Genomic DNA, 72,089 nt, shown 5'->3' on the forward strand with positions numbered 1-72,089 from the left:
CATTCCGGTAGAGTACCTTATGATATCCACATCGAGCTAAAGGCTAGAGCTGCCAATTTCAAGGAGTGGGACACTAATCCGGATGCTTTAAGATAGAATCCTACTACACCGGCTCTGATGCTCGTAGGATGTGGCAGGGCTTGAAAACTATTTCGGACTACAGAGGTTAACACAGCCACGAGCTGCCCAGTGACGTGAGCCTACCAGATGAGCAAAATGCCTTTTATGCTCGCTTCGAGGCAAGCAACACTGAAGCATGCATGAGAACACCAGCTGTTCCGGACGACTGTGTGATAACGCTCTCGGTAGCCGATGTGAGCAAGACTTTTAAACAGGCCAACATTCACAAAGGCGTGGGCCAGACGGATTACCAGGATGTGTACCCAAAGCATGCGCGGACCAACTGGCAAGTGTCTTCACTGACATTTTCAACCTGTCCCTGACCGAGTCTGTAATACCTAAATGTTTCAAGCAGACCACCACAGTCCCTGTGCCCAAGGAAACGAAGGTAACCTGCCAAAATTATTACCGCCCCTCACGGTAGCCTTGAAGTGCTTTGAAAGGCTGGTCAAGCTCACATCAATAGCATCATCCTGGATACCCTAGACCCACTCCAATTCGCATACCGCTCACACAGATCCACAGATGATGCAATCTCAATCACACTCCACACTGCCCTTTCCCACCTGGATAAAAGGAACACCTGTGTGAGAATGCTGTTCATTGACTACAGCTCATTGTTCAACACCGTAGTGCCCACAAAGCACATCACTAAGCTAAGGACCCTGGGACTAAACACCTCCCTCTGCAACTGGATCCTGGACTTCCTGATGGGCCGCCCCCAAGTGGTAAGGGTAGGCAACAACATGTCTGCCACACTGATCCTCAACACTGGGGTCCATCAGGGGTGCGTGCTTAGTCCCCTACTGTACTCCTTGTTCACCCACGACTGTGTGTCCAAACATGACTCCAACACCATCATTAAGTTTGCTGACGACACAACAGTGGTAGGCCTGATTATTGACAATGACGAGGCAGCCTATAGGGTGGAGGTCAGAGAACTGGCAGTGTGGTGCCAGGACAGCAACCTCTCCCTCAATGTGAGCAAGACAAAGGAGCTGATTGTGGACTACAGGAAAAGGCGGTCTGAACAGGCCCCCGTTAACATTGACGGGGCTGCAGTGGAGTGGGTCAAGAGTTTCAAGTTCCTTGGTGTCCACATCACCAATTAATTATCATGGTCCAATCACACCAAGACAGTCATGAAGAGGGCATGGCAACACCTTTTCGCCCTAAGGAGACTGAAAAAATTTGTCATGGGTCCCCAGATCCTCAAAATGTTCAACAGCTGCACTGGTCGCATAACCGCCTGGTAGGGCAACAGCTTGGTATCTGAACGTAAGGCGGTGCGGACGACACAACAGTGGTAGGCTTGATTACCAACAACGACGGGATGGCCTACAGGGAGGAGGTGAGGGCCCTCGGAGTGTGGTGTCAGGAAAATAACCTCACACTCAACGTCAACAAAACTAAGGAGATGATTGTGGACTTCAGGAAACAGCATAGGGAACACCCCCCTATCCACATCGATGGAACAGTAGTGGAGAGGGTAGTAAGTTTTAAGTTCCTCGGCGTACACATCACAGACAAACTGAATTGGTCCACCCACACAGACAGCATTGTGAAGAAGGCGCAGCAGCGCCTCTTCAACCTCAGGAGGCTGAAGAAATTCGGCTTGTCACCAAAAGCACTCACAAACTTCTACAGATGCACAATCGAGAGCATCCTGTCGGGCTGTATCACCGCCTGGTACGGCAACTGCTCCGCCCACAACCGTGAGGCTCTCCAGAGGGTAGTGAGGTCTGCACAACGCATCACCGGGGGCAAACTACCTGCTCTCCAGGACACCTACACCACCCGATGTCACAGGAAGGCCATAAAGATCATCAAGGACAACAACCACCCGAGCCACTGCCTGTTCACCCCGCTATCATCCAGAAGGCAAGGTCAGTACAGGTGCATCAAAGCTGGGACCGAGAGACTGAAAAGCAGCTTCTATCTCAAGGCCATCAGACTGTTAAACAGCCACCACTAACATTGAGTGGCTGCTGCCAACACACTGACTCAACTCCAGCCACTTTAATAATGGGAATTGATGGGAATTGATGTAAAATATATCACAAGCCACTTTAAACAATGCTACTTAATATAATGTTTACATACCCTACATTATTTATCTCATATGTATACGTACATACAGTGCCTTGCGAAAGTATTCGGCCCCCTTGAACTTTGCGACCTTTTGACACATTTCAGGCTTCAAACATAAAGATATAAAACTGTATTTTTTTGTGAAGAATCAACAACAAGTGGGACACAATCATGAAGTGGAACGACATTTATTGGATATTTCAAACTTTTTAAACAAATCAAAAACTGAAAAATTGGGCGTGCAAAATTATTCAGCCCCTTTACTTTCAGTGCAGCAAACTCTCTTCAGAAGTTCAGTGAGGATCTCTGAATGATCCAATGTTGACCTAAATGACTAATGATGATAAATACAATCCACCTGTGTGTAATCAAGTCTCCGTATAAATGCACCTGCACTGTGATAGTCTCAGAGGTCCGTTAAAAGCGCAGAGAGCATCATGAAGAACAAGGAACACACCAGGCAGGTCCGAGATACTGCTGTGAAGAAGTGTAAAGCCGGATTTGGATACAAAAAGATTTCCCAAGCTTTAAACATCCCAAGGAGCACTGTGCAAGCGATAATATTGAAATGGAAGGAGTATCAGACCACTGCAAATCTACCAAGACCTGGCCGTCCCTCTAAACTTTCAGCTCATACAAGGAGAAGACTGATCAGAGATGCAGCCAAGAGGCCCATGATCACTCTGGATGAACTGCAGAGATCTACAGCTGAGGTGGGAGACTCTGTCCATAGGACAACAATCAGTCGTATATTGCACAAATCTGGCCTTTATGGAAGAGTGGCAAGAAGAAAGCCATTTCTTAAAGATATCCATAAAAAGTGTCAGTTAAAGTTTGCCACAAGCCACCTGGGAGACACACCAAACATGTGGAAGAAGGTGCTCTGGTCAGATGAAACCAAAATTGAACTTTTTGGCAACAATGCAAGATGTTATGTTTGGCGTAAAAGCAACACAGCTCATCACCCTGAACACACCATCCCCACTGTCAAACATGGTGGTGGCAGCATCATGGTTTGGGCCTGCTTTTCTTCAGCAGGGACAGGGAAGATGGTTAAAATTGATGGGAAGATGGATGGAGCCAAATACAGGACCATTCTGGAAGAAACCCTGATGGAGTCTGCAAAAGACCTGAGACTGGGACGGAGATTTGTCTTCCAACAAGACAATGATCCAAAACATAAAGCAAAATCTACAATGGAATGGTTCAAAAATAAACATATCCAGGTGTTAGAATGGCCAAGTCAAAGTCCAGACCTGAATCCAATCGAGAATCTGTGGAAAGAACTGAAAACTGCTGTTCACAAATGCTCTCCATCCAACCTCACTGAGCTCGAGCTGTTTTGCAAGGAGGAATGGGAAAACATTTCAGTCTCTCGATGTGCAAAACTGATAGAGACATACCCCAAGCGACTTACAGCTGTAATCGCAGCAAAAGGTGGCGCTACAAAGTATTAACTTAAGGGGGCTGAATAATTTTGCACGCCCAATTTTTCAGTTTTTGATTTGTTCAAAAAGTTTGAAATATCCAATAAATGTCGTTCCACTTCATGATTGTGTCCCACTTGTTGTTGATTCTTCACAAAAAAATACAGTTTTATATATTTATGTTTGAAGCCTGAAATGTGGCAAAAGGTTGCAAAGTTCAAGGGGGCCGAATACTTTCGCAAGGCATTGTACTGTACTCTATATCATCTACTGCATCTTTATGTAATACATGTATCACTAGCCACTTTAAACTATGCAAATCAAATCAAATTTATTTACATAGCCCTTCGTACATCAGCTGATATCTCAAAGTGCTGTACAGAAACCCAGCCTAGCCACTTTGTTTACATACTCATCTCATATGTATATACTGTACTCGATACCATCTACTGCATCTTGCCTATGCCGCTCTGTACCATCACTCATTCATATATCTTTATGTACATATTCTTTATCCCTTTACACTTGTGTGTATAAGGTAGTAGTTTTGGAATTGTTAGCTAGATTACTCGTTGGTTATTACTGCATTATCAGAACTAGAAGCACAAGCATTTCGCTACACTCGCATTAACATCTGCTAACCATGTGTATGTGACAAATAAAATTTGATTTGATTTGATTTACAGAGGGTACTGCATATGGCCCAGTACATCTCAGGGGCCAAGCTTCCTGCCGTCCAGGACCTATATACTAGGCAGTGTCAGAGGAAAGCCCCAAATATTGTTAAAGACTCCAGTCATCCAAGTCATACTGTTCTCTATGCTACCGCACGGCAAGCGGACTAGAAGGCTCCTTAACAGCTTCTACCCCTAAGCCATAAGACTGCTGAACAATTAATTAAATGGCCACCTGGACTATTTACATTGACACCCCCCTTGTTTGTTGACTCCATATTGACGTTGAGGTTTTAATTTTTGGCTGTCTTTTCTTAGCTTAGATGTACAATTGTCGCAAATTGAATTATGGGGAGTTTCAGGCCCTGGAGTGAACATAATTGTACACTCACAAATTTGACTAAAAAACGAGGGCTGAGGAGCTTATGTTGCAAATTTCCCTTGCTTGGCTAATAATTTGAACCGCCATCCAAGATGGTGAAGGGGATTCCCCCAAGAGCATAAGGCGAGGGTTAGTGGACGAGGATGTGTCTTTTATGAGTTTGAACCGCAGTCATAGTGAAGAGAAACATATCACATGACACCTTTTAAGCCTATAGGAGAAAGAGAAACATCAAATGACACCTCAACCAATAAGATATCACAGTCTGACATCAGAATTAGTTGTTCACCCATGTTTCTCAAACGTCAAATTTCAAAGTGTTTCAGGATAGGTTTAGGCATTAACTCTGAATTGTTAAGGTTAGTGTTAAGTTAAGGAATTAACTCTGAATGGTTAAGGTAAGGGTTAAGGATTGGGATAGGATCAGATTTTGGTGGGAAAAAAATAACTTTCTATCAGTAGATTCAAACGTGCAATCTTTAGCGCCAGAGGCAGATGCTTACATTTAAGAGATAAATGAGCAACACTGCAACAGAGTTCAATCTTTAACATTTTCAAAATTGTTATTTTAATCCCAGTACAGGGGGACTCATATCTTCACTGAAATTAGTGTACATTTGACACCTTTAAAGTTAAATGTACACCATTGATTTAGCTGTGCAGACACAAAGGTCCTGTTATCAGTTGTACCCCTCGAAGGGGCCAGCATCTGATCTACCTGAAAGCTGTGAATCTACCTGACCAACCAGGCAGTCACAACCACATACTAGACAAGACCTCCATGAGCCAACTAGCTTTAAGCCAGTCTTCAGCTCTGATGTGGGTCTGCCCACAAAATGAGGTGGAAACTGAGCTGCACTTCCTAACCTCCTGCCAAATGTATGACTGATACTAGGGACACATATTTCTCTCAGATTACACAGACTCACAAACAATTCGAAAACAAATCCAATGTTGATAAACTCCCATATCTATTAGATGAAATATCACAGTGTGCCATCACAGAAGCAAGATGTGTGACCTGTTGCCACAAGAAAAGGGCAACCAGTCAAGAACAAACACCATTGTAAATATAACCTATGTGCATGTTTATTTATTTTCCCTTTTGTACTTTAACTATTTGCACATCGTTACAACACTGTGCATAGCCTTAATATGACATTTGAAAGGTCTCTATCCCTTTGAAACTTGTTTACTGTTAAATTCTTATTGTTGGTCTGGTCAATGGAGTACATGATGGTGTCATCATCTGCATCTGTGGCCTGGACTGTAAACACCACTGCATTCACCTCAGCCAGCTAGACAGCACGCAATAGTCTGTTTCAGTGTGTGTGTGTGTGTGTGTGTGTGTGTGTGTGTGTGTGTGTGTGTGTGTGTGTGTGTGTGTGTGTGTAGAGAAGTGGGGCATGGGTGTCATGCTTAAAATCCTATGTTTGATTGGTAATCCCTTGTCAAGCCTGATTAGCGAAGAGCATGTTCTCTCTAAAGCTTGAACATCTGACGCACTCGCACACTGGCTCAAACAACACCCTTATAAGACGTCCCTTGCCTCCACTGTGACTAGATCATCAACAGGCTTAATCAGCCGCATCTTTATATCCACACCACAACCCAGACCTGTAATGCCTGATGGAAACCATATTCAACCACCAGGGATCCCAGAGGTGTGTGTGGAGGAAGTCAAAAGGGACAGTCAGGTGAGATTTGACTCCTGTCTTTAACCTCCATGCTGTTCTAGTATAATCTTTCTAGGCACCTCGATTGGCTAGTGCTCTCGAGGTACCCTGTTTGTTTATCGGACTGTCACCAGGTAAATCCCTCCCCCTGAGCCGACAGTTATCCTCAGGAAATGCCTTTTAAGCTGCTGTCTGTCTGGTGTGTGAGAGAGAGTTCAAGTACTGTGTGTGCTTGCGTCCGTGTTTCTTTCTGTACGTTTGGTGGTGTCTGCTTGTGTATCTGTGCTTATTTTTCTTAGTGTGTGCTTATTGCTGTGAGGACACGCTCCCTGGGTCAGCTTGGAAGGCTGTGTATGTATATGTGTTCCTACAGTCCGTCCAGCAGATATGTTGTATTCTCTAGGCATTAAGAACATAACCCACAGATGATCTAACACCGAAAGGTCAGTCAGCACAAGTAAAGGTGGTGTGTCTGTATGTGTATATGTGTGTGGGGGGAGGGGCTTGTATTATTATCCTTGTGGGTACCGGAAAACCCCAAAAGTCCCCACAAGGATAGTAAAGCAAGGAATATGATTTATGTGTGCGTGCTTGCGTGCGTCTGTTTGTGTGCAGGGTAATACTTTTGAGTTCATCAAAATCAAATCAAATTTGTTTTGTCACATGCACCAAATTCAACAGGTGTAGAGTAGACCTTACCGTGAAATGGTTACTTACGAGCCCTTAAACAACAATGCAGTTCAAGAAATATAGTTAATAAAATATTTACTAAATAAAATAAAGTAAAACATGTAAATAAAAAGTAACACAATAAAATGAGATACAGGGGGTACCGGTACAGGTTAGTCGAGGTAATTTGTACATGTAGGTAGGGGTAAAGTGACTATGCATAGAATGTGTGTGTGTGTGTGTGTGTGTGTGTGTGTGTGTGTGTGTGTGTGTGTGTGTGTGTGTGTGTGTGTGTGTGTGTGTGATTTCAAATTTAATCATGGATGCTTTATTTGTTGGAATTGAGATGGAATGGAGTGATCCTAAACCCTGACAGGAACCAGAACTAGGCCCCATGGAAGGAGGTTTGTTGGCAGCACAGCCAAAAGACAGAATTCATTATTTAGACTCCAGGAATGAATATGTGTCTTTAAATACTATACAGATCTGACAATGTTGTTTATCCTGACCTGATTTGTCACCTTACGTGACTCTCAATCACTTACCGGGCAATAACACATTCACATCTAGAAGGTACTGCTGTGTCAGTAGAGAGAGGGAGGGTTATAGGAAGGGTGAAGGGTGGTTGTCTGTCTCAGAGTCAAGCAGGGGAGGGGTTCAGGGAGGACTGAGGTGGGGAGAGCAGGGGTTAGAGGTGAGGTGGTTTGTCAGACAGGGAAAGCTGAACAAAATCCCACTTACTTGTGTGTGTGTCTGTGTTGTATGTGCGTGCCTGCAAGTGTGTATAAGTGTGTTAAAGTCCTGACCCTTAGAGCTTATCTCCATCCAACTAAACATTAATTACAGCTTCAGTAAAGACCTTAACTTGATCAGTTAAGCAGGACCAGGAATTACAATGTGCCCAATGCTAACATTAGCCACTGAATAAAGTGTCATGTGAAAAGGTGAGGGATACTGATGGCACAAGCCCACAGTCAATCAAGCAATGTCAACACAGAAAGCTAGATAGTTAGCCTAGCATCGTTTAGTCACAGTGACCACCAAGATAGAACAGACAGCAAGCTAGCCATAGTTAACCAAGCATTCTTCAGTGACAGCCTTGTCAATACAGACAGCTGGCTAGCCATAGTTAGCTTAGCTTTGCCCAGTGGCCACTGTGTCAGTTAATTGTAGCTTTCCTAGCACTGCTCAATGACAGCTTGCCTATGTAAGTACAGACATATAGCTTGCCATAGTTAGCCTAGCATCACTCACTTAAGTTACACCAATGACAATAAAGACAGCTGTCTAGTCGTAGTTAGCTTAGCATTGCTCAGTGACAGACATGTTAATACTGCTAGCTAGCCACAGATAGTCTAGCATTGATCAGTGGCAAAACTATTTGTTGTTCAACAACAAAATGGCTCTTATGTTACCACACTTATCGTTCTCTGTTCCAGGCCAGGGGTTGTGGTGTGAGAGGCTGGGACTGGGCCCGGAGCATGGAGCTGTGCTAAGGAAGGTTCTAGATCCAAGGCTAGGGGCTGTGATTAAGACCTGGTGTTGGATTGAGGCTGTAATGATGCAGCCACAGAGGCCTTGTCTGTCCAGGTGGAGGGTCCTGCTCTGGTCCACACTACTCCTCCTCAGTCCCCTCAGAGTCACAGGTAAGACCCATCACCACAACTGTCTCATAGAAAAATAAAAAAACACAAGTAGGGAGGGAGGACAGTTTTCTGTTGAATGGTGTGTGTGTGTTTGTGAACAAGTAGAACTATTGAACGAGACCCTGTTAGACTGTCAGTGTTCCACATCGTTCCAGAGGTTTTGTATATACTTTTTAGCTATTAGTACTGAAAGTAGCACCCATAAGCCAAAACGGGTCCTGAATATTGTGCACATTTTGTACAACACCATTCATTTCGTATGATATGTTAAAAATGTCAATTCGTGCAATATGTTACGAATTTGTAAGTACTTTAATTTAATTTAGACAGAGTTTCCAATGAAGCTGTGTGTAAAAGTGAGCTGTTTTGGTTCGTGCAGGGCATCCCTATACAATTGTAGAAGATGGCTTGCCTTGGGAGGCCGGGAGTGGTGACCAAACTGTGAGACGAGAAAATTGTAAGTAATTGTAGTGTACCGGTATATGTTTATGGCAAATACACCCATCACCACGTTTTCATAAGCTTCTTCCTTCCCTGCTGAAGAAAAACTGAAAATACAGACACACGCGCACACAGGCCCTAGGGGCCCAAAGCAATGAGTAATTTTTTCCCTCATCAATCTACACACAATACGCCAAAGCAAAAGGACAAAGCAAAAACAGGTTTACATTTTTTTCTTCACATTTATTAAAAATGAAAAAACAGAAATTATTTACATAGGAATTCAGATACTCTGCTATGAGAGTCGAAATTGAGCTCATGTGCATCCTGTTTCCATTGATCATCCTTGAGATGTTTTGTAACGCTTGTCGTCGTAAGGAAGAGTGGACCAAAGCGCAGCATGGAAAGTGTTCATGATCTTTATTGTCAAGAATCACTCAAACAAAAATAACGAATACAAAAACGAAAGCGAAAAGTTCCATCAGGCACAGATACTGAATGGAAAACAACACCCCACAAAACCCAAACGGAAAATTACAACTTATATATGATCCCCAATCAGAGACAACGATAGACAGCTGCCTCTGATTGGGAACCACAATAGGCAAAAACAACAAAGAAATAGACAACATAGAATGCCCACCCCAAATCACACCCTGACCTAACCAAATAGAGAAATAAAACATCTCTCTAAGGTCAGGGCCCAACAACATTTCTTCAACTTCATTGGAGTCCACCTGTGGTAAATTTAAATTGATTGGACATGATTTGTAAAGGCACACACCTGTCTATATAAGTTCCCACAGTTGACAGTGTATGTCAGAGCAAAAACCAAGCCATGAGGTCAAAGGAATTGTCTGTAAAACTCTGAGACAGGATTGTGTCGAGGCACAGATCTGGGGAAGGGTACTAAAAAATTAACACAGTGGCCTCCTTTAAATGGAAAAAGTTTGGAACCACAAAGACTCTTCCAAGAGCTGGTCGCCCGGGCCAAACTGAGCAGTCGGGGTAGAAGGGCCTTGGTCAGGGAAGTGGCCAAGAACCCGATGGTCACTCTGACAGAGCTCCAGAGTTCCTCTGTAGAGATGGGAGAACATTTCAGAAGGACAACCATCTCTGCAGCACTCCAACAATCAGGCCTTTATGGTAGAGTGGCCAGACGGATGCCACTCTTCAATAAAAGGCACATGACTGCCTGCTTGGAGTTTGCCAAAAGGCACTTAAACGAATCTGACAATGAGAAGCAAGATTCTCTAGTCTGATGAAACCAAGATTGAACTCTTTGGCCTGAATGCCAAGCATCATGTCTGGAGGAAACCTGGCACCATTCCTACGGTGAAGCACGGTGGTCGCAGCATCATGTTGTGGGATGTTTTTCGGCGGTAAGGACTGGGAGACTAGTCAGGATCGAGGGTAACATGAACGGAGCAAAGTGCAGAGAGATCCTTGATGAAAACCTGCTCCAGCGCGCTCAAGACCTCAGACTGGGGAGAAGGTTCACCTTCCTACAGGACAACGACCCTAAGCACACTGCCAAGACAACGCTTGGGGACAAGTCTCTGAATTTCATTGAGCGGTCCAGCCAGAGCCCGGACTTAAACCCGATCGAACATCTCTGTAGAGACTTGAAAATAGCAGTGATATTTCAGCATTTATTATTTCATAAATGAATATAAATTTGCTAAAATCTGTTTTTGCTTTGTCCTAATGGAGTATTGTGTGTCGTTTTTCTAGGGAAAAAAACAGGTGAATCAATTTTAGAATACGGATGTAATGGCTGTAAATGTGGAAAAGGTCAAGGGGTCTGAATACTTTCCAAAGGCACTGTACATATGTGTGTGTATGCCTATTGGTTTTCAAATCAACTTTCTTTCATTGTCTAGCAGCCAAAGGCATTAACCTAGTCATATTAGCAACCAATGATAGTTGTTGCATCTCCCCTCTTTCAACATTTCTAAATATATATTTATCTCTGTACATGAAACCTCTTGCATGAGCTGTGCGCATTTTAGAACAGTGTTTTGCAGCCAATTGCATTTTGGAACATTTGTGAGTATGCCTACCACTGTGTACATATTGCTGCACTTAAAATGTGAAGAAATTGTAGTTTATCAACATTTTAAGCTAAACATTCTGATCTGTTCCATCAGCCTTATTAATTGATACGCTGTATACCTCCACTACACCACACTACTTTGATAAGCATTGTGAGTAACCGCAATACCCACAAAAAAAGTGGGTATACGGCGTATACTGGATATACCCTCCACTCCACATCTGCTGGTCAGACCAGCTTGACCAGCATGGACCAGCTTGAAATTTACAAGCAGTCTGTGTTGTTTTTTTCAACAGGGTTGGCACACCTTTTGTAGGCTGTTCTGTTATTGATTTGCCAGAATACATTTTTTTATTGATTAAATCCGTTAGCTGAAATAACCTTTAAAAAGCTACCGAAAAGGTGTTTGTTGTAAGCAGAAATTGTGCTTCCTGCGTGGCTTATATCCCAAAGGCTCAGCACTTTGTCTGATTGGCTACTGTGCTAATCATAGACTTGTCTGACTGGCAGGGAATCCATGTCTGGAGGGCCAGGATGTGTTTTCCACGGTTAGAGAGAACAGCATGATGGGAGAACTTATCATTGAGCTTAACACAGAGCTGACAGCCAATGATGTTGTCTGGAGCCTAACTGGGGAGGATGCTGATTGGTTCTTCCTGGAAGGGCGGAGCATCAGACTCAAGGCCCCATTGGACAGAGTTCTGGACCGGGAGGTAATCTTAAAAATGTTATTGCAATTTTGTCACAATGATGACAGGATTTGGTCTTGGTTTGGAACATGACTCAAACAACAACACACAGCAGGGTCATATGCAGATTCAGGTTGACATTTATTATCATGAATCTTGCCCTGGAGGTAGAACTGAGCGATTTCTGCCAGATAGGCCAGCTTCAAAGTCAAAATTGGCTAAATTGTTAACATTTATGAAAACAAAAAGTTTTGGTCTTAATTCAAGGTTAGGGTTAAGCATTAGGATTAGCAGTGTGGTTAAGGTTAGAGTTAAAATTAGCAGGGCCAGATTAAGAAATCATAGGTGGTAGTTTCCATTTAAATCAGGACTGACAGCCATTGTTAGTGTACCCATGAGTGTACCTATGAGTGTAACAGTCATATTGCCAGGGTAATAGGTTCCAAAACCCTTCTATGGATTATATGTCTATTTGACCACAATGCAACAAGCTGTATATCTGGCGTGCATGCTGCCCAAATTGCGGCCTTCCCGACTGTAGGCATACAGCTGACGAAAGAAAGGAAACACTTGAGTAAATGAAGAATACGAAGATTACGTTATGGTGTGGGGTGCATTTTCCTTGCATGGTTTAGGTCCACTTGTAGAATCGATGTCAAGGAGCAGTAAAGCTGTTCTTTTGAACATTGAGAGCAGGCTCCTATGGTTGGAATAACCATTTTTGTGTGTATTTGTGTGTGTGTGTTTCAGGTTCAGGGCCCAGTCCTGATGGCAGCGTTGACCTGCTTTGAGGAGGACATTGTGCAGGTAGAGACTATTCATTTCTGGAAATATATTTGTCCCTTGTACCATAGTGATTTTATTATGGATCCCAAACTTCTAAATGTGTATGTGTGTTTCAGAGTGAGTACAGGATCATGGTGGAGATTCTGAATGAGAATGATAACACTCCTGAGTTTGTGGAGAGCACCATTCAGCCTCGCAACATCAGTGAGGTAAGTAGACTACACATGTAAGCGCACACACACACACACACACACACACACACACACACACACACTGAAACAGACTATTGCGTGCTGTCTAGCTGGCTGAGGTGAATACAGTGGTGTTTACAGTCCAGGCCACAGATGCAGATGATGACACCATCATGTACTCCATCGACCAGACCTCGGTACAGTATTAATAACGTTTTATACATAAATATACACCAGGTCTCCTTACTGCATCAATAATGTTGTGCATTTAAATGAGTGTGTACAGTATTTGTGGGTGGTCTCTGTTCCAGCCTGATGCTGCATACTTCAGAGTGGATCTCCCTAACAGTGGAGAGGTGATACTGGCCAAGCCTCTGGACTACGAGACCAAAACACAACTAGAGATTACCATATCCGCTTTGGTATACTAATAGACCTACTGCTACTGAAAGAGTTTGGCTGCTCCTACAATCTGCGTGATATATTTTGTGAATAATGCACACCAATCAGATTGCATGACTGGAACTGTTCCACCAACCAGTCTGTTTCAGTCTGATACGGTCTGTGTGTGTGTGTACGTGTGTATTTATGTATGTGTAGGAGATTAACACTGCAGAGAAGTTCAACACCAGTGCCATCCTGATCGTAAATATCTTGGACAGAGACGACCAGTACCCACATTTCCTGCCGTGCACGCCCATCTCCAACGACCAATCAAATCGTGTCTGCACCAATCCCATCTACATGGTTAACATCACAGAAGGCAAACAGGTTAGTGACCAGGGTTCGGGTGGTAGGTGTCGGTGGTTAGCGGTTAGGGACTGATGTATTGTGTTAATGTTGTCTGTTATAGGACATTCTTCTGGACTTTTCTCCCGGGCCAATCAATGCTGTGGATGGAGACAGAGGCCTCAGCACACCTCTCAGCTACAGCATCCTGTCAGGTAACACACACACACACGCATCGTTTAACTTTACAATGAAATGCAGAATAATACTAGGAGCTGATAACATAGATAGCTACATGTTGTCAGGGGCTGATAGCGGGCATTTCGTGATGGATGAGCTGACAGGGGAGGTGCGTCTGACAAGAGGAGTAGAGAACAGACTACAGACACCCACACTACACCTCCAAGTCATGGTGAGACACACACACACTTATGCAGACTTACACTCAGTGGACAGTTTATACGGTACACCACCCCGCTCACAAAAATGGTTTTCAGATAGTGAGTCACGTGGCTATGGCTTGCTATATAAAGCAGGCAGACAGGCATCGAGGCATTCAGTTACTGTTTGATTGAACATTAGAATGGGCAAAACGAGTGACCTAAGCGACTTTGAGGGTGGTATGATCATCGGTTCCAGGCGCACCGGATCCAGTATCTCAGAAACGGCCGGCCTCCTGGGCTTTTCACGCATGACAGTGTCTAGGGTTTACCAAGAATTGTGCGGCAAACAAAAAACATCCAGTATCCAGTTAGTGGTAGTCCTGTGGGTGAAAACAGCTCGTTGATGAGAGGTCGAAGGAGAATGGCAAGAAGCATTTAAGCTAACAAGTGGGCCACAAACAGGCAAATAACAGCGCAGTAAAACAGTGGTGAACAGAACGGCATCTTGGAACGCACAACTCATTGGTCCTTGTCACGGATGGGCTATTGCAGCAGCCGACCACACCAGAAGAAGCGGCTCCAGTAGGCACGCAATCACCAACACTGGACAATTGAGGAGTGGAAAAACATTGCCTGGTTCGACGAATCCAGATTCCTGTTGCGTCATGCTGATGCCAGAGTCCATGGCCCCATCCTGCCTGGTGTCAACGGTACAGGCTGGTGGCGGTGGTGTAATGGTGTGGGGAATGTTTTCCTGGCACACGTTAGGTCCTTTGATTCCAATTGAGCAATGTTTCCATGCCCTGAAGAACTCAGGATGTTCTGGAGATAAAAGAGGGTCCGACCCGGTACTTCATGGGTGTACCTAATAAACTGTCCAATGAGTGTATAAACGAGTATGGAGACTGAACAAAACCATTATTAATGGAAAATTTCTCCCACTCCTCAGGCATACCAGAGGAATGACCCTAGGAAGTACTCAGTTGCCACAGTGGTGGTCCGTGTTGTGGCTGTCAACCACTTTCCTCCTCAGTTCAGTTGGCCTGAATACCGTGGCTTTGTCATCGAAGGCGACAGCCCTGCCTCACTGGTCAACACTTACGGCAACACTGTGCTGCTGATACAGACACAGGACAGGGACTTCTCTGATGTATGCACACACGCACACACACACACACATACACACAGCTAGACATGCATAGTATAATAGCACAGCTAGACATGCATAGTATAATATTCTGTAACTTCAACTCTCTCTTCTCTCAATCGGTAGGGCATCAATCCCAATATGCACTACTCCCTGAGGTCCTCGTCCAATCACACACAGTTCTACCACATCACACAGGAGGGGCTTCTGATTGCCAGAACCAATCAGCTATGGCCATCACAGACACACAGTCTGAAGGTGGGCTTTGATTGGACAGAAGAGTAGTACCAGAGAACAACCTAATTACTCTTTATTGAGGATGGACAAGCTGCATTGGTGAAGCTGATGTTGATGACGATGATATCCTGCAGGTAGTGGCTGTGGATTTGGAGTCAGGTGAAATGGACACGGCTCTCATAAAGGTGGAGGTGCTGTTTGAAGGACAAACAGGTAACACACACACATAATGGGAATCTGTGTGGTCATACTTGCTCTGCAGTTCATCATCAGTGTCTGTATGTACATTGAGTCTACAAAACATGACATAGGCTGACCAGTTGTATCCAGGTGAAGGCTATGACCTGTTATTGATGTCACTTGTTAAATCCACTTCAATCAGTGTAGATGAAGGGGACCTCTACAGGATAATTTACACACCCCTGTGGGATGGTTGAGCTAACATAGGCTAATGCGATTAGCATGAAGTTGTAAGAAACAAGAACATTTCCCAGGACATAGACATATCTGATATTGGCAGAAAACAAGAATTTAAATTAACAAGAATTTAAGTTAACAAGAATTTAAGGTAACTTAAATTCTTGTTAATCTAACTTCACTGTCCAATTTACAGTAGCTATTACAGTGAAATAATACCGTGCTATTGTTTGAGGAGAGTGCACAATTATGAACTTGAAAATGTATTAATAAACCAATTAGCACATTTGGGCAGTCTTGATACAACATTTGAACAGGAATGCAATGCTTCATTGGATCAGTCTAAAACTTTGCACATACACTTCTCCCATCTAGTGGCCAGAATCTAAATTGTGCCTGAGCTGGAGTAATACATTATGGCCTTTCTCTTCAATTTAAAAGATGATGGTACAAAGAAATACAAAAAAATTCATGTTTTCTTCTTTGTATTATCTTTTACCAGAACTAATGTGTTATATTCTCCAACATTCATTTCACATTTCCACAAACTTCAAAGAGTTTCCTTTGAAATGGTATCAAGAATATGCATATCCTTGCTTCAGGTCCTGAGCTACAGGCAGTTAGATTCGGGTATGTAATTTTAGGCGGAAATTGAAATAAAGGGTTCTATCCTTAGAAGGATTTTTAAGCCTTTAGACAATTGAGACATGGATTGTGTATATGTGTGCCATTCTGAGGGTGAACTGAGAAGACTAAATATTTCAGTGCTTTTGAACGGGGTATGGCATTAGGTGCCAGGCGCACCAGTTTGAGTGTGTCAAGAACTGCAGCTCTGCTGGGTTTTTCACGCTCAACAGTTTCCTGTGTGTATCAAGAATGGTCCACCACCCAAAGGACATCCAGCCAACTTGACACAACTGTGGGAAGCATTGGAGTCAACATGGGCCAGCATCCCTGTGGAATGCTTTCAATACCTTGTAGAGTCCATGCCCAGACTAATTGAGTCTGTTCTGAAGGAAAAAGGGGGTGCAACTCAATATTAGTAATGTTTTCTAAGGTTTTGTACATTCAGTGTATGATAAACAGAGTAGCAGCAGCGTATATGACTGTATGTGAGTGGGTGTGCCTGTGTCTAGAGTCAGTATAAATGGTGTTCCTAATGTTTTGTACACTTAGTGTATATGTGTGTGTGTGTGCGTGTGCGTGTGTGTGTGTGTGTGTGTGTGCAGTCCCTCAGGGCCAATTGGGGGATGGGCTTCTTCCTGGTAGCTGTGCAGTGGGCAAGGCTATGGGTATGGTCATCCTGGGGCTAACTCTGTTAGGCTGCACTCTGTATGCACTGCAGCATGTACTCCAGACATACAGAGGACTGAAGGACCCAGAGGACAGGGGCTGTATAGCCCAGGGGAAGCACCCCAACGTGGTGAGATACACTGACACCTCACCCTGACCCCTAACCTTTTAACTGTTAAGCTCTAACATTTACACATTCTGGTCCTGTGCTCTGACCTGTGTGTCTCTCTGTCTCCTCTCCCCTCTCCCCTGCTGGTTTAGAGATTACAATGCTTCCAACTGGTGAGTCTCTCCTCCTCTCAGCCCCTGTGTGTGTGTGTGTGTGTGTGTGTGTGTGTGTGTGTGTGTGTGTGTGTGTGTGTGTGTGTGTGTGTGTGTGTGTGTGTGTGTGTGTGTGTGTGTGTGTGTGTGTGTGTGTGTGTGTCTCACATACAGGGCATAGTGTAGCCATCTTGTTGTGTGTGTGTTTTTTCTCCCCAGGTGAGTCACAGTAGTCCCATGCCAGTACTGGATGAGGTGAAATTTAAAAAAGAGGGTCTGAGCAGTTCCCCGTCCAAGCTACTTGGCAGTCAGAGCATCTACAGTCCTGCAGACTTCAACTCTTCTCCACTCAATGCTTTACCTGTAGCTATACCCTCAACGACCTACATCCAGCCTATACTACCCAGCACCACTCCTACAGACCCCAGTCATTGCCCTGCTTCACCCAACTCCTCCCATACACCTGCTACAACCACCACACCTGAACTACTCACAACATCCACTCAACCCTTGGACAACTCTAGCTTTAACACACCCACACTCCCCACACCTACCCCGAATCTGATGGATGAACCTTTATCTGCAGACAGATTTTCACATACACACCCCTTCCCTATTGCAGAAGAGGTAGGTACACCCACTCAGGTAGAAGAGACTCCTAAAGACACCCACCCACCTACCTCACCTACCCAACAGCAGGTACACACACCTTTACCTCCTCCCATTCCTATCAACTCACCCCCCCATGCCACCCCACCTCCTACCTCAATTACCACACCTCTCCCTCTTTCACCTGCTGCAGACCCAATACACACTCCAGAGTGTACAGGAGATACTCACACACCTTTACTTACTCCACCCTGTCCAGAGCAGGACAGTGTTGGGACACCCCCACCTAAACCCACTACAGGGCAGGCACACATACCTGTACTGACCACGCCCACCCCAGAGCAGGTAGGACCACCAGGGTACCCTGAGAAGTGCAAACTCTCCACACACAGCCCTGAGATAGCCTCCATTGGGGATGATGACTCCTTCCTGGGGGATGAGGAGGCCATCAGGACCAGTGATGATGATGAGGATGAAGAGCTGGTGAGACTCTGTTTTCGAGTACAGCCCACATTCCTGATAACAGACTATGACAATGACATCACTACTGAGATCCCCCCCAGCAGTGGAGAGGACGAGGGGACTGAGAATGGCGAAGAAGTGGAGAGAGCGATGGAATTGATGGAGGGAGACAAGGGAGGGGTCGAGAGAGGCAGTGATTATATGGAAGGAAAGGGGGGTCATTTGGAGAGCGAAGCAGAGAGCTTGAAACAGGGGAGTCAATCATCTCAACCCTGTAATACTGAGCAGGAAGTATCAGTGGGCCAATCAAAGGAGAGATAGACAGTAACCCAGAAACACTCTCTAATAAAAGTATCTTTGGTGAGTTGCTGAGGCCAAAGATGTTGGAACGCTCTGAAACACGCCCATATAAACACACACAGAAACACACACACATACAGTACACTGATGACATCGGAACATCCTAGACTTGCCTCAACAAAGTGTAAATGAAACACAACACAACAGGCCATGTGTCTGAGATATAGGCTACACTTCACTTGTAACATAGGCCTATGACTTGAGTATGTTGTGTTGCTGTGTTGTTGTTCTTATTGTGTTGAATGGACTCCTGCACACTGTGTGTAGGCCTACTTACAAATAAATATGTATTGTGCATCTGTTTATTGTCAACCCCTATAACCATTCTTATTTAGTTAGAACTAAAAACACCCCTGTGATCCTTGATGAAAAAAAAACAGCACAGACCAGCATACATTTCAAGCTGTTCCATGCTAGACCATGCTGGTCTATGCTGGTCAGTGCCTGTTGGATCTTAGTCAAGCTGGTATGACCAGCATGATCCAGCTGGTCAAGCTGGTCTGATTGGTCTGGTTGGTCTGGTCTAGTTGGTTCTGCTGGGCAACCAGCCTTCGTTGTGTTTTTCGCTGGTGACGAGCCTTTGTTGTGTTTTCCCTGGTGACCAGCCCTTGTTGTGTATTCGATGGCAGCCCAGCTATCGTTGTGTTTTCGCTGGTGACCACTTTGTTGTATTTTCGCTGGTGACCAGATTTTGTTGTGTTTTTTTTGCTGGTGACCAGGCATCCCTGTGTATTGGACGCTGGTGACAAGCATAAACTAAAGCATAACCAGCATCAAGTCACATTATGATGGTTTACAAAGTGATGTTTAATTCCTATTGGAATCCATCCAGAGTGGATTCCCACAATCCCACAATGAGAATGACTACAAGGGTTAGAAAGATGAACAAATCAGACCACACTCTTAGAAAAAAGGGTGCTATCTAGAAGCTTAATTAAAGGGTTCGTTGGCTATCCCTATAGGAGAACCCTTTGAAGAACCCTTTTGCGTTGCATGTAGAACCCTTTCTACAGATGGCTGTGACTCACAGTCCGTTAGCCTAGAGAAGAGGGGGGGTCAAATTAATAATTAGGTTCTTACGAACAAAAGTAGCCTATTGTCAATGTTCTCCACCCAGTGACAACATCTTTGCGCACAAAAAGTGTTAGACTGTGAAGCAGGTGAAATTAAAGATGGATAGTCAGGGCCAGCAGCAGGACAAATCAGTTGGACCTTTTATTTCCATAGGTGGGCACGTTTTTTCACAGGACCTCCTATGTGTGCAAAAGCTTGCCCGTTGGTTGTAATACTAAAGACCATAGTAAAGACTGAGCTCGTGAGTTTCAAATTTAGGGAAGATAATAATTTATCCTACCATTTCTACCAATCTGTGTGCCAATTCTGATTATTTTTAAATGCAAATTTTTGTCAAGCAATTTCATTTCCATATTATCATTTTGTTTCTTAAAATTATTGTGACATTTTTAATCGGCAGGGTAGCCTAGTGGTTAGAGCGTTGAACTAGTAACCGGAAGGTTGCGAGTTCAAACCCCCGAGCTGACAAGGTACAAAATCTGTCGTTCTGCCCCTGAACATGCAGTTAACCCACTGTTCCTAGGCCGTCATTGAAAATAAGAATTTGTGCTTAACTGACTTGCCTAGTAAAATAAAGGTACAAAAAAAGAAATCATACAAATCTGAAGTAAAATGATACAAATATAAAAGTTCAAATTAAACTATGGCGAAAGCACTAGCCTCTGCCATATGGAAACATTGATATTATATGATCCATTGGCGGCTAAAGAAATGAGAGTTTAGAACTCAGAGATAGCCTCTAGGCCAATGCAGCAGTAGGCCTATAACTTCCATTGTCAACTAAGTAAAATACATAAAGCCGACAAATAAAAACAGTAGAAAATATCCTGATGAAAACTCTGGTTCTTTCAATCTCACTCCTCCTGTCTACAATGTGATTTTCAGGATTTTTTTTTCTTCATTTTTATCTGTCATAGTTGAAGTGTACCTATGATGAAAATTACAGGCCTCTCTCATCTTTTTGTGTGGGAGAACTTGCACAATTGGTGGCTGACTAAATACATTTTTGCCCCACTGTAGATGGGATCATCAGATCATGATATTTTGTTCTTTCACACTGAGGCTTGGTGATTATCGAGGCCGTGAGTGTTGGAAAAATGTTTCAAATACTGAGTAACTATCATTCGCAATGGCTTCATTGACTTGTGTGAGGCAAAGAAAAATGACTGAGCTCGGCTTATTAGTGGTGTATGTGGTGAGTTAAGACAATCCGACATTGCCAAATGGGCACTTTAGTACATATGCATGCATTCTGGAGAGAGACGCACCATGTCTTTGCCACGCACCCCTCCCCTACTTCTTGATGCAACATTTTAAATTGTACGCAAGACACATTATCTAAACACATACAGTGCATTCGGGAAGTATTCATACCACTTGACTTTTTCCACATTTTGTTATGTTACAGCTTCAGGCTAAAATGTATTAAAAAAAAATCCTAATCAATCTACACACAATACCCCACAATGACAAAGTGAAAACAAGTTTCTAGAAATTTTTTAAAAATGTACTAAAATAAAAAAAAAACAGAAATACCTTATCTACATAATTATTCAGACCCTTTGATTTGAGACTTAAAATTGAGATCAGGTGCATCCTGTTTCCATTAATCATACTTGAGGTTTTTCTACAACTTCATTGGAGTCCACCCATGGTAAATTCAATTGATTGGACATGATTTGGAAAGGCGCACGCCTGTCTATATAAGGTCCCACAGTTGACAGTGTATGTCACAAAAAAACTAAGCCATGAGGGCAAAGGAATTGTCCGTAGAGCTCCGGGACAGGATTGTGTCGAGTCACAGATCTGGGGAAGGGTACCAAAAAAATAGTGCAGTATTGAAGGTCCCCAAGAACACAGTGGCCTCCATCATTCTTAAACCACCAAGACTCTTCCTAGAGCTGGCCGCCCGGCCAAACTGAGCAATTGGGGGAGAAGGGCCTTGGTAGGGAGCTTACCAAGAACCAGATGATCACTCTGACAGAGCTCCAGAGGCTGTCTGTGGAGATGGGAGAACCTTCCAGAAGGACAACCAGCACTCCACAAATCAGGCCTTTAAAGTGGCCAGACAGAATCCACTCCTCAGTAAAAGGCACATGGCAGCCCGCTTGGAGTTTGCCAAAAGGAACCTAAAGAACTCTCAGACCATGAGAAAGATTCTCTAGTCTGATGAAACCAAGATTGAACTCTTTGGCGTGAATGCTAAGCGTCACGTCTGGAAGAAACCTGGCACCATCCCTACGGTGAAGCATAGTGGTGGCAGCATCATGCTGTCGGGATGTTTTTCAACAGCAGGGACTGGGAGACTAGTCAGGATCGAGGGAAAGATCAACGGAGCAAAGTATAGAGTGATTCTTGATGAAAACCTGCTCCAGAGCGCTCTGGCCCTCCGACTGGGGCGTAGGTTCACCTTCCAACAGGATAACGACCCTAAGCACACAGCCAAGACAACACAGGAGTGGCTTCGGGACAAGTCTCTGAATGTCCTTGAGTGGCCCAGCCAGAGCCCGGACTTAAACCCGATTGAACATCTCTGGAGAGACTTGAAAATAGCTGTGCAGCGACGCTCCCCATCCAACCTGACTGAGCTTAAAACTTATTAGGGCTGAAATCCCATTAACGGGATGATATGACAACAGCCAGTGAAAGTGCAGGGCGCCAAATTCAAAACAACAGAAATCTCATAATTAAAATTCCTCAAACATACATTTATCTTATACCGTTTTAAAGGTCATCTTGTTGTTAATCCCACCACAGTGTCCGATTTCAAATAGGCTTTACAGCAAATGCACCACAAACGATTATGTTAGGTCACCACCAAGCCACAGAAAAACACAGCCATTTTTCCAGCCAAAGAGAGGAGTCACAAAAATCAGAAATAGAGATACAATTATTCACTAGCCTTTGATGATCTTCATCAGATGACACTCATAGGACTTCATGTTACACAATACATGTATGTTTTGTTTGATAAAGTTCATATTTATATAAAAAAATTGGAGTTTACATTGGCGCGTTCACTAGTTCCAAAAACATCCAGTGATTTTGCATAGCCACATCGATTCAACAGAAATACTCATCATAAATGTAGATGAAAATACAAGTTATACACATTCAATTATAGATATACCTTTCCTTAACACAACCGCTGTGTCAGATTTCAAAAAAACTTTACGGAAAAAGCAAACCATGCAATAATCTGAGACGGCACTCAGAAAAATAATACAATTATCCGCCATGTTGGAGTCAACAGAAACCAGAAATCACATTACAAATATTCCCTTACCTTTGATGATCTTCATCAGATTGCGCTCCCAGGAATCCTAGTTCCACAATAAATGCTTGATTTGTTCGATAATGTCCATTACTTATGTCCAAGTAGCAACTTTTGTTAGGGCTTAGGTATAGAAATCCAGACGCTTGTGCAGGTCCCACATAACTTCGGACAATAACTTCAAAAAGTTATATTACAGGTCGAACAAACATTTCAAACTAAGTATAGAATCAATCTTTAGGATGTTTTTATCATAAATCTTCAATAAGGTTCCAACCGGAGAATTCCTTTGTGTATAGAGAACCCATGGTACGCAGGTCGATATCATGTGAAATGCGCATGACCAGGAAATGGCTCTCTGCCAGTAACCTGACTCATTCAGCTCTTATTCAGCCCCACAACACAGTAGAAACCTCATTCAAGTTTCTAGAGACGGTTGACATCTAGTGAAAGCCCTAGGAAGTGCAACTTTATCCATATCCCACTGTGAATTCAATAGGGGCTGGGTTGAAAATCGACCAACCTCAGATTTCTCACTTCCTGTTTGGATTTCTTCTCAGGTTTTTGCCTGCCATTTGAGTTCTGTTATACTCACAGATATCATTCAAACAGTTTTAGAAACTTCAGAGTGTTTTCTATCCAATACTAATAATATTATGCATATATTAGTAACTGGGACTGAGGAGCAGGCCGTTTATTCTGGGCACCTTTCATCCAAGCTACTCAATACTGCCCATGCAACCATAAGAAGTTAATTAAGAGGATCTGCAGAGAAGAATGGGAGAAACTCCCCAAATACAGGTGTGCCATGCTTGTAGCGTCATACCCAAGAAGACTCAATGCTGTAATCACTGCCAAAGGTGTTTCAACAAAGTACTTAAAAAACTGAAAATATTTAACCTTTATTTAACTAGAAAATAACAAATTATCATTTACAATAACGGCCTACCAAAAGGTAAAAGGCCTACCGCAGGGACAGGGGCTGGGATTAAAAACAAAAATACATTTATGAAAATATAGGACAAAACACACATCACGACAAGAGAGACAACACCACACTACATAAAGAGAGATCTAAGACAACAACATAGCATGACAGCAACACATGACAACACAGCATGGTAGCAACACAGCATGGTAGCAACACAACATGGCAGCAGCACAACATGGTAGTAGCACAAAACAGGGTACAAACATTATTGGGCACAGACAACAGCACAAAGGGCAAGAAGGTAGAGACAACAATACATAATGCAAAGCAGCCACAACTGTCAGTAACAGTGTCCATGATTGATTCTTTGAATGAAGAGATTGAGATAAAACTTATATTTTTATTTTTTCTTCTAAACTTTGGGCAAAAATGTAATGGGGTTTTGAAAAAAAAAATTGAATAGGGTTTTCAAGCTTCTGAATAGTGCGGGTAAATGCTACCAGTAGATGCCAATGTTTCAAATAGGCCTAGCTGGTGCATCACTATCACTAGCTATCACTAGCTAATAAGGATGAAATCCGAGCACGAGCATGGAGCGTGACTGGGTCAAGCTAGAGGAGCTTATGAAGTTGCTGGAGCCGTTCGCAATCCATTTACTGACCTGTAACATGGCCAAGCTAGAGCAGCTTGTGAAGTTGTTGGAACCGTTCACAATCCACACTGACCAACTTCAAACGGACAGCAAGTCACTGTCTGATGTGGTGTCGTGCCTTCTCAACCTTGAGGCACACTTGCAGTCAACTACTGTTGCAAAATAGTTGGCACAGGTCTTCCTGAATTCAATGTGAGAGTGCTTCGCATGCACACTGAATCCTCTGGCATCCAACTTCAATCCAAGCCCTGCAGCAGCTTGCCTGATGGGCCCAAGTGTGTCTCTGGAACTTTGCTCAACAGACATGGAGCCACTGATGAGGGAAGCAGTCTTTTGTACTTCAGAAAATAAGAGAGTGCAGCCATGGAGCTGCAGGACCCCAGAAAGATGCCAGCACGTTGAATCAGATAAATGGAATGGGTTACAAGGTTAAGATTAGTATGCAAGATACTTATAATTCACAGCAGACAGCATCTCATTGTGTAGAGACCAGGGTCTGTCCCTGGAGCCATCTCTCCCTGGTACCTTATAGAACAGAAACATTAACTCATGCTCTGGAACGCGGTATCACCAAAAGACATCGTAAATCTTCCACAGGCCCATCCTCAGTACAACACACACAGATGAGCATTCTATTCGGTTGAATAAAACAGCCATTTGAGGCAATAACAGCATTAAAACATAATCCTGTAATTTCTGTTCTGACAAGATAAACCAGAAAATCTTGTTTGGTTGAACAGAAACACACACACCACACACAGGCTGGAGTGAAATGGTAGATTTGTGAAGAAGTGTTGCATTGCTTATGTTTTTGCTGTTGTTGGAGCTATTTTTATTAACCATATTTGATGGGGTTAGTCAGCGATACATGTTTAATATTACATGAACAAAACATGTCAAACTACAGGTTGGAAAGCAAATGGATCCTGCTGAAAAGAGAAGACTATTCTATCTGTAAACTATCAAGTTATCAACTTCCAAATAGGCCTATTGAGCGAACAGCATTGTTTTACCAAGCGAGAGAATAGCTTTTGATATGAGTGCATCAGGGGGCACCAGTGAGTGAGCTGAGCATCATTGGGTGAGTCAGTGAAACAGGAAAAAAATGTAGGACTATCATTTCCTTCTCATATTGTACAATATGAATGTCTCCACTCACCTACAGTAGGTCTAGGCTATTGATAGATTCTAGACAAGTTTGTTATTATTTATCTCAGATTGTCAGTTTGTCAGTGTCAAAGTAACCTGTCATTTCGATCATTTGAGAAGTTAAAAAAAATATTCAGCTAAAGTCTCGTCATCTAAAATGATGTAGAATTGGATGAAATGCATTTATAATGGCCACATTTCCCCCGAACCCTAGAGTACAAAAAAAATCCCTATGTGTGCAACTTCTGCAATCACCTCTACTCTACTGATCTATACCAGTAAGCAAAAACAATGATAATACATGCAATGCTTTATTATAGGTAGCCTTCTGCTACCTCAGAGCATCCTGGGTCCCCCCCCTCTTGGGCTCACATGATGGTATGAAGGCCAGATTGGGAAATTAGCCGGGCCACCGGGGTTAACACCCCTGCTCTTATGATAAGTGCCATGGGATCTTTAGTGACCACAGAGTCAGGACACCTGTTTAACATCCCATCCGAAATACAGCACCCTACGCAGGGAAATGTCCCCAATCACTGCCCTGGGTGATTGGGATATTTTTTTAGACCTGAGGAAAAGGTGTCTCCTACTGGCCCTCCAACAGGGACTGTTTTTTCAATTTAACTAGACAAGTCAGTTAAGAACAAATTCTTATTTACAACAACAGCCTAGGAACAGTGGGTTAACTGCCTTGTTCAGTGGCAGAACGACAGATTTTTACTTTGTCAGCTCGGGGATTCGATCTAGTAACCTCTCGGTTTCTGGCCCAACACTCTAACCACTAGGCTACCTGCCGCCCCATAAACTAACCAGGACTAACCTTGCTTAGCTTCAGAAGCAAACCAGCAGTGGGATGCAGGGTGGTATGCTGCTGGCATACTTACCTGCAATTGTATTTGCTAAAGCCTGTTTTGGCTAAATGCTGTTCGCTGACAGATTAGCGGTGCATTCCCGACTGTAGGGAAGCCTCGTGATTGGGCTACACACAATTCACATTTAGACAATGTTTTATCATCTGTGGCTAAATTATAAACCTACTCCCGGTGTAGTATTCAGAATTATTTCATTTATTTCTGATAAGACAGTAGTAATTCTATAACTTTTGCAAATGTATTTCAATTGAACAGGGGCAGCACCTCCAGAAACCTTCATGTGGCTATTATTCTATTAGGAAATCAATTATGAAGTGCAAGGCTGGAGAGATAAGAGTTGCAAGCTCATGTCTATCAGCAGCACAATCTCACACTGAAGTCGTGCAAATATGTACAAAAAGCATTTCAGCAGATTTCGTGTGTTTTTGTGGCTCAATTAATGTGAAAAGATCCACATTTTTGTACGACTTAATTTGTTAGAAAAAAAAAACATTTTGGGGGGGCAAAATTCTAAACAATCTATTGAAAGTTATTAAAGCAATGCATTATGGGCAATGGTGTTCTACACTGCCTTATTTTTGTGTCCCACATTTATTTATATAAAAAACAAACGTGTTAACAACCAAATATTATTCATCAACCAAGTCGTCACTAAAATAATTATAATATAATAGTAGCCTTAAGGTTTAAAAATGTATATGTATATTAATTCCAATACTATTTTCTATGCTTGTTTATGCTTAATACTTTGGGATACTGGTGCACTTGTCTGAAAGGCTCTTTTTTGACAGTAGGCCTACACAATTTTCTTCATAATGCATGTAATGCAAGGTTCCACTTTTATTTAATTTTTTTCATATAGAAGGCAATGTTGAATTCTATGAGGGTTGCCATATTGGAGAAAATATTGATAAAAAACAAAACAATAATTGTGGTATTGATGAAGATGTTTGATTGGGGAATAGGGATACATTTTTATGATGGGACATGTTAATACCCACCATAATACACACACACACACACACACACACACACACACACACACACACGTTTACACACTCACTTTGTTTGTACCCATGTTATAGCCAACTCTTTACTTTTGTATGAATTACTTTATGTATTCATTATCTTTAACTTGTTAAATGTTTGTACTTTGCATGCTTCAGTAATGATAACATGGTTAAATAGTCTTAAATAGCTTTTGGTATATTTGCCATTTTTATTCAAATTCTGTATTTCCACTGAAGAAAGCAATAATTAATCAATGCACTACTGTAAATAAATTGACTCTACCTGTTATAAAACAGAAAGGGTGAGAAATTCTCATTCTGAAGCCATTTGGTTATGGGTTTCACAGCCCTATAATGAGAATAGTTATCACGTTTCAGGTGAAGACAGGTGAAACAGATCACCATTCGGCTGTGGTTGTGCTGGCTCAGCGCTCCTGGTCTCCAGTACACCTCTTCGGACCAGGATATCCTGCGTCAGGTCTACGTACTGTATCGCCAGTACGCCTTCTCAGCCCAGTGCATCCTGTGCCAGCGCCCCGCACTTGTCAAGCTAAAGTGAGCATCCAGCCAGGACGCATTGTGCCAGCTCTACGCTCCAGACCTCCAGTGCGCCTCCACAGTCCAGTACATCCTGTGCACCCTTCCCGCACTCGCCCTGAGGTGCATGTCACCAGCCCGGTGCCACCTGTACCGGTACCACGCATCAGGCCTCCAGTGCGCCTCCACAGTCCAGAGCTTCCGGCGACAGTTCCCAGTCCAGAGCTTCCGGCGACGTTTCACAGTCCGGAACCTCCAAAGACGGTCCACAGTCCGGAACCTCCAAAGACGGTCCACAGTCCGGAACCTCCAAAGGCGGTCCACAGTCCGGAACCTCCAAAGACGGTCCACAGTCCGGAACCTCCAAAGACGGTCCCCAGTCCGGGGCCTCCGGCGACGGTCCCCAGTCCGGAGCCTCCAGCGACGGTCCCCAGTCCGGGGTCTCCAGCGAAGGTCCCTAGTCTGGAGCCTCCAGCGATGGTTCCCAGTCCGGGGTCTCCAGCAACGGTCCCCAGTCCGGGGTCTCCAGCGACGGTCCCCAGTCGTCCAGCGATGAGCTGCAGTCCAGAGTCTTCAGCGATGAGTTGCAGTCCAGAGTCTTCAGCGACGAGCTGCAGTCCAGAGCCTCCAGCGGTGGTTCCCAGTTCTGAGCCTCCGGCAATGATCCACGGTCCGGTTCCACAGAAGTGGAGGGATCAGTGTAGGGAACGGGGAATACGCCCCAAACCAGAGCCGCCACCGAGGGTAGATGCCCACCTGGACCCTCCCCTATAGGTTCAGGTTTGCGGCCGGGAGTCCGCACCTTTGAAGGGGGGGGGGGGGGGTACTGTCACGCCCTGACCTTAGATGTCTCTGTTTTTCTATATATTTTGGTTAGGTCAGGGTGTGACTAGGGTGGGTACTCTAGTTTTTGTATGTCTAGGGTTTTTGTATGTCTAGGGGTTTTTGTATGTCTATGTATAGTTGCCGTAGCTTCACGTTTCGTTTGGTTGTTTGTTGTTTTGTTCAGTGAGTTTCAATTTATTAAAATTATGTGGAACTCTACTCACGCTGCGCCTTGGTCCGATCCTTACGACGAACATGACAATGCCAAGTGTCACGTCTTGAGGAAACCTGGCACCATCCCTACGGTGAAGCATGATTGTGGCAGCATCATAATGTGGCAATGTTTTTCAGGGACTGGGAAACTAGTCAGGATGGAGGCGAAAGATGAACGGAGCAAAGCACAGAGAGATCCTTGATGAAAATAACTTATAAATGCCTATATTTTTATCCATTGATTCTTGAAGAATATAATTATAAACGCCTCATTAGCTTAGCTCAACTGTCACACTCCATGAGAACCCAAAATATACAGTGCCTTGCGAAAGTATTCGGCCCCCTTGAACTTTGCGACCTTTTGCCACATTTCAGGCTTCAAACATAAAGATCTAAAACTGTATTTTTTTGTGAAGAATCAACAACAAGTGGGACACAATCATGAAGTGGAACAACATTTATTGGATATTTCAAACTTTTTTAACAAATCAAAAACTGAAAAATTGGGCGTGCAAAATTATTCAGCCCCCCTAAGTTAATACTTTGTAGCGCCACCTTTTGCTGCGATTACAGCTGTAAGTCGCTTGGGATATGTCTCTATCAGTTTTGCACATCGAGAGTCTGACATTTTTTCCCATTCCTCCTTGCAAAACAGCTCGAGCTCAGTGAGGTTGGATGGAGAGCATTTGTGAACAGCAGTTTTCAGTTCTTTCCACAGATTCTCGATTGGATTCAGGTCTGGACTTTGACTTGGCCATTCTAACACCTGGATATGTTTATTTTTGAACCATTCCATTGTAGATTTTGCTTTATGTTTTGGATCATTGTCTTGTTGGAAGACAAATCTCCGTCCCAGTCTCAGGTCTTTTGCAGACTCCGTCAGGTTTTCTTCCAGAATGGTCCTGTATTTGGCTCCATCCATCTTCCCATCAATTTTAACCATCTTCCCTGTCCCTGCTGAAGAAAAGCAGGCCCAAACCATGATGCTGCCACCACCATGTTTGACAGTGGGGATGGTGTGTTCAGGGTGATGAGCTGTGTTGCTTTTACGCCAAACATAACGTCTTGCATTGTTGCCAAAAAGTTCAATTTTGGTTTCATCTGACCAGAGCACCTTCTTCCACATGTTTGGTGTGTCTCCCAGGTGGCTTGTGGCAAATTTTAAACAACACTTTTTTATGGATATCTTTAAATAATGGCTTTCTTCTTGCCACTCTTCCATAAAGGCCAGATTTGTGCAATATACGACTGATTGTTGTCCTATGGACAGAGTCTCCCACCTCAGCTGTAGATCTCTGCAGTTCATCCAGAGTGATCATGGGCCTCTTGGCTGCATCTCTGATCAGTCTTCTCCTTGTATGAGTTGAAAGTTTAGAGGGACGGACAGGTCTTGGTAGATTTGCAGTGGTCTGATACTCCTTCCATTTCAATATTATCGCTTGCACAGTGCTCCTTGGGATGTTTAAAGCTTGGGAAATCTTTTTGTATCCCAATCCAGCTTTAAACTTCTTCACAACAGTATCTCGGACCTGCCTGGTGTGTTCCTTGTTCTTCATGATGCTCTCTGCGCTTTTAACGGACCTCTGAGACTATCACAGTGCAGGTGCTTTTATACGGAGACTTGATTACACACAGGTGGATTGTATTTATCATCATTAGTCATTTAGGTCAACATTGGATCATTCAGAGATCCTCACTGAACTTCTGGAGAGAGTTTGCTGCACTGAAAGTAAAGGGGCTGAATAATTTTGCACGCCCAATTTTTCAGTTTTTGATTTGTTTAAAAAGTTTGAAATATCCAATAAATGTCGTTCCACTTCATGATTGTGTCCCACTTGTTGTTGATTCCTCACAAAAAAATACAGTTTTATATCTTTATGTTTGAAGCCTGAAATGTGGCAAAAGGTCGCAAAGTTCAAGGGGGCCGAATACTTTCGCAAGGCACTGTAAGCTTGTTTTTCTCCAATGTTTATAAACATCATAAATGTAAACAAACATTGTATAGCCTCATAACATTGTTAAAACAATAATTTGTATATCATGGGATGGTCAGTCCATAGCTCTGTCTATCAATCTGAGAGCGGTTACATGTCTCCAGGCCCATCCCTCAGCTTTTTACCAAAACAGAGGCGGGGCGGCCGTTTTGTTATTGTTTCATCCGTGGATTTGCCCTTTAAACAGCTGCATATTATCAAGATATCAAAGTGTCACCAACAAAAAGGTAAACAATAGGCCTATAGCAAATGCAGCATTTTGCATTCATCTATTACATGTACAGTAGCGCTCAAAGCATGCCATTCCATGAACGCAGCATTTCTTTTTCAAAACGAATCAATGAGCCCAATCAGCCCTCAAACAACAAAATCATAAACAACAGAGTAGGGCTGGCTAATAAGTCCTTAGTTTTAGGGTCCTGCTCAGGTAAAACAATTTGGCTAATCTAAGTCCTATTCTTGAAGATCAAGGGGTATAACATTTATTGGAATAAATTGAATTCTGATAGAATTTTGTTATTAATGTAAAGATATAATTTAGTCATATTATTATATGTAGTACACAGTGATTGGTTAGAAGAAGCCAACATAACCAACCCATAAAGTAAAATGTAACACCCATTTAGGGCCAGCTATGTAAACTTAACATTGATTTATCCTGCAATAGATGTTGTTCTATTGGCAACATAAATTGTTGTCTTCTTCCAATGCCTCTAAAGGGAAAAGTAATCTGAATGTAATCAGATTACGTTATTGAGTTTGGGTAATCCAAAAGAAACGTTACTGATTACAATTTTGGACAGGTAACCAGAAACTGTAGTGGATTACATTTAGAAAGTAACCTACCAACCCTGGTTACAGTATCATCACCTTTCCTAAATAAATACTGGATTAAAGTGGAAAGCACACTTGAGCACACACTGTGCGAAAAAAGCATTACATCAACCTCTCATTCAATATCACTTTAATGGATGAAGCACTGGAAGCTATCTAATCATTCTGAATTGACATCCCAGAGAAGACAGTAGAAACATCCATATGCTCAACAAGTAAAGCATCGTAATGTGCAATTACCTCTGCAAGCTCTATGTAACTAGTTGCCCTTGCTAGCCAAACTTTCCCTCTCATTGTGCCCTTAGGTAAAAGCCAACTCTTGCATGCCCCAAAATGTGGTAGTATTGTTATGCTGTTTGAGAACATCCATTTCCATTTCCTTTGTTGTTGTGTTGCACAGTTTGAACACTCAGACTTTTGTCCATTACATGATCTATGCAGCTTTTTCCCAGAAGCGTGACTCTGATATGGGTAATGAAAGGGGTTCTTCAACAAAAAATCCACTACATCGTTGTTAGAAAACTGCACTCTGGTAATTAGCTATCTACTTGCTACTGAAGTTAGCAATGAATATTGAAGTAAATTACACAAACTCTACACAAAAATGTAGTTCTGTAACCAAGAAAACAATATATCATCTAACATTCCATCTCCTGTAGTTTGAAGCAACTAATTTAAATGGAATAATATCCTAAAAATGGCCAACTATCACTATTCACTATCAAAATCTCAATCTATCCAATATTGTTACCAACCAAGCTTCTAAATCACACATGCGTACTACTTGGTTCATACTCTGATCCTTTGATTGGATGGACAACATGTTAGTTCATAATGCAAAAGCTTTGATTGGTTGGAGGATGTCCTCTGGAAGTCGTCCTAATTACCATGTAGGTCTATGGAAGGGGAAAGGAGCATGAATCTCCTTGGTTTTGTATTGAAGCCAATGTAGCCAGAGGAGGACAGAAAATAGCTCTCTTCGGGCTACACCTTGGTGCTAGAGGATGCTGTAGAGAATACTGTAGATCTTCATTGCAAAACAGTGTTTTTTAATCAGGTATTTTGGGAATTGAATATATTTAGTATGGTTTTATCTAAAAAATAACATTTTGACGTTTCATTATTTGTAATATTTCTGAAATTAACTGAGTATGGTGGTCCTTCCTTTCCTCCTCTGACTGAGGCTACAAGAGAAAGCGACAGAAGGGTACGCTGGCCCTTTAACAACAACCAAAGAAGTAGGCTATCACATACATGTTTGTTTGTTTGTGATAATGTGTGATAGAGAATTCTCTTTCGGGACGATGTTAAAGCAGCCATCCCACCAGTATCAGTGCTCGCTGTCCATTCATCCGTTTGTTAATTTAGCCTATGTTGTCTATTTATTTATAAAACTAGATTATCTATTTCATTACTATCACGCGCTCTGTCGTTGTCTAGAGAGATTACGTTATTTCATTGCCTATACATTACGTAATGCAACGGTGGCTGGGGAATCCCAATACTGATTGATATTAAATAGGCTACAGAATGTTCATTCATTCAAGCATAGAGTTTTTAACTTCTTCTGTTAATAGCCGAATCTGTTCATAATATAGTTTACGTCTGTCATATTATGTGGCTTTTTAAATACAGGTTGTGGTGTTACGTTAAATGAAGAAACGATAGAGTGAGAGACATTCAGAGAAAGAACAGGACACGACAGACCGACAGCCGTTTGGTCTCGCTCTGGGGGTCGACCGCTACACGTGCACGAGAAGCGGCAGAGCAGCGGCAGAGAAAGAGTGAGCGGAGAACGGATTCCTCTTTGTGTACTCCATAATTATTATTAGTAGGCTAGTAATCCTACAATTGTCGTTTGGTGGGTTCGTCATTAATGACAGTTTAAACTATAGGGAGAGTAGAGGAGAACTGTGCCACTGTAGTCGCTATGGCCGCTCTATCAGGAGGAGAAATGTGCGTCAAATACCTGATGTTCGCTTTCAACCTCATCTTCTGGGTGAGTCACTACTTATGCTATTAAAGGGACTGTGTGTTTGTGTGTGTGTGTGTGTGTGTGTGTGTGTTGTTTTGGCTGGCAGACAACAGCAGGTTTAGATTCATATAAATTATAGCCTCTTTGTAAGGGTTTATTCCACACATGTAGGGTAGAGGTAGTGTAGAGCCAGAGGAGGAAGATTCCCCAGTGAATCTGTCTGGTTCCTCTCCAGGTTTCTTCCATCTTCAATTAAAGTTATATGTGCATTGTAAAGGGGTTGGCGATAATTTGACAGTAGCTTACAGGCAGTTTGTGGCAAGTATAATTCTGTATTTCATATTACAGTACACCTACTGTAATTATAAATACGGGTTCAAAGCAAGTACTGAAACTATTATACTGTAAAAGTAAAAGCTACCGTAATCAGAATAAATTAATATATGAATGGATGAATTAATGAAATTCATTGAGGGGAGGAGTTTGTATTTCACAGTATTTTACTGTAATTACAAGGGATTGGTGCAAGCAGGTTGGCTGTTAGGTAAAGTGTTTACAAAAAGTGTTAATAAGCCAGATACAACAATACCATGCTCCCACTTGTGGGAAAAAGGTTTTGGGCAGTCCAAAAAATATGATACGGTACTGTATTATGTGGGGTGTAATTACAGTACCATTCGAAATACAGCAATTCTTTCCCTGCCCACAAACTTTCCCCACAATGCACCATCATTTACATTATTTAAACCATTTCAGAGTATTTTACTGTTGGTAATACAAAAAATGACATATAATTTACCGTTTTCAGTTAGTGTGTGTGTTTGTGTGTGTGCATGTGTGTATCTGTCTGAGGGGGGTTGTCAGTATGTGCTTGGGGAAAGTGGAACAGTGATTTAGCTGGCCATGACTGGACTAAGAAGTGGCCTCTTGTTGGTGAATGGTGAAATAATCTCACACACAAACACGCACTGGCCAAATAATCCCTGGTGGCCGAGTGACCCAGTGTGCACAGCATTTCAATAACTCAGTGTTTGTATGTGTGTGTGTGATATTGTGTGTTTGTGTGTTGTATTTTGTGTTGTGTCTTGGTGGGGTGTGTGACGGCATGTGACGCGTATAGCCCCAATGCAGATGAAAGAGCAGAGCTCCCCTTGTTGCATGATTCAGAACATGTGTCCATGATTGTAGGTAGCTACAGTATCTATGGGTGGGTGTGTGTGTTAGATTCTGCAGCTGGTGAGGGTGTATAAGCAGTAGTGTAGTTGTGTAGTGCGAGCAGCATGATTAGATTAAACAAATTAACTCAATCACTTACAGAATAGACCAACTCAATCATTCACAGAGTAAACCAATTCAATCATTCACAGAGTAGAACTCAGGTTATCTGCGCTATCCTCCCTCCCCCAGCCCACCTCCTCTACCTTTCTGATCAGGTGACTCCAGGGCGTGACAGTTACTCCCTACTGCTTTCTCTTTGTATCACTCTATGCTCTCTTCATCTCTCCTCTTGCTTTATCCCTGTCACGCTCTGCGATACTGTCTAGGGAAATAGGAGAGAAGTGTTAATGAGTTAGTTATTGCTCTGTTACACACAGAGATCACGTTAGCAACATGGAAGTGTTTGGAAGGATCAGGTGTGTGAAGTACCTCATGTTTATCTTCAACTTCTTCTTCTGGGTAGGTCTACTTTAGTTAGATTGTGTGCGTGTGTGAGTGCGTTTGTGTGTGTGTGGTGAATGTTCCCTTCCTCTTTAACTAGGCCATTTTTTCCGAACTGAGAACAAGGCATGAGTAATCTACCCCGACTCACTGAGCTTATCTGGCCTCGTTAGGTTTGGTCTGATCAGACATGTTGTCCCCACTGCAGAACACGCACACACACACACACACATACACACCATGGAGCAGAACACCATTCTACATCAAGGTTCTTTGCTAAAGTGAATAATTAATTAGACTGAGGAAGCGGTTTGAGGAATGTGTGTCTGTGTCTGTGGTGGCGGCTCTGGTGGTAAGTCTGTAGCAGAATTTATACTGTATGAAGGAATCAGGCCGATGACCTCCTCTTCTTCTTTCCTCTGTGTGTTAGCTTACCCCCAAGTCACACACATGCATAACCTGACATAACCCTGTTTCTCAACATGTCCCTACCTGCTCTCTCACCTGGTTTTCCATGCCCTGGGGTAGGTGTGTGTGTATGATATCTAATATTTTGTGTCTGTATGTGGTAGCTTGCAGGTACAGGAGTGCTGGCTATAGGGTTGTGGTTGAGGTTTGACCCAAAGACCAGAGGACTGTTTGAAGGAACAGAATCTCCCTATGTCTTCTTCACAGGTAATGCAAACACTCACATGCAAGCACGCATGCACTCACACATATACTGAACACAAATATAAACGCAACATGCAACATTTTGAAAGATTTTAATGAGTTACAGTTCATATAAGGAAATTAGTCAATTGAAATAAATTCATTAGGCCTGAATCTATGGATTTCACATGACTGGGCAGGGGTGCAGCCATGGGGTACCCAGGCCCAGCCAAACAGAATGAGTTTATTACAGACAAAAATACTCCTCTTGATATGCCACACCTGTCAGGTGGATGGATTATCATGGCAAAGGAAAAATGCGCACTAACAGGGATGTAAACAAATTTGTGCAAAAACATAGAGAGAATAAGCTTTTTGTGCGTATGGAAAATGTATGGGATTTGTTTTATTTCAGCTCAGGAAACATGGGACCAACACTTTACATGTTTTGTTTATATATTTTTTCTCTGTACATAATCAAATATCTCTGCAGAGTCTTTGATGTTGTTGGTGGTTGCGTGTGTAGGTGTGTATATCCTGATAATAGCAGGGTTGTTGATGATGGTGGTGGGGTTCCTGGGATGCTGTGGTGCGATTCAGGAGTCTCCCTGTATGCTGGGGCTGGTGAGTTATACCTCCTCTCCCCTTTTTGTCTTTCCCTTTGGTATTCAGTTGGTCTGTTATGGGGCTGGTACTCAGATACTATGTAACTCTTTGTTTCAGTATAAAACTGTTTACAGAACAGATTCAAGGCCAGAACTCAGTATCTGTCTGTCTGTCTGTCCGTCCGTCCGTCCGTCCGTCCGTCCGTACGTCCGTCCGTCCTCATAGACTATGCGTAAAATAGTACATTTAAAACGGGACACTAAAATTAGTATGATACATTACGGTTGGTATGGTTACATAAGACAGGTGGTTACTTAAGGCAAAAATGAAAGTAGGGTTGTTGGTTGGGGTGGATGGGTGGCAGTATAAAGCAAACGTCTAGCAACCCAAAGGTTGCGAGTTTGAATCTCCTCAAGGACAACTTTAGCATTTTAGCTAATGAGGAACTTTTCAACTACTTACACATTTTTAGATACTTTGCAACTACTTAGCATGTTATCTAACCCTTCCCCTAACCCTACCCGTAATCATTTTAGCTAACCCTTACCCTCACCTCTAACCCCTAGCTTAGCTAATGATAGCCACTAGCTAACTTTAGCAACCTAGCTAGAATTTGTCAAATTTCATAAGTTTAGCAAATTCGTAACATATTGTACGTTTTACAATTTCGTAACATATAATACAAATTGTAATTCGTAACATTTCATACGAAATGGGTGATGGACATCCACAAATTATTACATACGATACGCAACATATCATACTAAATGGAGTGTCTCTGATTTACATACAGGATAATATGAACTGCACTGAGACCAGGTTGGTCCCTCTCTCTCTGTATCTCTCTGTCTCTCTCGATTTCTCTCTCTCGTGTGTGTGTCCTAAGTCCCTTCTGACCGGGGAGTGCTTTGTGTCAAAGGGCACTTGTCAAATGAAATACACAGCGGTTCATGTGGATATTGGTCTCTTGCAGTTCTTCTTCTTCCTCCTCATCATATTTGCCATTGAGGTCGCCGCTGGAATCTGGTGTTTTTCCAACCAAAGCAAGGTCCCAAAACATATTACATCCCCTTTTCTGTGTTACATTCAAGCCCTTCCCCTGCTATTATCTGTGTTACATTAAATGCCTTTCCTTTCTTTCTGTCACATTGCAACCCTTCCCCTACAGGTGGTTGATGACATCACTCAATTCTACATGGAGACATATCAGAACTACCAGAACACTCGACAGGACACACTGAGGGAGACACTCCGTCTCATACAGACTGGGGTAATCATGTGTTTAATTTGTGTGCAGCCATGTTTGGGGGGTTGGGAGCAGAGACAATACATATTTCCAGATAAAAACAGATGGACACCTAAATGACCATTCAACCTTATTTGTTACAGTTGGACTGCTGTGGTACAGGTTCCGTTGTGGACTCTGCCAAAGACACCTGTCCCCCAAGAGACGGGCTGGATAGCCTCATCACCAAGGTAACCCCCTGCTCGGTGATTGTGTTTGTGTTCAGGTGTTCCTTTTTCTGTATCTCTACAGTCCCTCCTTCTGTATCTTTACAGCCCCTCCTGATTTGGCCTCGTTTTTGAGCTTGGTCATTAATAAATGCAGCGGCTATTACTGAAGCAAAACGAGAGTTGTCTTGAGGGGCTGGTTTAATGCAGGCATCTCTTGTGTATGTGATCACACGTGGCAAGTGTTTGTACAGTCACTCTGCCAAAACAGTACACAGTTACAGTCACTCACCCTTCTAGATAATTTGAAGCAGTCTTAACAGTTCTTGCATCTTGAAGTCGCCTAGGCTAGCTAGTGCTAGCCAAGTTCTTTCGCCAATTAGCTTCAGCCGGTTGGTGTGTGACCGTGGTAAAGTTGGTTTGACATTGGGTAGCCTATCTCTGAGGCTAGTTAGGGACCGTCAATAAATTACACAATGTAAATGGGACAGTAATGCTTTCAATATTTGTAAATGCATGTTTTACATTTATAGTTGGTTTGAGGTTTTTAAAATATAGACATTTGGAGCTATTGACATTGTCCTATGTACATTGTGTATTTGACTGATGGTCCCTAACTAGCCCCGTATAATGTCAAATCAAATTGAGCAAGGGCATTGGGCCAGCTGTTGGCAGGATTAAAATAAACTCAACCCAAGGAAATCTGTTACAGTACCCTTCATTCTGTGACAGACATTTTTTCCTATCATCTTTCACATTTCAGTTTTGGACAAGACTGACCCAAATTATTACTTTTAAACTTTGTAGTAAATTTTGTCACTCAAATAAATGTTTTTGACTCACATAGATGCCACATTTTCAAAATGAAAAGTTGCTTTTTAGGGGCATTCACTCTTTATTATGTGTGTGTGTGTTGCAGAGCTGTCCTGATGCTATAGATGAATTGTTTGACTCCAAGCTGCACATCATAGGAGGAGTGGGCATCGCCACTGGAGTTATCATGGTGAGACACACACAGTACAACGGAAGACCATTTTATCCAACTACGCTCCATTACAGATAGATAGGTTGACAGAGAGACTTCCCTACAGTAAAGAACTCTTCATTTACTCTGCATTTCCCATTATATTCCACAGATGTTTGGGATGATCTTCAGCATGCTGCTCTGCTGTGCCATCAGGAAGTCACGGGAGATTGTCTGAGGATGTCATCGTTACCATGACGGTGGCCGTTAATGTTGCATGATGTCATTCCTAGTCACATGAATTCTGTCAACCAATAGAGAGGCTGTGTGTTGAGAACGGTCGGCCTGAGCGCTAGCAGCCGTTCAGGTCCACTGGCCAACCAACTGCCATTTAGTTAGAGCCGCTAACCTCTGTAACAAGGATCTGCTACACCTGGTTCACCTGGCATTAAGTGTGCAAGCGTTGCAAAATAAATATAAACATGCATGTTATTCAGTAATTTCATCCAAACTGCTTGCACGTATCAACTAAAATAGAACTTGGTTCTATTTTAGATGCTTGATGCTGCAAGATCCTCCTCTCCCATCTATTCATTAGTTTTTACGAGCATACTAACCCACGTGGGTGATTGAAAGATGAGGTCCACACTCCAGTCCAGTTGGTGGCAGTAATGCACATTGAAGTTGGTTGCCAACCGCCATATAAAATCCACAGAAGAAGAAGGACTATGAATGAGGAGAGATTAATCAAAGAAAACTAACTAAGAACTAACTAGGTTTTCCTTTATATGAGTGGATTAATTGTCGAAGTAGAGAACACACAACTTTGTATGACTCAAAATGGGTAAAAATTCTACAAAGATCCAGTCCCATAATTACTATAGTTGGTCGACAGTTGGTTTTGGTATTTTAACGCGTCTGGTAGGGATAGACAAAATCAATGTTGAGCCGGTTTGGTCAGCATGTAATCACAGCGCTGCACAAATCACCTTGGCTGTGTTTGCACAATTCTGATCTTTTTATCACTCATTTGTTTTTTGACCAATCAGACCAAAAAGATCTAATGTCATGAAGTGATCTAGATTAGCTAATCTGCACAGGGCTTTTCTCAGGCTGATCCTCTTGAACACAGTGAATCTGCCCAGTGCACAGGTTGACCCTCCTAAATCATCATGATGATAACATCAACAACATGCATGCCAGTCTTTCCTGGTTGACTACAACTCATCCTCTCCGTCTCTTTCTCTACCCAATTTGAAAATGCCTTGAAGTCTCTGACTGTTTTTATCTAGGTGAGTTGTAGTCAGTTTTACAGCATATCTAGGTCTCTTCTAGATAAGAAACTTTTATAACACCCTTGCCATCTTACACAAAACAAATTAGCCAAATAAAATGTAACATCTGATCTTCATTTTGTGTGTATTCTGATCTTCATCCTGTGTGTATGTAATGAGTAAGAGAGGAAAACATGTCTGTCAGCCTCCACAGCTTCCTGCCACTGGAAAATAACAACCTGAAAAAAAAAATCTGTTTCTGTTTTTCTCTCTCTCTGTCTCTATCTATCTCTGTCTCTCTCTACCTCTCTCTACCTATCTCTCTACCTCTCTCTCTCTACCTCTCTCTCTCTCTCTACCTCTCTCTCTCTACCTCTCTCTCTCTCTCTACCTCTCTCTCTCTCTCTACCTCTCTCTCTCTCTCTCTACCTCTCTCTCTCTCTCTCTACCTCTCTCTCTCTCTAGCTCTCTCTCTCTACCTCTCTCTCTCTCTCTACCTCTCTCTCTCTCTCTCTCTACCTCTACACAGCAAAGACCTTGAAGTCGTCATAAAAGGCTAATTTAAGCTGTATTTTAGGGAATGTTACAGTTTTTCTCAATTGCTAAAACACAATTTCTGAAACTTGCTCCATTTCCTGAAAACATTAAATACAAAACCTAATCTTCAAGCACTATTTACATAACATCTGACTCCTCTTGCAAAATGAAACATTCGCCTCAAAACAGTTTTACCTGTGTTCAAAATCAAACACTGCTCTCAAATCATAAACAAAGTGATCAAAATGATATACACTCTCAAGCAGTCAGTAAACAATACACCGAAAAATAGAAAACACATGGTTCAAAACATACAATTCTCAGGGAGAAGTACATTTTTAATCTAAAAAAATATTCATATTTTTCCATCATTGTCTTAGGATGAACGAAAACATGTTCTATCATAGTAGCTCAAAATGTATCAGAAATTACTACTCTGCTTTGCTCTTTGCAATTTTGTTTTCTGTTCTTCCTCCTCCTTGTACCCCTATTTTTACAGTACTGTACCCTGCATCTCACTTGTCCTTTGTCTCTGTGATACTGTAATTCTTGTTCTTTGTTGATATGAACCTGCAACCAGTCAATCTATTGAGCAGTCAGTACTGTTAATAAATGGAAAGCACAATGTTCAGGGCCATACAATTTGTCCATTGTACAGTATACAGCCTACAATGCACTGTACTACAGTATCCATTCTCAGACTTTCTCCTTCCCACCTTCAACAACCTGTTTTCTCTCTGAACTGGCTTATATTGGTTGTGTTGCATCATTTGAAACAGGTTGAATCAATTTTGAGTGGTTGTGTTCAATCAATGACATATGTTCTCTATTTGTATTTGATTGTTGCCACTTGTGTTTACCAGTATGGATGACATGTGCATTAGAGTGCAGAATGTGTTTTGAGAATGTGTTTAGAGTTTTGCTGAAAAGTCTGAGATCTGCAAATTGTGTTTTACCATGTGAAATGGTTTAAGGTATTGACAACAGACTGCATAATTAGCTAAATGAGTCCAGGCAACTGAGAACTTTGTTCAGCCAATGGGTTTTAGTGTTTTAGCAATTGAGAAAGACTGTAACCGAATGTAGACCTGTTATTATTAGTGTCATTCTATGAAACTGGTGGCTTTTTGAAGAACCAACTTTTACACATTTTTTTTGCTTTTTTAAAAATCAAAACTTATAGTGAGATAATAGTTAACCTCTTAACATTATAAATCAACATAAATGGCATCTTAACATATTTTTATATTTTTACGACGTTACATAAAAAAATGTTTGCGCTGCCGTCTTGTCACTGGTGTTACCTATATTTTAGACGACTATTCAGGCTTTCTATAATGTAATTTCAGACTTGAATTTGCATATAAAATCAAAGACAAAAGGTTAATTACATTTCTAATAAATTGTTTGGATTAGTAATAATTGACTTTAAACGTGCATGTGTAAAGTTCTGTTGTCTGACATTTTTCCATTTATACTATTGTTGTTTTTTTGTTGTTGAATGATCATATCCTTAAAATGTTTACTAATTAATGTAGTAACAGTTAGGTAGATACAAAAGCCATATTCAATTAAATTGGTTAACTCTGATGCCAGAACACCAATATGCCATACGGTAACACCAGTGACACAATGTAACACCAGTGACACAATGTAACACCAGTGGCAATGTGAAACCAATGACAAAATTAAGATTGTTTAAAAAAAAGTTATCAATTTATTTGTAATATTTTTTTTGAAAAATAATAGCAGATTTCATAAGATTTTATTAATAATAAAACACTTAAATTACCCCCCCCCTCCTGGTGAAAGCCACCATTTTTGTAGATTGCAAGGTGTGGAAAAACAATATTGGGTCAAAGGAAAACGCACAATAGCTTACTTACTATGATGTAGCCTATGATGCAAAGGTATTTGTATTGATATTTATTTTAGGTGAAACCTTAGCTTCTCATCCTGGAGCACAAGACTGAATTAGACGAACTCAAGCTTTTTATTGACAATGCATTCTTCAGGGTCATTGGGGGAATGGACAGCATCACCGGCACCGATATCTCCATGGACAGTACCATGTCAATAGAACAAGCTTCTCGAGATGAAGAAACTCATCTACAGACTTGGAATTACATCCAGTTGAAACTTATGTACTACAGTCCATCAACAAGAAATGATTGATGCTAGAAGTTATGCATAAAGGTCTTTGACCTAAAAGCCAGTCTGGAATTCAGCCAGGTCCAAATAAAAGACTTGATCAAAGACAGCCAACAGCTCAAAGGTAACGTCAAAACATTCACAACTACCATTAATTCATTGTCAAGTGACAATAAAATGCTCAAAGAGACATTATTAGACCTAGAGTCCCGTTCGATGAGAGAGAACCTGGTTTTCACAGGTCTTTCTGAGAATGATGAAAATGCTAAGGAAATTGTTGGACTTCATATGACCAAAACTACATATCCCAGCAGATGAGGCATAAACATTTTTGGAGACCGAGTCCATGGAATGGGAGGCTTGGGAGTCAAAAGACCTGGTGCTCCTCTCTTCATCGTGGCCAAATTCGGTCATTACAAAGAAAAAGTGCCGGTTAAATCCAAGAGTCGAGAATTATAATGGACAAACTTTGGGCTTAATGACCAGTTTCCTAAATAAATCATAAATAACCCAAATGCTTAAGGAAAATAGATGAACTGGCTTTGTGCCTATATTGTTGTTAACACTTTGAAAAGGAATGTGGATGCTACCATGATTTTGGATAATCTTGAATGAATTGTGACTAATGACAACTGAGAAAAGTACAGACGCACAAATATCATACCCCCCCAAAAAATGCTAACCTCCACTGTTATTGTAATGGTGAGAGGTTAGCTTGTCTTGGGGGTATGCTATTTGTGCATCTGTAACTTTCTCACTCATAATTATTTATGCCAAAAGAAGAAAAAATGCTTAATTGTCCCAATAATTATGGAAGACACTGTATGTTACTGACGACCAGACATCCAAATATCTTGTCAAGCTTTCTATGAGACTATTTATGGCTACCCCTTCTATGAAGTTACATCCCAGCTATAGAAAAAAACTGTGCTTTCTCAACTAAGATGCCCCCAAAGCACCGTCTATGGTAAAAAAAAAATGACCAAGGTAATGCCAATTATAATTGTAATGGTCTTGCAAATTCTGCAAAAAGAAGAGGTGCTCACGTGGCTTCGAGATTTTATTTCTGTATTAAAAATTAAAAAAAAAAAAAAATTCACCTTTATTTAACCAGGTAGGCTAGTTGAGAACAAGTTCTCATTTACAACTGCGACCTGGCCAAGATAAAGCATAGCAGTGTGAACAGACAACAACACAGAGTTACACATGGAGTAAACAATAAACAAGTCAATAACAGAGTAGAAAAAAAGAAAAAAGAAAAAAAGAGTCTATATACATTGTGTGCAAAAGGCATGAGGAGGTAGGCGAATAATTACAATTTTGCAGATTAACACTGCAGTGATAAATGATCAGATGGTCATGTACAGGTAGAGATACTGGTGTGCAAAAGAGCAGAAAAGTAAATAAATATAAACAGTATGGGGATGAGGTAGGTAAATTGGGTGGGCTATTTACCGATGGACTATGTACAGCTGCAGCGATCGGTTAGCTGCTCGGATAGCAGATGTTTGAAGTTGGTGAGGGAGATAAAAGTCTCCAACTTCAGCGATTTTTGCAATTCGTTCCAGTCACAGGCAGCAGAGAACTGGAACGAAAGGCAGCCAAATGAGGTGTTGGCTTTAGGGATGATCAGTGAGATACACCTGCTGGAGCGCGTGTTGCCATCGTGACCAGTGAACGGAGATAAGGCGGAGCTTTACCTAGCATGGACTTGTAGATGACCTGGAGCCAGTGGGTCTGGCGACGAATATGTAGCGAGGGCCAGCCGACTAGACATGTCGCAGTGGTGGGTGGTATAAGGTGCTTTAGTAACAAAACGGATGGCACTGTGATAAACTGCATCCAGTTTGCTGTGTAGAGTATTGGAAGCTATTTTGTAGATGACATCGCCGAAGTCGAGGATCGGTAGGATAGTCAGTTTTACTAGGGTAAGTTTGGCTGCGTGAGTGAAGGAAGCTTTGTTGCGGAATAGAAAGCCGACTCTAGATTTGATTTTAGATTGGAGATGTTTGATATGAGTCTGGAAGGAGAGTTTACAGTCTAGCCAGACACCTAGGTATTTCTTTCTGTAATGATTAATGTAACAAACAATGATCAATTCATAATTGTTGGTGATTTTAATAGTGTGCAGAATAGAAATCCATATGGATTGGGGATTCATTTGTATAATTATCATCCAGAAGCACTTTCTAAAATCTCTGAATGAATGTCCACTTTAGATCTGCTAGATGTTTGGAGATTAAAAACCCCTGATCTGACTAGATAGACGTGGCATAGAAATAGGCAAGCTAGTGGCATTGCCTACTTCCTTATCTCCTTCACTCTGGTCTCAAAGATATCACAGTCTACTATTGTTGACCGTTCATTGTCAAACCATGGACTTATTTATTAGTCTCTGACTACAGTAGAATATCCTAGAGGACCTGGTTATTGGAAACTCAATCAATCACTGCTAAAATATGAAGAATTTGTTAATGATTTTGCCAAAATAATGTGGGATTAGCTAATCCTCAGGTTGTCTGGGACACTTTCAAATGTGTATTCAGATGCCATTCAATCAAGTGGTCATCATGGGGGGCGGAGCTATATCTTAGAAGGGAAAATGAATTAACTGAAGAGCTAAATGACAAGCATAAACAAATTGAGTGGACTCTCCGATTGAAATGCTTCTTCTGATCAAGAGTAGACAACATCTTCTTGATGAGAGTCTTTATGCAGATGGTATATTATTTATAAATCAAGGGTAGCTTCAATGGAAAAAGTGAAAAAGTGTTTCCTAGGTTGAACCAAAGGAATCAACATAATAAAAATGTCACAAAACTGCTTTCCTCTGAAGGGCTACATTTATTATCACTCCACCAGATATTGCAGGAGCAAGTACAATATTTCAGTATAACTTTTTATTTTTTACTTTTTTTATTTTGAGGAGCAGCTATTATCAGAACTTGACTGTAACATCTTAACCAGGTAACAGAAATACAAAAAAGCATCCCGGGGTTGATCGCTGAGGATGAACTACTAATGGAATTTAAGTATTTTCTAATTGGTAAATCTCTCGGCTTTGACCTGTACAGGGTATTTTTTTTTACAAAAGTCATAGAACCTTTGCTCATCTGCTTTAATTATTCCTTTGAACAAGGGGAACTATCAACAACTTAAAGAGAGGGACTGATTACATTACTATTGAAGCAGGGAGCAAATGGCCAATATCCTACAGTGCAGTAGTATCTAACAATTCACAACAATACAAACAAATCTAAAAGTAAAATAATGGAATTAAGAAATATATAAATATTAGATTGAGCAATGTCGGAATGGCATTGACTAAAATAGAGTATGTGAAATTATGTGAAATTATTTAAACATTATTAAAGTGACTAGTGTGCCCTTATTAAAGTGGCCGGTGATTCCAAGTCTATGTATACAGGGCAGCAGCCTCTAAGGTGCAGGGTTAGATAACCGGGTGGATGCTGGCTAGTGATGGCTATCCTCTAGTGACTCCCCATCCCGGGCATCCCTCTAAGGTAGAGGTGATATGATCCTTAACTACCCTCTCAAAGCACATCATGATGACAGAAGTAAGTGCTATGGGGTGATAGTCATTTGGTTCAGTTACCTTTGCTTCTTGGGTACTGGAACAATTGTGGACATCTTGAAGCAAGTGGGGACAGCAGACTGGGATAGGGAGAGACTGAATATGTCCATAAACACTCCAGCCAGCTGGTCTGTGCATGCACTAAGGACGCGACAAGGGATGCCATCTGGGCCGACTGCCTTGCGAGAGTTAACACGCTTAAATGTCTTACTCACGTCAGCCACGGAAAAGGAGAGCCCACATTCCTTGGTAGCTGGCCGCGTCAGTGGCACTGTGTTATTCTCAAAGCGGGCGAAGAAGGTGTTTCGCTTGTCTGGAAGATGTCGTGTCCGCAACGCGGCTGTTTTTCCCTTTGTAGTCCGTGATTGTCTGTAGACCCTGCCACAATCGTCTCATGTCTGAGCCTTTGAATTGCGACTCCACTTTGTCTCTGTAATGATGTATTGCCTGTTTTATGGAGGGAATAACTACACTGTATGTATTTGGCCATATTCTCAGTCACCTTGGCATGGTTAAATACGGTTATTTGTGTTTTCAGTTTTATGCGAATGCTGTCATTATCGATGGTTTCTGGTTTGGGTAGGTTTTAATAGTCACAGTTGGTACAACATCTCCTATACACTTCCTGATGAACTCAATCACCGTATCCGTGTATTTGATTTTGTGAGTTTCTGTGTTTCTGTGTGGCATAATTTGTGTGAAAATACACATATTTTTGTGCACCTTAATTAGTAGGAACATGCATTTTGTGGGGGGGGGGGGGGGGGGGGGGGGGGGGCTCTCACGCCCTGACCTTAGAAAGCCTTTTTATGTCTCTGTCTTCGGTCAGGGTGTGATTTGGGTGGGCATTCTATGTTCTGATTTCTATGTTTTGTGTTTCTATGTTTTGGCCAGGTATGGCTCTCAATCAGGGACAGCTGTCTATCTTTGTCTCTGATTGGGAATCATACTTAGGCAGCCTTTTTCCCTTTTGTTATTGTGGGAGGTTGTCTTTGTTAGTGGCACTGTAAGCGTCACGGTCGTCTTGTTGTTTCTTGTTTTTGTTGGCGACATTATAAATAAATAAATAAATGTACGCTCACCACTTCTTCAGATGGTCGTGACAGGGGCAAACTTCTGAACAATCTTTTGAAAGTTATTGGAGCTATTGGAGCAATGCATTTTGGGCAATGGTATTGTATGCTGCATTCCCCCCCCCCCTTTCCCTGGTGCAACTGCATGGTATTTACAACTACAACGAGTCTGGATTATGATCAATTAAACCATATCAATGCAGTTATCAGCTTAATGTAAAATAATGAATTATGTTGGCTTACAGTTATGGCACTTTCAAGGCTTTTTGCGGTCGTGTCAATCGTGTTATATACTCAGCCTATTGTAACAAGAAATATGCCAGCATTGTACTCTTACTGCCTCTGCCCAGAGGCCTACTAGGCTTTCATGGTAACAACCGTTAGAGTTCACTTTTCCACGTATGAGCCCCAGTTAGAGTCCCTATTGCAGCTTTCACTTTCTTCAGCTACATTGGTGGTAGCGTTGGGATCACGTCCAGCTCACGTCTAGTTATGTGATCTAGAGGTGGGAAGCATTCGGTTTTTCAAACATTGTGTTGGGTTTAATTACATTGATATATCTAGTGAACAATGGATAAGCAACAATGGGAGTGACAGAGAGAAGTAGTTACTACAGGTGTAATCAAGCCTTACATCAAAGTTGCCTGAAGCTGAATGGAAAGTCCTATGCCCTGACCAGTTATTCAGAAGAAACTCCTCTGTGAGTGTCTAATTTACATAAGTTAACATACCAGTGTGGACCCAAAACAAACACATTTGCAAACTACCTCTTTAAAGTGTTTACAACCATGGTGTTCTTCTGTTACTGAAGCTTATATATCAGATAACCTGACAATGATCCCGATCATATGGGCATGGGCAGATAAATGATGTAAGTGTGTTATGCAGCAAAACACAACTATCCTTTTTTAGAATGCAGACCAGTAATATGAATCACTGTTGATCCATCCTGTTCTGATCTAATGAGATGGATGTAGGATTTTCCTTTCCCTGTCATGAAGGACAAAGCTAGGCCCCTCTTGGTTCTCATTGGCGAAGACTGAACTCAAGTTAGGGGTTATATGTCCAACTGTCCTATACCACTATTCCTAACATCTTGTACCCCATAGGTTGTAAATAAACCCTTTTTAAGGTGATATAACTTGTATCATTATTATAGGGCTGTGAAACCCATAACTGAATGGCTTCATTTTTCAACATTTATTTACAGAGAGCAATTTCCGTTTTATAACAGGTAGTATCCATTTATTTACAGTAGTGTGTTTATTAATTATTGCTTTCTTTAGTCGAAATACAGAATATGCATACAAATGCCAAATATACTAAAAGCTAAATCAAGCAGAGATTTATGACTATTTAACCATGTTGACATTACTGAAACATGCTAAATATAAACATTTAACCAGTTAACGATAATGAATACAGGACAAATAGATACAAATATTTTATCAAAAATAATTTACACAAAAGTGAAGTTGGCTATAACATGAGTACAAACAAAGTGAGTGTGTAAGTGTTTGTGTAAGTGTATTATGGTGTGTATTATAATTTCCAATCATAAAATGTATCCCCATTCCCCCATCAAATACCTTCGTTGATACCACAAAAAAATAAAATAATAATCTGTCTTTTTTCATCAATCTGGCAACACTCATAAAATTTGGCACAGCCTTGTATAAAATGCATTATGAAAGAAATGGTATAATGTACACAACAAAGTGGAGGTTTGTTTTAAATGTATCATAAAGAAAATTGTGTAAAGTAGGCTCCATGAAATATGAAATGTGTTATGAAGAAAATCGTGTAGTCCTACTGATGCCTACACAAAATAAGGGTCTTTCTGACCCAAGTTCACCAGTATCCCAGAGTATTAAGCGAAAACTAGCATAGAAAACAGTATCGGCATTAATAAAAATTTAAAAACGTAAAGCTACTATTCTATCATGATTATTTTGGTGACAACCTGGTTGGTTAACAATATTGGGTTAACACGCTAGATTTTTTATATAAATACATGTGGCACAAAAAAAAGGCAGTTTAGAACACCATTGTCTATCATGCATTGCTCTAATACAAACTTGGGCAAACTTTTTTGGCTCGAGGGCCACATTGGGATTTTGGAATTCAACGGAGGAGGGTATTTTTCTGGGGACCAATTGTTTGTTAAAATCAATTTGCGGGGGCTTCCCTAGTGGCGCAGCAGTCTAATGCATTCCAGTGCTTGAGGCTTCACTACAGACCTGGGTTCAATCCCAGGCTGTGTCACAACTGGCCATGACTGGGAGACCCAAGAGACGGTGCACAATTGGCCCAGGTTAGGAGAGGGTTTGGCAGGCCGAGATTTCCTTGTCCCATCGCGCTCTAGCGACTCCTGTGGCAGGCCGAGCACATGCTCACTGACCTGGTTGTGCGGCTGGCTTCCAAGTTAAGCGGGCATTGTGTCAAGAAGCAGTGCGGCTTGACTGGGTCGTGTTTCGGAGGAGGGGTTTTGATCCTCGCCTCTCCCGAGTCTGTACGGGAGTTGCAGTGATAGAACAAAACTATAACTATTTTGTCTCGCGGGCCAGATTTAAGTGCAATACTTTGCTCTAATAACTTCAAAAGATTGTTCTGAAGTTTGCCCCCCCCTAATTTTTTTCCTATGAATGAAGTCGCACAAATGTTTTAGTCTTTTCACATGAATTAAATCACACAAAAAAACACACGAAATATGCAGAAATATTTTGTACATATTTGCACAATTTGAGTGTGAGATTGTGTTGCATATAGACATCGGAAGAGTGTTAAATTAACACACTGCTTAGTGTAAAGTCTTATTCAAATATTTCCCAGTGTACCTTTCGAGTAAATTGCAGAGTTAATGCCCATAACTGTATTTGTTAGTGACAGAGACATGGCTGCTGCATTCATCCATTGTTGTTCCAGTGGACTTCATCAAGTGAAATCCTAAATGAATATGTTATCATTCAAAAATATACAGTACCAGTCAAAAGTTTGGACACACCTACTCATTCAAGGGTTTTTCTTTATTTTTACTATTTTCTACATTGTAGAATAATAGCAAAGACATCAAAACTATGAAACAACACATTTGGAATCATGGATTAACCAAAGAAGTGTTAAACAAATCAAAATATATTTTATATTTAAGATTCTTCAAAGTAGCCACCCTTTGCCTTGATGACATCTTTGCACACTCTTGGCATTCTCTCAACCAGCTTCATGACCTGGAATGCATTTGTGAGCCTTACATCATGTTCTGCTCTGTCCCTTCCGCACACGAGCACATCGTCCGCGTGGACTATGACGCCACTCAGCCCCTCCAACAGCTGGGACAGCTGCGTCTTCGGAAATGTTCAGGACCGGAAGCGATTCCAAATGGCAAAACATTAAAACAGTAACGGCCAAACGGTGTTATAAACGTTGTGAGCGCCCTACTCTCTGATGACAGCGGTATCTGTCAGAAACCTGAGCGGGCATCCAGCTTTGTGAAGACTTGTGAGCCATCCAACTGAGCCAGTGACTGCTCCACTGATGGTAAGATGTGTCTCTCTCTGCAGAGTGCCTCATTCAATTTAGTCATGTCCACACAGATCCTTATTTCCCCATTGGGTTTTGGGACCACCACCATCCCTGCACAGCAGTCTGTGGGACTCTCTATTTTAGACACCGCCCCAATTTCTTCCATCCTCCCCAACTCTTCCTTTACTCTGGGCAATAAAGGGATAGGCACCCGGCGGGGGGTGGTAAGGGCATAGGGGACAGCATCCTCTTTCAGGCGGATTTTGTAGTCACCTTCTATCATTCCTAGACCAGAAAACACCTTTGGGAATTTATTTTTGAAAACCTCACCTGGGTCCTCCGCACTTTTGTCTTTACTCTCCAGTTTAATCACCAAGTGCCCTACCACTGGTAAAATGTTATTACTGGGCCCGTACAGTTTTTTGTTTGTAGAGAGCAAAGGGCCATCTCTGCTATAGCTATACAGCCTAGTTGGGATAGCTGTCACTGCTGCCCCAGTGTCTAGTTTAAATGACACAACCTCCCCATTGAGTTTAATGTCTGAATGCCAGCCAGTATTGTTTCCCTTTATTTCTCCCAGAAAGATGCTGTCCTGCTGTACCTCCTCTGAGACCTCATGCATTTGCTTTAATCGACAGACAGCTGAAAAGTGTCCTCTCCTGTGACATTTCCTGCATTCTGCATTCTTTTCTGGGCAATCTTTCCATCTGTGGAAAGGGGATTTCCCACATTTGCGACAAACATTTGAACTAGCTACTGGTGCTGTCTGTGATTGTTTTCTCCACGTCTGTCTCTGTTCTGTGTTCCCCTCCGTTTTTTTTTGAGCTCTGTATGAAAATGCATGTATTTTCTCACTCTTCGTTCTGAAAGGAGCTGCTGTCGCGCAGTATCGTCTGCTGTCTTTTTACTGTCTCACTCTGCCTAACCTGGTTTTACAGCTTTGGACAAGGTAAGCTGGGAATCCAACTGTAACTTTTCAGAAAGTGATATATTTCTTATTCCGACTACAATCCGATCTCGGATCAGCTCTTCCCGGAGCGCGCCAAACTGACAATGTTCTGCTAGTTTGTGAACAGCTGTGATAAAACTGTCGGTGGTTTCACCCTGCTCCTGTTTGCGCATATTAAACCTAGCTCTCTCAAATTATGTTGTGTCTCCCTACAAAATGCGTTTCAAAACAGTCTTTAACGGCACTGTAGTTAAGTTTCTCTTCCTCTGTCAACGTTGAAGCATTTAATATATCCTCGGCTTCATCACCCATAGAGTAGATCAGTGTATTAACTTGAAATGCCTAATTTTTCACGTTTAAGCCTGATGCTACCCTGTACCTTTTACCTAGCCTGTTCCATTTCGGCCAGTTTTGAATGTCCATACAAACAAAATTATCCGGGGGACTAATGCGAAATCCGTCAGCACTAGCCACAGGGCCTGTCCGTGTTTGCGCCAGAGCCCGTTGAACTTGGAGTCGCAAACCCTGAAATCCCGCCAGCTTCTTCCTCTTGCAACATGTTGCTTAGCAGTAACTTTGTCCTTGCTCGTTAGCTAGCAAAATAATGATATGCGCTGTTTTATCTCCAACACTGTGCCCTCCCTGCTTTGAAACAGCCTGAATTTATGATTTACTTGGTACCTCCTTCACGTTTATGTGAATTTTAAAACCACTTCTGACACCATGTAGTATGATCTAAAATAAAGACGCGCGACAACGAGGTTCTAGCTCCAGCCTGTTTATTAACCTAACCCTCGCATGTCCTACATAGGTACGGATACCCCCAAGGGACATCCTACTACACCCTGCTAACTAGCTAGCCATTTCACATCGGTTACACTCACCCCCCTTTTGACCTCCTCCTTTTCCGCAGCAACCAGTTATCCTGGTCAACAGCATCAATGTAACAGTTAAGCTTCCGATCTCTCCTCGCCCCAACCTGGGCTCGAACCAGGGGCCCTCTGCACACATCAAAAACTGCCTCCACAAAAGCCGCAGCCCTTGAAGAGCAAGGGGAACAACTACCTCAAGGCTTCAGAGCGAGTGACATTACCGATTGAAAGCTATTAGCGCTCACCCCGCTAACTAGCTAGCCATTTCACATCGGTTACACAGAATCAAGCTCTGTCAAATTGATTGATGATTGTTGCTAGACAACCATTTTCCAGTCTTGCCATAGATGTCAAGCAGATTTAAATTATGCTGAAAGGTGAATAAATCTCCCAGTGTCTTGTGGAAAGCAGACTGAACCGGATCTGGATGAGCTGTGCTATCATGGGCCGGGTCTGGTAGAGCTGTGATGTAATGGGATTGCAAACTGGTTAGCATAAGTTAACCACACCAAAAATGAGTTATTCTAAATATTAGCTAGCTGGCTAGCATTTATGAGTGCAGCAAATACGTTGAAAAGGTGCCTCTCGGTCCCAAAACACGGTCCCAAAACACACATATTTTGGAGACTTGTGGGAATGGTACATATGACCTCGCCCACTGTATGCACTTTCAGTAGCCTGATTGCATCCAGACTGAGGATAAATCTGTACACAATGCATCCTGAAGTGGTCAGCCAGATCTGAATACGATCAGACCATAAAGTGATGTTTGTGCATCTAGACCTGTCTTTTCAATGCAATCTTCAACGCATATTCTGATAGCAGACGTTGCATATACATGTCAAGTGTAGATACGAGAGGCACATCCAATGTTTAAAAGTGGGCTCTTTGCTGTTATACAGATTAAAACCACACATTTCTGGTGGATTAAAGTATTCTCCCTTTTAAGTGAAGCCATGCAAATTTGGCTATACAATTCAAATATTATCCTCACGAAGAAGCAGAACATACAGTGGGGCAAAAAAGTATTTAGTCAGCCACCAATTGTGCATGTTCTCCCACTTAAAAAGATGAGAGAAGCCTGTAATTTTCATCATAGGTACACTTCAACTATGACAGACAAAATGAGAAAAAAAATCCAGAAAAATCACATTGTGGGATTATTTATGAATTGATTTGCAAATTATGGTGGAAATAAGTATTTGGTCAATAACAAAAGTTTATCTCAATACTTTGTTGGCAATGACAGAGGTCAAACGTTTTCTGTAAGTCTTCACAAGGTTTTCACACACTGTTGCTGGTATTTTGGTCCATTCCTCCATGCAGATCTCCTCTAGAGCAGTGATGTTTTGGGGATGTTGCTGGGCAACATGGACTTTCAACTCCCTCCAAAGATTTTCTATGGGGTTGAGATCTGGAGACTGGCTAGGCCACTCCAGGACCTTGAAATGCTTCTTACGAAGCCACTCCTTCGTTGCCCGGGCGGTGTGTTTGGGATCATTGTCATGCTGAAAGACCCAGCCATGTTTAATCTTCAATGCCCTTGCTGATGGAAGGAGGTTTTCACTCAAAATCTCATGATACATGGCCCCATTCATTCTTTCCTTTACACGGATCAGTCGTCCTGATCCCTTTGCAGAAAAACAACCCCAAAGCATGATGTTTCCACCCCCATGCTTCGCAGTAGGTATGGTGTTCTTTGGATGCAACTCAGCATTCTTTGTCCTCCAAACACAACGAGTTGAGTTTTTACCAAAAAGTTTTATTTTGGTTTCATCTGACCATATGACATTCTCCCAATCTTCTTCTGGATCATCCAAATGCTCTCTAGCAAACTTCAGATGGGCCTGGACACGTCTGGCACTGCAGGATTTGAGTCCCTGGCGGCGTAGTGTGTTACTGATGGTAGGCTTTGTTACTTTGGTCCCAGCTCTCTGCAGGTCATTCACTAGGTCCCCCCGTGTGGTTCAGCTGTGGGATTTTTGCTGTGCGTTTGTCTTTAATCGTGTTATCCATTTCAATAAAATCCTTCTTCAACTGGTCAACAATTAATTATGTAGGTAAAACAAAGCGTGAATTAAAAGTACGTATCTCAGAGCATCGTAGCACCATTAGGTGTAAAAACGTTACTTATCTAGTTGCGGCCCACTCGATTTCGTCTCTGCGTTATATTGGCATCGAACATGTCACCCTCCCTAGGAGAGGGGGTGACCTTGATCATTTATTGTTAAAACGAGAGGCTGCCTGGATCTTTAACTTAAAGACCCTTGCGCCCTTCGGTCTCAACGTAGACTTTGATCTGAAGCCATTCTTGTGATTATTGTGACTTTGCCATTGTAATTGTTTGTAAGCTTGTGTAGTCATATTTGTCTATGACCGTATGCTATCCATTTGTTGTTTGTATGCTGTTCTTTGTATGACATTTTAATATTTGATAATTAACCAATGATATTAGGCCACTCTTGGCCATGATTAGACACCTGTGTCTTTTGACACTACATAAACGAGTCATCCCGCAGTGTTTGTGATTATACCTTGATGAAGATAGCTTGGCTGTCGAAACGTTGGTAATTCAATTTTTGCATCTGAGCTCCTAGAGTGTGCGGCTCTCTTTTATTTTCAAGTCTTTTATACTGATAACAAGTTCAAACAGGTGCCATTAATACAGGTAACGAGTGGAGGACAGAGGAGCCTCTTAAAGAATAAGTTACAGGTCTGTGAGAGCCAGAAATCTTGCTTGTTTGTAGGTGACCAAATACTTATTTTCCACCATAATTTGCAAATAAATTCATAAAAAATCCTACAATGTGATTTTCTGGATTTGTTCTCTCTCATTTTGTCTGTCATAGTTGAAGTGTACCCATGATGAAAATTACAGGCCTCTCTCATATTTTTAAGTGGGAGAACTTGCACAATTGGTGGCTGACTAAATTATTTTTTGCCCCACTGTATATTACAGAAAATAATATGGCTAAACTCTAATGTACTGATAGAGGATCAACCAATTTTCCTTGGAGACAATGTATAATGAAGGTATCATGTTTATGAATGACATTGTAAACAACGATGGTAAAATTATCACACAAGCAATTGATTAAGGTGTATGGAGATGTAAGCCTATGCTCAAAACAAAATTATAACCAACTCAATGCACCTCTGCCACAAAAAATGGAAGAGGCAATTACTTAAAAAAAGAAAGGAATTTGTTTGTCTGCCACCAATTAAAAATCATAAATGACTTAATTAAAATGACCAATATACAGCGCATTCGGAAAGTATTCAAACCCCTTGACTTTTTCAAACCCCACATTTTGTTACATTACAGCCTTATTCTAAAATGGATTAAAAATAAAATAATCCTCATCAATGTACACACAATACCGCATATTGACAAAGCAGAAACAGTTTTTTATACATTTTTGCTAATGTATAAAAAAAAAAAACGGAAATATCACATTTACATAAGTATCCAGACCCATTACTCAGGACTTTTTTGAAGCACCTTTGGCAGAGATTTCAACCTTGAGTCTTCTTGGCTATGATGCTACAAGCTTGGCACACCTGTACAGTATTTGGGGAGTTTCTCTAATTCTTCTCTGCAGATCCTCTCAAGCTCTGGCAGGTTTGATGGGGAGTGTCTCTGCACAGCTATTTTCAGGTCTCTCCAGGGTTTGTTAGATCGGTTTCAAGACTAGGCTCTGGCTGGGCCACTCAAGAACAGTCAGAGACTTGTCCCGAAGCCACTTCTGTGTTTTCTTGGCTGTGTGCTTAGAGTCATTATCCTGTATAGAGTAAAATATACATAATTTTCTTTAGGAATGTAATGAAGTAAAAGTAAAAGTTGTGAAAAAATATAAATAATCAAATAAAGTACAGATACCCCCCAAAATGACTTTTACTTAAGTACTTTCTATCAATGCATAATATTGGGGCTCGGTTGGACCTGTAAATTATGTTGTTGGGGGATTTGAAGGACCACAGTCTGTCAACAGGAAAATATCATTGTGCTTTTCGGGGGGCAATTTCGGCAGAGATATTGCAGATAAAGGTTCAAGTTCCTAGTGAGACACCATGGTAGAATGGAGGGATGTGGTAGAATGACGATTTCGGGGTGAGTTGGGGCGAGTGCACCCACTGATCAGAGCACCCACTGATGGGAGCGGCCATTTGTATTAAGCAGCCATTTGTATTGTTTTTTTATTGTATTGTTGTTGTTTTAGTAAAAAAAAAGCTATACTAACAATCACACCTTTATATAAAACAATACTCATCCTATAATGGCATAAAACACTTATTATTATGAGTACCCTTTAGAAAATTATTTGTTTCATTACAAATTGACCAAGTGTTAACTTTTGTATGTCTAATTGGAATTGCTCTCTGCCCACTGTTTATCACACAGACAACTGAACAACATAAATGTACTGAATCAAACTGTCTATCAAAAATAAATAAATAATAACAAATAAAACTATTCTATATATATACACAAGTATATGTGGACACCCCTTCAAATTAGTGTATTTGGCTATTTTCAGCCACACCCGTTGCCATGCAATCTCCATAGACAAAAACATTGGCAGTATAATGGCCTTACTGAAGAGCTCAGTTCCAAGGCTGAGCAGCAGTACACAAGCTCATAATGCGCAATGCCAAACGTTGGCTGGAGTGGTCTTAAGCTCGCCGCCATTGGACTCTGGTGCAGTGAAATGCGGTCTCTAGAGTGATGAATCACTTTTCACCATCTGGCAGTCCGATGAACAAATCTGGGTTTGGCGGTTGACAGGAGATCACTACCTGCCCCAATGCATAGTGTCAACTGTAAAGTTTAGTGGAAGAGGAATAATGGTCAGGGGCTGTTTTTCATGGTTAGGACTAGGTCCCCTTAGTTCCAGTGAAGGGAAATCTTAACGCTACAGCATACAAGGACATTCTAGACAATTCTGTGCTTCCAACTTTGTGAAAACAGTTATGGGTAGGCCCTTTCATGTTTCAGCATGACAATGCCCACGTGCACAAAGCAAGTTCCATAAATAAATGGTTTGTTGAGATCGGTGTGGAAGAACTTGACTGGCCTGCACAGAGCCCTGACCTCAACCCCATCGAACACCTTTGGGCTGGATTGGAACACCGAGTGTGAGTCAGGGCTAATCGCCCAACATCACTGCCCGACCTCACTAATGCTCTTGTAGCTGAATTGAAGCAAGTCCCCTCAGCAACATCTAGTGGAAAGCGTTTCCAGAAGAGTTGAGGCTGTTAAGGCAGCAAAGGTGGGACCAACTGCATATTAATGCCCATGATTTTGGAATGAGATGTTCGAGTGAGATGACGAGCAAGTGTTCACATACTTTTGGTCATGTTGTGTATGTCCCTTACCCTAAACCCTAGAGTGGTTATACATTGTATTTAAAGTAGTTACTCTAAAAATGGTCCTAATCACACCTAATCATGTGTGAATTCAGCTCAGGGGCGCAACTTTGGTTTTAGAAGTGTTGGGGGTCCTCCATCATTTTTTTGTGGCATTTAAAGCTAATTTCCTGCATTTCTACTAGGGCTGTCCTTGACTAAAAAATTATCTTGGTCGACCAAGAGTAGTTTTTTCTTTCGACCAATCAATTGGTCAACAGTTTTACACGTTTATTCTTTCATATACAGGTGTATACCCCATGTGTTTTATTAAAATCAACTAGGCTATATGTACTGAACTTGTCTGATACTTTTACTACGCCGTTTGATTAAATAATTAAGACACACAAATGTCTCAAGAGGGAGCCAGAGATCAAGATAGCTTAACTAGAAAAAACAACCTGTTCCCGACCCTCCTCCTGGCCTTAACAGATTCTGCCTTTAAGCTCCTGAAGTTGCCAGTAATAGGCTACATCAGCAGTTGGCAACCTTTTCCATTTGGAGCCAATTTATCTTACCATTTCTACCAACCTGCGTGCCAGTTATAATTTATATAGGCACATATTCGTGGAAAAGTTTCATTTAATTTATAATAGTCTTGTATTTCAAAAGCATTGTCTGTGGTTAATCTACAATCTGTCTAAATCTAAATGAAAATTATACAAATCTAAAAGTAACTTTTATTGCCATTGCCAACTATGTAAGAATAGCCTACATAAAGCCAACACATAAAAACATTGCAGCCTGGTAGGAAATATCCTGATAAAATTAAATATCCATTGACTACGCACGGCCTGTCTGCAAAGAACTTGAAACATTGTATCAACTATCAACTGGGTTGCCCAAAACATGCTAGCAAACTTGAAACATTGTATAAAATATTCTGTGTCCCCAAGAGTTTCCCGGGCCAGTGAGCTCGGGACAGACGGCTGTAGACTATTTGTCCAAGGGATAAAAAGTCAGCAAGTATTTTATGACGTTTCCACTGGATCAGGGAATTACATTTTTCCATTTCATGCTGTTTAAGGTGAAGAAAAATTACTTTGAGAAGCTCCACAGCTCATTGGTGGTGGTGAGTTAAGACAATCAGAAATACTATCAGACATCCCCAAATAGGAACATTTATAGGGCTACATTTGCACGCAGGCCAGGTAGACTAGTCATACTTCTGTATGCGTAATCATGAGCGCGTCCTTACTCAACGTTGACAGGAGCATTTCAAACAAGACTATCAAAAAATTGCCATAACTCATAAAGGTCATGAAATAAACAAAAACTTGTTTCTCACAAGTGTAGTATAGGTTGTGAGTTCTGCAACACACATGTCCAATCTGACAACGAGAACGGTAAATAACTGTAATAATGAATGCATTAACAGAAATTACCATAACCAAACAAACATTGCAGATTAGAAATTGATGGACACAGCAAACAGTGCACACAATAAAGTTATAAAACAACGAAATGGCGGGAGAGAACGCATTCTGGAGAGAGACGTGCCTTGTGTATCTGAGCCACAATCCCAATATTCTTGGATAGTGAAATCCCTGCGGCCTCCTCAACGGATTAGTCCACTGAGACAGGCGCAAATCAGACAGGAGTCTCGTGTGCCATGAAAAAATATATATATTTGTGACTGCTGGACAAAAAACCCTGAATGTTTTCAATACAGACCCCTTTTGTCATACAGTATTCCATATAAGGCACACAGACCTTATAAAAGTTGCACAGTATAAACTTAACCTTGTAATAAATAAAATCTAGTGATACTTAAATTCACATTTCGGCCATCAACTGTGACATTGTAGGAGGATAACCACCCTTCCAATTAATGGCAATGCCTTTCTTACCCCTGTAATTGCTAGGTTACAGTTTCTTCTGATAATATTCTCCAGTATCAACATTTCCAAGCAAACAAAAACAGGTAGAAGGGAAAATCTTTAGACATTCTGAGATAAAAGAACATACTCTTTGACAGAATACTCTCAGTTACTGAGAAACAAGATTCTCTGTTCTGATGAAACCAAGATTGAACTCTCTGGCCTGAATGCCAAGTGTCAAGTCTGGAGGAAACCGGGCACCATCCAGTGAAGCATGGTGCTGGCAGCATCATGCTGTGGGGATGTTATTCAGCGGCAGGAACTGGGAGACTCGTCAGGATCGAGGGAAAGATGAAAGGAGCAAAGTACACAGAGGTCCTTGATGAAAACCTGCTCCTGTGGGCTCAGGACCTCAGACTGGGGCGAAGGTTCACCTTCCAACAGGACAACAACCCTAAGCACACAGCCAAGACAACGCATGAGTGGCTTCGGGACAAGTTTCTGAATGTCCTTGAGTGGACCAGCCAGAGCCCCAGACTTGAACCCAATCCAACATCTCTGTAAAGACCTGGAAATAGCTGTGCAGCAACGCTCCCCATCCAACCTGACAGCTTGAGAGGATCTGCGGAAGTGGGAAAAACGTCTCAAATACAGATGTGCCAAGCTTGTGGCATCATACCCAAGAAGAATCAAGGCTGTAATCGCTGACAAAGGTGCTTCAACAAAGTACTGAGTAAAGAGTCTGAATACTTATGTAAATCCAATATTTCAGTTTTTTATTTTTTTTATAAATTTGCAATAATTTGTAAAAAAAAACAACGTTTTTGCCTTGTCATTATGGGGTATTGTGTGTATATTGATGAAGGAAAAAAACTATTTAATCAATTTTAGAATAAGGCTGTAACCTAACAAAATGTGGAAAATTCCAAGGGGTCTGTATCCATTCCTCATCATCAATAGTGTCTCCCAGGTCTTCCTCAAAATGTTCTTGACATGTTTTGTGTCATCAGGAAAAGCCTCTCAAGCTTGGATACAGTTTGGAAATCAATTTGATGTTTGTCAGACTGCCTAAAAATAGTTTCAATCTTTGAATATTCTGGCTTGTCAAGTGTTTGCTGCACAGAGAGAATAAAGTATCTACAAAAGTTCACCTCAGCACCGTCACAGACTGGACTTCCCTGGTTACCTTACCCTGCTGAAACCCCTGTCACCATCTGATCCTTCTCAGATAAAGCATGACAAAGAATCACTGTGGTGTACATATATACATTATATTATCCAAGATTAGAATCAATGGTTCAGTATTTGAACATTATTATTATTACAACATCATTATTCCCAGATTCCAGACTGTACCCTACCAATCAACTGAAGATGGAACTTGTGTCCATTCACTGATTGTTATAATATACTGCAAAATTCACCTGAGCTCTGTAAACTGGTCTTTCCTGGCTGTCTGACCCTGCTGGGACAACTGTCACCATCTAATCCTGCTAAGACATGTTGAGCATAGTGTTGTGTACTGTGAACCATGGCAGTGAAGCCTATTGAGCTCTTTATACCATGTCAGTGTGAAAAGTAGGGACTTAGCTAGGGAAACTGACAGATCAATAATATTAAATTGCTATACTGACTAATAAAAACTCACATTGCGCTGTAAAAAAAAAAAAACATCTTAATATCGGTCTTCAAATCGTTTGACTGCTGGTTTCATCGTTTGATTCAGGTCTAGTGTGATGGAGGCAAAACTAATAGCTAAAATCAGCGAGCTAGCTAGCTAACGTTAGCCATATTTTGGCTAGCTATAATTGTACAACAGCTGACGAAAACTATCCAAGTTAATTTACTTCCATTGAAATGGGACTAAAAGGCTACAAAACATTTCATACAGAAACAGCTACGTGACAGATAGCTAGAGACTAGAGCTGAACTGGCTGTGGTAGCTACTAGCTCACTAAATTAGCTCATTCTCTTCAGACAGAACTTCAGTCGAGAGGGGATGAAACAGTACTGTAGCTAACGTTACATGTCAGTTACACAACTAGCTCAGCGCTGGAAATAAATACTTTTTTCTGTTAAGTCAAACAGCGGTTACATTGCCAGCTACACAAGTCAAATAAAGATTAGCCAGTTTCTGAGCAACACACACGCAGACAGCAACACTGTGCCTTTTCAGAAGCTTTGCATTCACACAGACTGTCTGCACACTCTGTGGTGTCCCCACGGTCCTAAATTCAGCTGGTTGAAACTGCCAAACAGCCTACCTGACTGCTCTGAGGCATCCGCATGGTCCTTAAGGACACCGTCCCCAGTGAAAGTTGCGCCCCTGGACTTCAGGCTGTTTTGAAAACCCTTTTCACAACAGATACATAACTGACCTCTCATGGACACTGCCTCATGCTGCATGTGGTCTCAATAAAATGTATACACTCATCTTTATGTATGTCTCTATTGGGATAGAATTGACCTATTCAATTGTCTTGTATTTAGGAACAGAATAGTAATGCACTTTTAATTGAAAGATGAAATAAATAATTTTTATTGTGCTAATGTCAAGTCAACGATAGTGAAATAATATCTTCTTTAGCTTTCCAATTGTGCACATACTGTATGTTGCAATATCACAATCACAGCAACACTTAAAGACATAATCAAAACGTGTCCAGATGGCTGAGAAGGATAAGGATCATGTAGGCAAGGCGTGGACAGGAGTACAGTATAGATCTTATATAACAGAGATTACTATGATTTGTGAATGTCTGTTCTAATGTTATTATGACAGCTAATAAGGCTTAGAGATCCTGGGCCGGCACACAGCAGTGTGTGTGTGTATGAAATGGAGCTCGCCTCTCTCCGAGATGTCACCACAAAGGTAAGACACGATACAGAGAAGGGTATTGTTTTAAATTAATGTACATAAAATGAATCAGAAAGAGATTATTATTATCAGTCAATTAATTAATGGCACTTTAATGCAAGTAAAGTTGTATGGTGTGGTGCTGCACAAAAATATATTGTTATTATCATCCAATTCGATTTATTAAATAATTGCACCTTACTTTAACCCAATTCTCAACCAGCTGGTAGAGCATGTTTGACAATTACTTCTTTTTTGGGGACAAAATATCTTCACTTGAACTTGATTGGTCAACTACCCCAGCCCTCCTGTATCAATTTACATAATTTGTATCCTATTTGGTTGCTGCAGTTCAGTGTTGTGGCACTCTAACTTTGCCCACTAAGATGGCTGTAAGAAAACTCAAAATCAGTCACCAAAGGTATAGGATAAATGGCAGGATTTAATTTGTTGAGAGATTTATATTGCAATATTCTGTTAGTAGAGACATTGAAGAGTATGAATATGAAAATAAATAGTTAAAATGTAAAAAGGCTAAAAAGCAATACTTTAAAAATAAATGTGCTCAACCAGGCGATTGATATGTCAGTAGAAACGTATGGTGGACTAAGAATAGGGTGCATTTATTTTGGTGAAAATATGATTGAATTGGCAACATAAATGGTTAAACCACATAAAAGGTTAAACCACATTGTATGACCCATTGGGTCCATTAATCAATATTCAGATTTAAAGGGGCACTCCACTCAAACTATCTTGTAGATTTAAAAAAAATTGTCTACCTGTTGACAATCGCAAAATATTTTGCATGTCAGCAGTCAAGTTTTTAAGATATTGGATTTTCAAGAATCATAGTGTAAAAAAAAAAAAACTATCAGAAGTTCTTGAGTTTTTAGTAATAGGAATTTAAGGTTAAATATGTTTTAAACAAGAGTCAGTTAAAGGGTTTTAAGCAATCAACTATCTTGGTATGATTCTGGTCAATCTAGTCACTAGAATGTTTAAAATACTGTGATAGAGAGACATATCTGCAACATTTATTGACTATATTTTCTTTACTTTTCCAATTGTACCAGCTACTGGACTCTTCATTTACCACACAGTCCCATAGGTGAAGTTCGCCGGTTCTGTAACCCTACAGAACTCTGTAACCCTACAGACCTGGCCACCTGCATACTGTATATACAGTAGGATACTTCCAAATTAACCAACTTGTTGTTCTTGAGGGCATATTGACTTTACATCTCTGCATGAGGCTGAGTTAAGTCTGTGAACTACTCCTGGTACTTGCACCGCACCTGTTTCTCCCCTCCCACTGGACCAAGAGGCTATCTTGTCCCTCTAGAAGTCAACAAATGACTTCAGGTGTCTGCATAAGGCCAGCCACCACAGTACACTACACACTATAACCCTGCACTTCATCATATAATATTGTCCACTGGACCAAGGAGCTAGCTTGTCCTCCATAGGGTTCAACAATTGACTTCAGTTCTAAGGTTTAAACTGACTCTGTGAACAACCCCCACTACGGTACATACTATCCACTATGCCCACGGTGCCGGTGCCTCGTCCAGCCTACTCCCAGGCCAGAGAAAATCTGGTGAAGGCCATCCCACCCAAGATCATTTGCCTACTGGCCTGCGGAGGATGGGACTGCCGCTATGAAGGACCAGCCTGCTGGAGGCCCAGCCAACAAGCTGTACAGGGACTCTTCTCACACTGGTGAGGAGGGGGGAGAGAGAGGGAAGGAGGGAAAGAGATACAGAAGAGAAAGAGGTGGGGAGGGAGAGATCTGCATGGGAAGGGAGTGATGATTGGAAGTTCTATATTCACTTCTGTTCTGTTCGCAGGGTGACAGATGACATTGTGGCCATGGCACGACCCTCCTCTCACCTCATCAAGAAATACAACATCATAGAGCAGTTCCAACGGTAAATAGTCATGTATATGTGCATGTCTGCATGTCTGCCAACGTGTGTTCGCGTGTCCACCCTCTTTCTCCTCTAACTGATCCGGTTCTCTCTGACCAGGCTGAACATCAAGTCCATCATCAACATGCAGTTGCCTGGGGAGCATGCTCACTGTGGGCCTCCACTGGAGCCAGACACTGGATTTACTTACTCCCCACAAACCTTTATGGAGAATAATAGTAAGACTATACTGTATTTATACCTAGAGTATATCTACAACACACACTTTACTTTAGGATTGTCTCTGTGGCCTTACGTTAATGAAATATGTGTTCTTGTCTTTCCTTCTGTGTGTGTGTGTGCTTGTGGTGCAGTCTTCTTCTTCAACTTTGGCATGCCGGACTTCGGTGTGTCGTCTCTCGTGGGGATGATGGATGGAGTAAAGGTGTTAGCCTTCGCTGTGAAAGAAGGGAAGGTGGCGGTGCACTGTCACGCAGGCTTGGGGAGGACAGGTGTGTGTATATTTTTGGAGAATCCGGTTCTCAGTACATCAATTGTCTTCATTGTTCACTTAATTTAGAATATACATTGACTGCAATCAGAAACATATTGTCCATAAACGATCCTGCAAAAATTGGCACACCTCCTGTCATTGTTGACAGGTGTCCTGATAGCCTGCTACCTGGTCTACACTCTGCGTGTGAGCCCCAGTGAGGCTGTCCACTACGTGCGTATCAAACGTCCCTGTTCCATCCAGACCCGGGACCAGATCAGCCTGGTGTTTGACTTTGCTCGTCTTCTGGGCCCTCAGCTGGCCCAGTTCCCTGACCTCAGCCTGCGCCACGGGGCCCAGTTCACCCTGCTGCAGTACCTGCACCGTCAGGCCCTCCTCCTCCATGGCCAGGAGGCCCGCACCCTCAGGCACACTCCCAAGGTGTCTGTTTTGTATAATTATTTTGGCAACACTATCTTTCTTTTAGGTAATAAGTAATGTAGGGTAGAGTGGGGTAAGTTGTCAAGTAGGGTAGAGTGGGGTAAGTTGTCAAGTAGGGTAGAGTGGGGTAAGGTGTCATGTAAGGGAGAGTGGGGTAAGTTGTCATGTAGGGGAGAGTGGGGTAAGTTGTCAAGTAGGGTAGAGTGGGGTAAGGTGTCATGTAAGGGAGAGTGGGGTAAGTTGAGCAAAACCTTGCTTCTAGGAAATCATATACAAAATGAATCATTTTACAAAATTGAGCAATAAGTCTGAGTCTGTGAAGGAAGAAACCACATGGAAAAAGTGGAAAGCAAGTTGGGTAAAAACAAAGAAAGGATTTTCACCAAGTCAAATGAATTCATTGTGTTAGAGCAGTGGTTCCCAAACGTTTTTTTCGTCCCTTACCCCTTAAAACATTCAACCTCCAGCTGCATACCCCCTCTAACACCAGGGTCAGCACACTCTCAAATGTTGTTTTTTACCATCATTGTAAGCCTGCCAAACACACACACTCTATGATACATTTATTATTAAACATAAGAATGAGTGTGAGTTTTTGTCACAACCCGGCTCGTGGGAAGTGACAAAGAACACAAATAATATAATAATAATCAATAATTTTGCTCTTTATTTAGCCATCTTAAACCCTTATTTGTTCATCAAAAATTGTGAATAACTCACCACAGATTAATGAGAAGGTTGTGCTTGAAAGGATGCACATAACTCTGCAATGTTGGGTTGTATTGGAGAGTCTCAGTTTTAAATAATTTTTCATACAGTCTGTGCCTGTATTTACTTTTCATGCTAGTGAGGGCTGAGAATCCACTCTCACATAGGTACGTGGTTGCAAAGGGCATCAGTGTCTTAACAGCACGATTTGCCAAGGCAGGATACTCTGAGCTCAGCCCTATCCAGATTAAATTCTGATTACATTTGTTTCTCACAGAACCGCTTGTTGCAATTTCGATGAGGCTCTCTTGTTCAGATATCGGTAAGTGGACTGGAGGCAGGGCATGAAAGGGATAATGAATCCAGTTGTTTGTGTCATCCGTTTTGAGAAAGTACCTGTGTAATTGCTCACCCAGCTCACTCAGGTGCTTCGCTATATCGCTATATATACATTTGACATTGTCCATAAGCTTGAGTTAATTTGCACACAAAAAATAATACAATGATGGAAAGACCTGTCTGTTGTCCTTGTTAATGCAGACAGAGAAGAGCTCCAACTTCTTAATCATAGCCTCAATTTTGTCCCGCACATTGAATATAGTTGGGGAGAGTCCCTGTAATCCTAGATTCAGATCATTCAGGAGAGAAAAAAACATCACCCAGATAAGCCGGTCGTGTGAGAAACTTATGCAAGCAGTCAGACTAGTGAAAATTATGGTCAGTAAAGAAAACTTTGTATCTCAATTTTAAAAAACATGTCAATACTTTTCCCCTTGATAACCAGCACACTTCTGTATGTTGTAGAAGTGTTACATGGTCGCTGCCAATATCATTGCATAATGCAGAAAAAACACGAAAGTTGCTTTAACAAAGCTAACCATTTTCACTCTAGTGTCCAAAACATCTTTCAAGCGGTCAGGCATTCCCTTGGCAGCAAGAGCCTCTCGGTGGATGCTGCAGTGTACCCAAGTGGCGTCAGGAGCAACTGCTTGCATGCGCGTTACCACTCCACTATGTCTCCCTGTCATGGCTTTTGCTCCATCAGTACCGATACCAATACATCTTGACCACCAAAGTACAGTTGACGTCACAAAGCGGTCCAGTACTTTAAAAATACCCTCTCCTGTTGTCCTGGTTTCCAGTGGTTTGTAGAAGAGGATGTCTTCATTAATTGACCCCCAATAAATGTAACAGACATGATGCTTGTATCTAAACCAAAGTATATAATTTTAAGATTGTTCTGTACAACTTTATCATCCAAAGTAAGTCTGCTGCTCTTGTGTTTCAAAATTGCATGTTTCAATTCTCTCTTCCACAGCAGGTGTTTTGATATCAAATAACCCTGCAGTCACATTTAAAGTGGGACATGGTTGATTCTCTGCTTTGACATCATCTTTCTCTCCATGCTTCTTACAGACACTTTCAATGCCCTTGTCATCCACATGCATGTCCTTTCTTTTTCACTTTCGATGGTCACTGTCATTAGGCACTGGCTGCTGGTGGGTGGGACATTACTGTTAGGAGCACTCCCACAGTCATCCATACTAGTGAGGTTTGATATGTGGGGACCTGCTCCACTGCTAGGGTCTGGGTTCCATGTAGAGTCAGATATGAGGTCCTAAACCTAGCATGAAAGTACATCATTGTAGCTGTGTAGGTTTAATATAGTCAAAATGTTTGCCTTGGGATGAGATGAGCCAATGGCAAATGTAAGTGTTTTCTTCCCAGGCATAATGCAAGGCATTATAGCTGAAGATATGAGTTAACAACAGAGCTTGGCCTAAAGTAGTGTTTGTTGGGTGTTAAGCCTGTGCTAAAAGATGCTTCAAATTATTAAAAGACAAAAAGCGTTTGTGATTGTGTTGAATATAAAGATTAAAAGGTAGTGTTAATACCTCATTCAGTACAGAAATGTGTAGGCGGCTTAATTTACCCTGTCCCGCGGCTCAATTTTTTTAGGGGGTACAAGCTATATTTTCAAAACCTGTAATATTTACATGAATTCTGATTTTTTTTCCCCCCAGGGATACACAACATCCTGAAATATTAGTAGACATCATTGTTAGAAAGAATACTATATGTACCTTGACGGAGTGATACTGAATGAAGAAAATTACTTAACTTACCCCACTCTCCCCTACCTCCTTTGTGGTTGTCTGGAGGGTCTGGCTTTGGGTCCAACAGACAGATCACTCCCCATTCACTCTGCTCTCTCTCTCTCCATCTTCCACTCTCTACAGTATCCCATGGGTTCCTGTATCTGTTTCTAAAAGCTATCTGTTTTCATGATGATCATCATCTAGGTGGTGTACCTGTTGTGTGGCCGTCTTACTGCCCTGGCGTTGGGCCTGCCTGCCTCTCTGGAGGTGCATGCTGAGCTGGAGAGAAGGGCAGAACTGCGGGCCCTGGGCAGGGCGGTGAGGGAGACCCTGGTGGCCAAGCAGTACCTGCCCCTGCACCGTGAGGTCCATATGGGGTCCTGGGGAGGGTCAGGTTCTGTGTCCTCCTGGGACGAACCAGAGGGCTTTCTGGAGAGGAAGAGACAGGTACTGCTGGATAAACGCAGCTACAGTGACTCAGACCTCAGCAAGATCACTGTAAAACAGGTAAGGGTTAACATCAGGGTTAGACTGGGCATACACGTCTTCTAAAATCTAATGTGAGAAACCCCTGGACGTGGGTGCTCACATTACAGGATGATTTCCTAGTTCACCCTGCCCCATGTTTCTCGGTTGTCGTAGGAAAAAAATACAGACATGCAAACAGCAAGCTACTTTATTAATGTGCACATTATTTTGTGAAGACATTTTTTTTTTAAAGAGATGGATGCGCATAATATAGACCCGCAAATGGTTGGGCAGCTGTGGGCACTTTCTATTCTACAGAGGGAATTGGAGGTAATATAAACCATTTAATATTGAAAAGGCAGCTGTGTTCTCTCCACAGCTCCACAAACCTGTCCATCATCTCAGTCAAATCAAATGAAATTGTGTTTGTCACACATACCGAACACAACAGGTGTACAAGCCCTTAATAACCAAGAGAAAAATAAGTGTTAATTAAGTAAAAAATAGATAAGTAAAATAAATAAATAAATAATAAAAATTAAACAGCAGCAGTAAATAATATGTAGATATAGGTAGAGTTAAAGTGACTATGCATAGATAATAAACATAGAGCAGCTGCAGAAAAATTGGGTGGGGTGGGGGGGTAGACAATGCAAATAGTCTGGATAGCCATTCGATTACCTGTTCAGGAGTCTTATGGCTTGGGGGTAGAAGCTGTTAAGAAGCCTTTTGGACCTAGACTAGGTGCTCCGGTACCGCTTGCCATGAGGTAGAAGAGAGCACTAGGATGACTAGGATGACTGGAGTCTTCAGCAATTTTTAGGGCCTTCCTCTGATACCGCCTGTTATAGAGGTCCTGGATGGCAGGAAGCTGGCCCCAGTGTGTACTGGGCCGTACGCACTACCCTCTGTAGTGCCCTGCGGTCAGAGGCTGAGCAGTTGCCATACCAGGCAGTGATGCAACCATGCTCTCGATGGTGCAGCTGTATAATTTTTTTAGGATCTGAGGACCCATTCCAAATCAGTCGTGCCCTCTTCACGACTGTCTTGGTGTGTTTGGACCATGATAGTTTGTTGGTGATGTGGACACCAAGGAACTTGAAGCTCTCAACGTGCTCCACTACAGCTCCGTTAATTAGAATGGGGGCGTGCTTGGTCCTCCTTTTCCTGTAGTCCACAATCATCTCCTTTGTCTTGATCACATTGAAGGAGAGGTTGTTCTCCTGACACTACATGGCCAGGTCTCCTCCCTATTGGCGGTCTCATTGTTGTCGGGCCTACCACTGTTGTGTCATCGGAAAACTTAATGATGGTGTTGGAATCGTGGCTATGCAGTCATGAGTGAACAGGGACGATATGTTGGGGCGGTATGCAAATGAAAGTGGGTCTAGGGTTTCTGGAATAATGGTGTTGATGTGAGCCATGACCAGCCTTTCAAAGCACTTCATAGCTACAGACGTGAGTGCTATGGGCCAGTAGTCATATAGGCAGGTTACCTTAGTGTTCTTGGGCACGCGGAATATGGTGGTCTGCTTGAAACATGTTGGTACTACAGACTCAGCCAGGAACAGGTTGAAAATGTCAGTGAAGACACTTGCCAGTTGGTCAGCGCATGTTCTGGTAATCCGTCTGGCCCTGTGGCCTTGTGAATGTTGACCTGTTTAAAGGTCTTACTCACATCAGCTATGGAGAGCGTGATCACACAGTTGTCCGGAACAGCTGATGCTCTCATGCATGGTTCAGTGTTGCTTGCCTCGAAGCGAGCATAGAAGTAATTTAGCTTGTCTGGTAGGCTCGTGTCACCCACTCAAACTATGTGAGTCCTGACGTACTGATCATAGCCCAAGTTCAAATGATTTCAATACAATTTGTTTAGGCAAAAGCGAATTTGTGGCTAAATTGAGTAGTGTATCCCCGGCATTACTGGTTACAGGTGGAACATTCTTGAACATTAGTTTAGAAAAATCTGCATTGGTACTGGCAACATTCAGAGCCTTGATATTAACCACATTGCTTTATTTTCTTCCAGGATCTTGAGTTGGGCTCATACTGTACTGTACTAGATAGGAGTAAGAGAGACTGGTCTGGTTTAGAGCAGATTAGACCTGAAGTGAGACCTATGAGTCCAGTCCTGCCCACCCCTACAGTTGGCCTCTGTTCCAGTCCTGAGGACTCACAAAGACTCAACCTCCCAGCAGGTAGTGGGGCAACCAACAGTAACTGTTTAAAGTGCACTGCCAAGAGGGCGCCAGCGTTTCACAAATTCAACTCTTACATTGAGGTGAGTATCAGACTGTGTTACTGGGGACATACTAGTAAAAGTGTCTCTTTTTTAAAATATAAAACACATTCTTAATACACTATTTCCTGTGCTCTGAAGGTACGTAAAAACCAGCGTAAGTCCGGACAGGCCTCAGTGGCTCGGGCAGTTGCCAAGGAGATGGCAGATCTAAACCCCCCTGGAGAGACAGTTCTACAGAGGACAGCACTGCTACA

The 72,089-nt window shown here is 41.9% G+C and overlaps 3 protein-coding genes across 7 annotated transcripts in view; all 3 read left to right on the forward strand.

The window, feature by feature from the left end:
* The first annotated feature begins 6,254 nt into the window (after positions 1-6,254).
* LOC139405963 (cadherin-related family member 5-like) lies at positions 6,255-19,049 on the forward strand. Of its 3 annotated transcripts, none has more exons than XM_071148424.1 (17): positions 6,255-6,391; positions 8,479-8,685; positions 9,065-9,142; positions 11,693-11,895; positions 12,622-12,678; positions 12,774-12,866; positions 12,959-13,045; positions 13,160-13,270; positions 13,449-13,619; positions 13,702-13,792; positions 13,883-13,989; positions 14,910-15,110; positions 15,234-15,365; positions 15,479-15,557; positions 16,991-17,184; positions 17,316-17,336; positions 17,535-19,049. In XM_071148424.1, exons 2-17 carry the CDS (start codon positions 8,598-8,600, stop codon positions 18,705-18,707), a joined length of 2,886 nt encoding a protein of 961 aa, XP_071004525.1. In that variant the 5' UTR covers positions 6,255-6,391; positions 8,479-8,597; the 3' UTR covers positions 18,708-19,049. The 3 variants fall into 3 exon arrangements, with proteins under 3 accessions (XP_071004525.1, XP_071004537.1, XP_071004532.1); XM_071148431.1 differs by lacking the exon at positions 6,255-6,391 and adding an exon at positions 6,593-6,813; XM_071148436.1 differs by lacking the exon at positions 12,959-13,045.
* A 14,237-nt stretch (positions 19,050-33,286) lies between these two features.
* Positions 33,287-40,829, forward strand: LOC139405985 (CD9 antigen-like). Of its 3 annotated transcripts, XM_071148453.1 has the most exons (10): positions 33,287-33,349; positions 33,747-33,895; positions 34,007-34,110; positions 36,318-36,420; positions 36,923-37,020; positions 37,976-38,050; positions 38,171-38,272; positions 38,392-38,478; positions 39,374-39,457; positions 39,591-40,829. In XM_071148453.1, the coding sequence occupies exons 3-10, from the start codon at positions 34,042-34,044 to the stop codon at positions 39,654-39,656; spliced, it is 684 nt and encodes a 227-aa protein (XP_071004554.1). In that variant the 5' UTR covers positions 33,287-33,349; positions 33,747-33,895; positions 34,007-34,041; the 3' UTR covers positions 39,657-40,829. The 3 variants fall into 3 exon arrangements, with proteins under 3 accessions (XP_071004554.1, XP_071004547.1, XP_071004562.1); XM_071148446.1 differs by having other exon boundaries at positions 33,747-34,110; XM_071148461.1 differs by lacking the exons at positions 33,287-33,349; positions 33,747-33,895; positions 34,007-34,110 and adding an exon at positions 35,288-35,763.
* A 22,625-nt stretch (positions 40,830-63,454) lies between these two features.
* LOC139416096 (protein tyrosine phosphatase domain-containing protein 1) overlaps positions 63,455-72,089 on the forward strand; it is a 9,942-nt gene continuing 1,307 nt past the window's right edge. Inside the window, exons 1-9 of the mRNA XM_071164373.1 lie at positions 63,455-63,489; positions 64,551-65,196; positions 65,325-65,405; positions 65,505-65,623; positions 65,759-65,896; positions 66,047-66,318; positions 69,330-69,632; positions 71,623-71,874; positions 71,974-72,089. The exon at positions 71,974-72,089 is cut by the window's right edge and continues 1 nt beyond it. Coding sequence (XP_071020474.1) covers positions 65,021-65,196; positions 65,325-65,405; positions 65,505-65,623; positions 65,759-65,896; positions 66,047-66,318; positions 69,330-69,632; positions 71,623-71,874; positions 71,974-72,089 — 1,457 coding nt within the window. The 5' untranslated portion in view covers positions 63,455-63,489; positions 64,551-65,020. The remainder of the gene's footprint in view (positions 63,490-64,550; positions 65,197-65,324; positions 65,406-65,504; positions 65,624-65,758; positions 65,897-66,046; positions 66,319-69,329; positions 69,633-71,622; positions 71,875-71,973) is intronic.

The sequence above is a fragment of the Oncorhynchus clarkii genome, chromosome 1, assembly GCF_045791955.1.
Source record: "Oncorhynchus clarkii lewisi isolate Uvic-CL-2024 chromosome 1, UVic_Ocla_1.0, whole genome shotgun sequence".
In the NCBI taxonomy this organism is placed as follows: Eukaryota; Metazoa; Chordata; class Actinopteri; order Salmoniformes; family Salmonidae; genus Oncorhynchus; species Oncorhynchus clarkii.

Coding starts and splice junctions, on each gene's coding strand:
- LOC139405985 (XM_071148446.1), top strand. CDS start 34,042: ATGGCCGCTCTATCAGGAGGAGAAATGTGCGTCAAATACCTGATGTTC. Junction 36,421..36,922: donor TCCCTATGTCTTCTTCACAG/GTAATGCAAACA, acceptor TTGCGTGTGTAG/GTGTGTATATCCTGATAATA. Junction 38,479..39,373: donor TGGATAGCCTCATCACCAAG/GTAACCCCCTGC, acceptor TGTGTGTTGCAG/AGCTGTCCTGATGCTATAGA.
- LOC139405963 (XM_071148424.1), top strand. CDS start 8,598: ATGATGCAGCCACAGAGGCCTTGTCTGTCCAGGTGGAGGGTCCTGCTC. Junction 8,686..9,064: donor CAGTCCCCTCAGAGTCACAG/GTAAGACCCATC, acceptor TGGTTCGTGCAG/GGCATCCCTATACAATTGTA. Junction 15,558..16,990: donor GCTGTTTGAAGGACAAACAG/GTAACACACACA, acceptor GTGTGTGTGCAG/TCCCTCAGGGCCAATTGGGG.